Source organism: Heterodontus francisci, chromosome 23 (genome assembly GCF_036365525.1).
Source record: "Heterodontus francisci isolate sHetFra1 chromosome 23, sHetFra1.hap1, whole genome shotgun sequence".
Lineage (NCBI taxonomy): Eukaryota > Metazoa > Chordata > Chondrichthyes > Heterodontiformes > Heterodontidae > Heterodontus > Heterodontus francisci.
Window position 1 is genome coordinate 79877930 of NC_090393.1, and position 67596 is coordinate 79945525.

Genomic DNA, 67596 nt, shown 5'->3' on the forward strand with positions numbered 1-67596 from the left:
GAGTGATAGTGAGTGTCAGAGAGTGTCAGAGAGTGTTAGAGAATGCCAGAGAGTGTGAGAGATTGTGGAGAGTGTCAGAGTGAGATAGAGATAGTCAGAGAGTGATAACGAGTGTCTGAGAGTGTCAGAGAGTGTCAGAGGGCGATGGAGAGTGATAAAGAGTGTCAGAGAGTGTCAGAGAGAGATAGAGAGTGTCAGAGAGTGATAGAGAGTGTCAGATAGTGATAGTGAGTGTCAGAGAGTGTGAGAGAGTGTCAGAGAGAGATATAGAGTGTCAGAGAGTGATAGTGAGTTCTGAGAGCGATAGAGAGTGAAAGAGAGTGTCAGAGAGAGAAAGAGAGTGTCAGAGAGTGACAGAGAGTGTCAGAGATTGTCAGAGAGTGATAATGAGTGTCAGAGAGTGTCAGAGAGAGATAGAGAGGGATAGAGAGAGTCAGAGAGAGATAGAGATTGTCAGAGAGTCATAGTAAGTGTCTGAATGTGTCAGAGAGTGTCAGAGAGCGATAGAGAGGGATAGAGAGAGTCAGAGATAGATAGAGATTGTCAGAGAGTGACAGTGAGTGTCTGAGAGTGTCAGACAGATATAGAGAGAGTCAGAGAGAGAGAGAGAGTGTGTAAGAATGTGATAGTGAGTGTCTGAGAGTGTCAGAGAGCGACAGAGAGTGATAGAGAGTGTCAGAGAGTGTCAGAGAGTGTCAGAGAGATATAGAGTGTGTCAGAGAGTGATCAAGAGAGTCAGAGAGTGATAGAGAGTTTCAGAGAGTGATAGTGAGTGTCAGAGAGTGATAGTGAGTGTCTGAGAGTGTCAGAGAGCGACAGAGAGTGATAGAGAGTGTCAGAGAGTGTCAGAGAGAGATAGAGAGTGTCAGAGAGTGTCAGAGAGTGTCCGAGAGTGATAGTGAGTGTCAGAGAGTGTCAGAGAGTGTCAGTGAGTGTCAGAGAGAGATAGAGATTGTCAGAGGGTGATGGAGATTGTCAGAGAGTGTCAGAGAGTGATAGTGAGTGTCAGCGAGTGCCAGAGAGTGTCAGAGAGAGATAGAGAGTCTCAGAGAGTGATAGTGAGTGTCAGAGAGTCTTAGAGAGTGTCAGAGAGTGTGAGAGATTGTGAGAGAGAGTCATAGAGAGATAGAGAGTTTCAGAGAGTTTCAGAGCGTGTCAGAGAGTGTCAGAGAGTGATAGAGAGTGTCAGAGGGTGATAGTGAGTGTCAGAGAGTATCAGAGATTGATAGTGAGTGTCAGAGAGTATCAGAGAGTGATAGTGAGTGTCAGAGAGTGTCAGAGAGTGATAGAGACTGTCAGAGAGTGATAGTGAGTGTCTGAGAGTGTCAGAGAATGTCAGAGAGCGATAGAGAGTGATAGAGAGTGTCAGAGAGTGTCAGAGAGAGTCAGAGAGAGATAGAGAGTTTCAGAGAGTGATAGAGAGTGTCAGAGAGTGATAGTGAGTGTCAGAGAGTGTCAGAGAGTGATAGAGAATTTCAGAGAGTGATAGTGAGTGTCTGAGAGTGTCAGAGAGTGTCAGAGTGTGTCAGAGAGTGATAGAGAGTGATAGAGAGAGTCAGAGAGTGTCAGAGAGAGTTAGAGAGGGTCAGAGAGTGATAGAGAGTGTCACAGAGTGTCTGAGAGTGTCTGAGAGTGTCAGAGTGTGTCAGAGAGAGATAGAGAGTGAGAGAGAGTGTCAGAGGGTGTCAGAGAGTTATAGAGCGTGTCAGAGAGTGTCAGAGAGTGTCAGAGAGTGATAGAGAGTGTCAGAGAGAGATAGAGGTGTCAGAGAGTGATAGTGAGTTTCTGAGAGCGTCAGAGAGTGTCAGAGAGCGATAGAACATAGAACATAGAACATACAGCACAGAACAGGCCCTTCGGCCCACAATGTTGTGCCGATCCTTTGTCCTCTGTCAAGGACAATTTAATCTATACCCCATCATTCTCCTTTATCCATATACCTATCCAAAAGCCTTTTGAAAGTCCCTAAAGTTTCTGACTCAACAACTTCCCCGGGCAAGGCATTCCATGCCTCGACCACTCTCTGGGTAAAGAACCTTCCCCTGACATCCCCCTTATATCTCCCACCCTTCACCTTAAATTTATGACCCCTTGTAACGCTTTGCTCCACCCGGGGAAAAAGTTTCTGACTGTCTACCCTATCTATTCCCCTGATCATCTTATAAACCTCTATGATGTCACCCCTCATCCTTCTCCGTTCTAATGAGAAGAGGCCTAGAATGTTCAGCCTTTCCTCGTAAGACTTATTCTCCATTCCAGGCAACATCCTGGTAAATCTCCTCTGCACCCTCTCCAAGGCTTCCACATCCTTCCTAAAATGAGGCGACCAGAACTGCACACAGTACTCCAAATGAGGCCTTACCAAGGTCCTGTACAGCTGCATCATCACCTCACGGCTCTTAAATTCAATCCCTCTGCTAATGAACGCTAACACCCCATATGCCTTCTTCACAGCCCTATCCACTTGAGTTGCAACTTTCAATGATCTATGCACATAGACCCCAAGGTCTCTCTGCTCCTCCACATGCCCAAGAACCCTACCGTTAACCCAGTATTTTGCATTCATGTTTGTCCTTCCAAAATGGACGACCTCACACTTTTCAGGGTTAAACTCCATCTGCCACTTTTCAGCCCAGCACTGCAACCTATCCAAGTCCCTTTGCAGACGACAATAGCCCTCCTCGGTATCCACAACTCCACCAACCTTTGTATCATCTGCAAATTTACTGACCCACCCTTCGACTTCCTCATCCAAGTCGTTAATAAAAATCACAAACAGGAGAGGACCCAGAACTGATCCCTGCGGCACGCCACTGGTAACTGGGCTCCAGGCTGAGTATTTACCATCTAAGACCACTCTCTGCCTTCTATCAGTTAGCCAATTCTTAATCCAACTGGCCACATTCCCCACTATCCCATGCCTCCTGACTTTCTCCATAAGTCTACCATGGGGGACCTTATCAAATGCCTTACTAAAATCCATGTACACCACATCCACTGGTTTACCCTCATCCACTTGCTTGGTCACCTGCTCAAAGAATTCAATCAGGCTTGTGAGGCAAGACCTACCCCTCACAAAACCGTGCTGACTGTCCCGAATCAAGCAGTGTCTTTCCAGATGCTCAGAAATCCTATCCCTCAGCACCTTTTCCATCAACTTGCCTACCACCGAAGTAAGACTAACTGGCCTGTAATTCCCAGGGTTGTTCCTATTCCCTTTCTTGAACAGGGGCACAACATTTGCCACCCTCCAATCACCTGGTACCACCCCCGTCAGCAGAGAAGATGAAAAGATCATTGCCAGCGGCTCTGCAATTTCATCCCTTGCTTCCCATAACATCCTTGGATATACCCCGTCAGGCCCGGGAGACTTGTCTATCTTCAAGTTATTCAAAAACCCCAACACATCTTCCCTCCTAACGAGCACTTCCTCGAGCTTACCAGTCTGCTTCCCACCGTCCTCTTCAGTAATACACCCCTTCTCATTCGTAAATACCGAAGAGAAGTACTCATTCAAAACCTCACTTATCTCTTCCGGCTCAACACACAGTCTCCCGCTATTGTCCTTGACCGGACCTACGGTCCCCCTAGTCATCCTCATATTTCTGACATACGCGTAAAGGCCTTGGGGTTTTCTTTTATCCTACCCGCCAAGCATTTTTCATGCCCTCTCTTAGCTCTCCTAATCCCTTTCTTCAGATCCTTCCTGGCCATCTTGTATAGAGAGTGTCAGAGAGAGATAGAGAGTGTCAGAGAGTGATAGAGATTGTCAGAGAGTGTCAGAGAGTGATAGTGAGTGTCAGCGAGTGCCAGAGAGTGTCAGAGAGAGATAGAGAGTGTCAGAGAGTGATAGTGAGTGTCAGAGAGTGTGAGAGAGTGTCAGAGAGAGATAGAGATTGTCAGAGAGTGACAGTGAGTGTCTGAGAGTGTCAGACAGATATAGAGAGTGTCAGAGAGAGAGAGAGTGTGTAAGAATGTGATAGTGAGTGTCTGAGAGTGTCAGAGAGCGACAGAGAGTGATAGAGAGTGTCAGAGAGTGTCAGAGAGTGTCAGAGAGTGTCAGAGAGATATAGAGTGTGTCAGAGAGTGATCAAGAGAGTCAGAGAGTGATAGAGAGTTTCAGAGAGTGATAGTGAGTGTCAGAGAGGGATAGTGAGTGTCTGAGAGTGTCAGAGAGCGACAGAGAGTGATAGAGAGTGTCAGAGAGTGTCAGAGAGAGATAGAGAGGGTCAGAGAGTGATAGAGAGTGATAGAGAGAGTCAGAGAGTGTCAGAGAGAGTTAGAGAGGGTCAGAGAGTGATAGAGAGTGTCACAGAGTGTCTGAGAGTGTCTGAGAGTGTCAGAGTGTGTCAGAGAGAGATAGAGAGTGAGAGAGAGTGTCAGAGGGTGTCAGAGAGTTATAGAGCGTGTCAGAGAGTGTCAGAGAGTGTCAGAGAGTGATAGAGAGTGTCAGAGAGAGATAGAGGTGTCAGAGAGTGATAGTGAGTTTCTGAGAGCGTCAGAGAGTGTCAGAGAGCGATAGAGAGTGATAGAGAGTGTCAGAGAGAGATAGAGAGTGTCAGAGAGTGATAGAGATTGTCAGAGAGTGTCAGAGAGTGATAGTGAGTGTCAGCGAGTGCCAGAGAGTGTCAGAGAGAGATAGAGAGTGTCAGAGAGTGATAGTGAGTGTCAGAGAGTGTCAGACAGTGTTAGAGAGTGTCAGAGAGTGTGAGAGATTGTGAGAGAGTGTCAGAGAGAGATAGAGAGTGTCAGAGAGTGATAGCGAGTGTCTGAGAGTGTCAGAGAGTGTCAGAGGGCGATAGAGAGTGATAAAGAGTGTCAGAGAGTGTCAGAGAGAGATACAGAGTGTCAGAGAGTGATGGGGAGTGTCAGAGAGTGATAATGAGTGTCAGAGAGTGTCACAGAGTGTCAGAGAAAGATAGAGAGTGTCAGAGAGTGATAGTGAGTGTCTGAGAGTGTCAGAGAGTGTCAGAGAGTGTGAGAGAGTGTCAGAGAGAGATAGAGAGTGTCAGAGATTGATAGTGTGTGTCTGAGAGTGATAGAGAGTTTCAGAGAGAGATAGAGAGTGTCAGAGAGTGATAGAGAGTGTCAGAGAGTGTCAGAGAGTGATAATGAGTGTGAGAGAGTGTCAGAGAGAGATAGAGAGTGTCAGAGAGTGATAGAGAGTGTCAGAAAGTATCAGAGAGTGATAGTGAGTGTCAGAGAGTTTGAGAGAGTGTCAGAGAGAGATAGAGATTGTCAGAGAGTGTCAGAGAGTGTCAGAGAGTGTCAGAGAGATATAGAGTGTGTCAGACAGTGATCAAGAGAGTCAGAGAGTGATAGAGAGTTTCAGAGAGTGATAGTGAGTGTCAGAGAGTGATAGTGAGTGTCTGAGAGTGTCAGAGAGCAACAGAGAGTGATAGAGAGTGTCAGAGAGTGTCAGAGAGAGATAGTGAGTGTCTGAGTGTGTCAGAGAATGTCAGAGAGCGATAGAGAGTGATAGAGACAGTCAGAGAGTGTCAGAGAGAGATAGAGATTGTCGGAGAGTGACAGTGAGTGTCTGAGAGTGTCAGAGAGATATAGAGAGTGTCAGAAAGTGATAGAGAGTGTCAGACTGTGATAGGGAGTGTCTGAGAGTGTCAGAGAGCGACAGAGAGTGATAGAGAGTGTCAGAGAGTGTCAGAGAGTGTCAGAGAGATATAGAGTGTGTCAGAGAGTGATCGAGAGAGTCAGAGAGTGATAGAGAGTGACAGAGAGTGATAGTGAGTGTCAGAGAGTGATAGTGAGTGTCTGAGAGTGTCTGAGAGTGTCAGAGAGTGTCAGAGGGCGATGGAGAGTGATAAAGAGTGTCAGAGAGTGTCAGAGAGAGATAGAGAGTGTCAGAGAGTGATGGAGAGTGTCAGAGAGTGATAATGAGTGTCAGAGAGTGTCAGAGAGAGATAGAGAGTGTCAAAGAGTGATAGAGAGTGTCAGAGAGTGTCAGAGAGTGATTGAGAGTGATAGAGAGTGTCAGATAGTGATAGTGAGTGTCAGAGAGTGTGAGAGAGTGTCAGAGAGAGATATAGAGTGTCAGAGAGTGATAGTGAGTTCTGAGAGCGATAGAGAGTGAAAGAGAGTGTCAGAGAGAGAAAGAAAGTGTCAGAGAGTGACAGAGAGTGTCAGAGAGTGTCAGAGAGTGATAATGAATGTCAGAGAGTGTCAGAGAGAGATAGAGAGTGTCAGAGAGTCATAGTGAGTGTCTGAATGTGTCAGAGAGTGTCAGAGAGCGATAGAGAGGGATAGAGAGAGCCAGAGAGTGTCAGAGAGAGATAGAGAGTCTCAGAGAGTGACAGTGAGTGTCAGAGAGTGTTAGAGAGTGTCAGAGAGTGTGAGAGATTGTGAGAGAGTGTCATAGAGAGATAGAGAGTTTCAGAGAGTTTCAGAGTGTGTCAGAGAGTGATAGAGAGTGTCAGAGGGTGATAGTGAGTGTCAGAGAGTATCAGAGATTGATAGTGAGTGTCAGAGAGTATCAGAGAGTGAAAGTGAGTGTCAGAGAGTGTCAGAGAGTGATAGAGACTGTCAGAGAGTGATCGTGAGTGTCTGAGAGTGTCAGAGAATGTCAGAGAGCGATAGAGAGTGATAGAGAGTGTCAGAGAGCGTCAGAGAGAGTCAGAGAGAGATAGAGAGTTTCAGAGAGTGATAGAGAGTGTCAGAGAGTGATAGTGAGTGTCAGAGAGTGTCAGAGAGTGATAGAGAATTTCAGAGAGTGATAGTGAGTGTCTGAGAGTGTCAGAGAGTGTCAGAGTGTGTCAGAGAGTGATAGAGAGTGATAGAGAGAGTCAGAGAGTGTCAGAGAGAGTTAGAGAGGGTCAGAGAGTGATAGAGAGTGTCACAGAGTGTCAGAGAGTGATAGAGAGTGTCACAGAGTGTCAGAGAGAGATAGAGAGTGATAGAGAGTGTCAGAGAGTGTCAGAGAGTGATAGTGTGTGTCTGAGAATGTCTGAGAGTGTCAGAGTGTGTCAGAGAGAGATAAAGAGTGAGAGAGAGTGTCAGAGAGTGTCAGAGAGTTATAGAGCGTGTCAGAGAGTGTCAGAGAGTGTCAGAGAGTGTCAGAGAGTGATAGAGAGTGTCAGAGAGAGATAGAGGTGTCAGAGAGTGATAGTGAGTGTCTGAGAGCGTCAGAGAGTGTCAGAGAGCGATAGAGAGTGATAGAGAGAGTCAGAGAGAGATAGAGAGTGTCAGAGAGTGATAGAGATTGTCAGAGAGTGTCAGAGAGTGATAGTGAGTGTCAGCGAGTGCCAGAGAGTGTCAGAGAGAGATAGAGAGTGTGAGAGAGTGATAGTGAGTGTCAGAGAGTGTCAGACAGTGTTAGAGAGTGTCAGAGAGTGTGAGAGATTGTGAGAGAGTGTCAGAGAGAGATAGAGAGTGTCAGAGAGTGATAGCGAGTGTCTGAGAGTGTCAGAGAGTGTCAGAGGGCGATAGAGAGTGATAAAGAGTGTCAGAGAGTGTCGGAGAGAGATAGAGAGTGTCAGAGAGTGATGGGGAGTGTCAGAGAGTGTCAGAGAGTGATAATGAGTGTCAGAGAGTGTCACAGAGTGTCAGAGAAAGATAGAGAGTGTCAGAGAGTGATAGTGAGTGTCTGAGAGTGTCAGATAGTGTCAGAGAGTGTGAGAGAGTGTCAGAGAGAGATAGAGAGTGTCAGAGAGAGATAGAGAGTGTCAGAGATTGATAGTGTGTGTCTGAGAGTGATAGAGAGTGTCAGAGAGAGATAGAGAGTGTCAGAGAGTGATAGAGAGTGTCAGAGAGTGTCAGAGAGTGATAATGAGTGTGAGAGAGTGTCAGAGAGAGATAGAGAGTGTCAGAGTGTGATAGAGAGTGTCAGAGAGTATCAGAGAGTGATAGTGAGTGTCAGAGAGTGTGAGAGAGTGTCAGAGAGAGATAGAGAGTGTCAGAGAGTGATAGTGAGTTCTGAGAGCGATAGAGAGTGAAAGAGAGTGTCAGAGAGAGAAAGAGCGTGACAGAGAGTGACAGAGAGTGTCAGAGGGTGTCAGAGAGAGATAGAGAGTGTCAGAGACTCATAGTGAGTGTCTGAGTGTGTCAGAGAGTGTCAGAGAGCGATAGAGAGTGATAGAGACAGTCAGAGAGTGTCAGAGAGAGATAGAGATTGTCTGAGAGTGACAGTGAGTGTCTGAGAGTGTCAGAGAGATATAGAGAGTGTCAGATAGAGATAGAGCGTGTCAGACTGTGATCGTGAGTGTCAGAGAGCGACAGAGAGTGATCGAGAGAGTCAGAGAGTGATAGAGAGTGACAGAGAGTGATAGTGAGTGTCAGAGAGTGATAGTGAGTGTCTGAGAGTGTCAGAGAGCGACAGAGAGTGATAGAGAGTGTCAGAGAGTGTCAGAGAGAGATAGAGAGTGTCAGAGAGTGTCAGAGAGTGTCAGAGAGTGTCCGAGAGTGATAGTGAGTGTCAGAGAGTGTCAGAGAGTGTCACAGAGAGATAGAGAGTGTCAGAGAGTGATAGTGATTGTCAGAGAGTGTCAGAGAGTGATAGTGAGTGTCAGCGAGTGCCAGACAGTGTCAGAGAGAGATAGAGAGTGTCAGAGAGTGTTCGAGAGTGTCAGAGAGTGTGAGAGATTGTGAGAGAGTGTCAGAGAGAGATAGAGAGTGTCAGAGAGAGATAGAGAGTGTCAGAGAGTGATAGAGAGTGTCAGAGAGTGATAATGAGTGTCAGAGAGTGTCACAGAGTGTCAGAGAGAGACAGAGAGTGTCAGAGAGTGATAGTGAGTGTCTGAGAGTGTCAGAGAGTGTCAGAGATTGTCAGAGAGTGTGAGAGAGTGTCAGAGAGAGATCGAGAGTGTCAGAGATTGAGTGTGTGTCTGAGAGTGTCAGAGAGTGTCAGAGAGCGAAAGAGAGTGATAGAGAGTGTCAGAGAGAGATAGAGAGTGTCAGAGAGTGATAGAGAGTGTCAGAGAGTGTCAGAGAGTGATAATGAGTGTCAGAGAGTGGCAGAGAGAGATAGAGAGTGTCAGAGAGTGATAGAGAGTGTCAGAGAGTATCAGAGAGTGATTGTGAGTGTCAGAGAGTGATTGAGAGTGATAGAGAGTGTCAGATAGTGATAGTGAGTGTCAGAGAGTGATAGGGAGTGTCAGAGAGAGTGAGAGATTGTCAGAGAGAGATAGAAAGTGTCAGAGAGTGATAGTGAGTTCTGAGAGCGATAGAGAGTGAAAGAGAGTGTCAGAGAGAGAAAGAGAGTGTCAGAGAGTGTCAGAGAGTGATAATGAGTTTCAGAGTGTGTCAGAGAGAGAAGAGAGTGTCAGAGAGTCATAGTGAGTTTCTGAGTGTGTCAGAGAGTGTCAGAGAGCGATGGAGAGTGATAGAGAGAGTCAGAGAGTGTCAGAGAGAGATAGAGATTGTCAGAGAGTGACAGTGAGTGTCTGAGAGTGTCAGAGAGATATAGAGAGTGTGAGTGAGAGATAGAGAGTGTCAGACAGTGATAGTGAGTGTCTGAGAGTGTCAGAGAGCGACAGAGAGTGATAGAGAGTGTCAGAGAGTGTCAGAGAGATTATAGAGTGTGTCAGAGAGTGATCGAGAGAGTCAGAGAGTGATAGAGAGTGTCAGAGAGTGATAGTGAGTGTCAGAGAGTGATAGTGAGTGTCAGAGAGTGTCAGAGAGTGTCAGAGAGTGATAGAGAGTGTCAGAGTGTGATTGTGAGTGTCAGAGAGTGGCAGAGAGTGATAGAGAGTGTCAGAGAGTGTGAGAGAGTGTCAGAGAGAGATAGAGAGTGTCAGAGAGATTTCGAGAGTGTCAGAGGGTGATAGTGAGTTTCAGAGAGCGATAGAGAGTTATAGAGAATGTCAGAGAGTGTTAGAGAGAGTCAGAGAGAGATAGAGATTGTCAGAGAGTGACAGTGAGTGTCTGAGAGTGTCAGAGAGATATAGAGTGTCAGAGAGAGATAGAGAGTGTCAGACAGTGATAGTGAGTGTCTGAGAGTGTCAGAGAGCGACAGAGAGTGATTGAGAGTGATAGAGAGTGTCAGAGAGTGTCAGAGAGTGTCAGAGAGATATAGAGTGTGTCAGAGAGTGATCGAGAGAGTCAGAGAGTGATAGAGAGTGTCAGAGAGTGATAGTGAGTGTCAGAGAGTGATAGTGATTGTCAGAGAGTATCAGAGAGTGTCAGAGAGTGATAGTGAGTGTCAGAGAGTGACAGAGAGTGTCAGAGAGTGTCAGAGAGTGATAATGAGTGTCAGAGGGTGTCAGAGAGAGATAGAGAGTGTCAGAGACTCATAGTGAGTGTCTGAGTGTGTCAGAGAGTGTCAGAGAGCGATAGAGAGTGATAGAGACTGTCAGAGAGTGTCAGAGAGAGATAGAGATTGTCAGAGAGTGACAGTGAGTGTCTGAGAGTGTCAGAGAGATATAGAGAGTGTCAGAGAGAGATAGAGAGTGTCAGACTGTGATAGGGAGTGTCTGAGAGTGTCAGAGAGCGACAGAGAGTGATAGAGAGTGTCAGAGAGTGTCAGAGAGTGTCAGAGAGATATAGAGTGTGTCAGAGAGTGATCGAGAGAGTCAGAGAGTGATAGAGAGTGACAGAGAGTGATAGTGAGTGTCAGAGAGTGATAGTGAGTGTCTGAGAGTGTCAGACAGCGACAGAGAGTGATAGAGAGCGACAGAGAGTGATAGAGAGTGTCAGAGAGAGTCAGAGAGAGATAGAGAGTGTCAGAGAGTGTCAGAGAGTGTCCGAGAGTGATAGTGAGTGTCAGAGAGTGTGAGAGAGTGTGAGAGAGTGTCAGAGAGAGATAGCGAGTGTCAGAGATTGATAGTGTGTGTCTGAGAGTGTCAGAGAGTGTCAGAGAGCGAAAGAGAGTGATAGCGAGTGTCAGAGAGAGATAGAGAGTGTCAGAGAGTGATAGAGAGAGTCAGAGAGTGATAGAGAGTGTCAGAGGGTGTCAGAGAGAGATAGAGAGTGTCAGAGACTCATAGTGAGTGTCTGAGTGTGTCAGAGAGTGTCAGAGAGCGATAGAGAGTGATAGAGACTGTCAGAGAGTGTCAGAGAGAGATAGAGATTGTCAGAGAGTGACAGTGAGTGTCTGAGAGTGTCAGAGAGATATAGAGAGTGTCAGAGAGAGATAGAGAGTGTCAGACTGTGATAGGGAGTGTCTGAGAGTGTCAGAGAGCGACAGAGAGTGATAGAGAGTGTCAGAGAGTGTCAGAGAGTGTCAGAGAGATATAGAGTGTGTCAGAGAGTGATCGAGAGAGTCAGAGAGTGATAGAGAGTGACAGAGAGTGATAGTGAGTGTCAGAGAGTGATAGTGAGTGTCTGAGAGTGTCAGACAGCGACAGAGAGTGATAGAGAGCGACAGAGAGTGATAGAGAGTGTCAGAGAGAGTCAGAGAGAGATAGAGAGTGTCAGAGAGTGTCAGAGAGTGTCCGAGAGTGATAGTGAGTGTCAGAGAGTGTGAGAGAGTGTGAGAGAGTGTCAGAGAGAGATAGCGAGTGTCAGAGATTGATAGTGTGTGTCTGAGAGTGTCAGAGAGTGTCAGAGAGCGAAAGAGAGTGATAGCGAGTGTCAGAGAGAGATAGAGAGTGTCAGAGAGTGATAGAGAGAGTCAGAGAGTGATAGAGAGTGTCAGAGAGTGTCAGAGAGTGATAATCAGTGTCAGAGAGAGATAGAGATTGTCAGAAAGTGATTGAGAGTGATAGAGAGTGTCAGATAGTGATAGTGAGTGTCAGAGAGTGTCAGAGCGTTAAAGAGAGTGTCAGAGAGTGTGAGAGAGTGTCAGAGAGAGATGGAGAGTGTCAGAGAGTGATAGTGAGTTCTGAGAGCGATAGTGAGTGAAAGAGAGTGTCAGAGAGAGAAAGAGAGTGTCAGAGAGTGACAGAGAGTGTCAGAGAGTGTCAGAGAGTGACAGAGAGTGTCAGAGAGTGTCAGAGAGTCATAGTGAGTGTCTGAGTGTGTCAGAGAGTGTCAGAGAGCGATAGAGAGTGATAGAGAGAGTCATAATGTGTCAGAGAGAGATAGAGTGTGTCAGAGAGTGACAGTGACTTTCTGAGAGTGTCAGAGAGATATAGAGAGTGTCAGATAGAGATAGAGCGTGTCAGACTTTGATCGTGAGTGTCTGAGAGTGTCAGAGAGCGACAGAGAGTGATCGAGAGAGTCAGAGAGTGATAGAGAGTGACAGAGAGTGATAGTGAGTGTCAGAGAGTGATAGTGAGTGTCTGAGAGTGTCAGAGAGCGACAGAGAGTGATAGAGAGTGTCAGAGAGTGTCAGAGAGAGATAGAGAGTGTCAGAGAGTGTCAGAGAGTGATAGTGAGTGTCAGAGAGTGTCAGAGAGTGTCACAGAGAGATAGAGAGTGTCAGAGAGTGATAGTGATTGTCAGAGAGTGTCAGAGAGTGATAGTGAGTGTCAGCGAGTGCCAGACAGTGTCAGAGAGAGATAGAGAGTGTCAGAGAGTGTTCGAGAGTGTCAGAGAGTGTGAGAGATTGTGAGAGAGTGTCAGAGAGAGATAGAGAGTGTCAGAGAGTGATAGAGAGTGTCAGAGAGTGATAATGAGTGTCAGAGAGTGTCACAGAGTGTCAGAGAGAGACAGAGAGTGTCAGAGAGTGATAGTGAGTGTCTGAGAGTGTCAGAGAGTGTCAGAGATTGTCAGAGAGTGTGAGAGAGTGTCAGAGAGAGATCGAGAGTGTCAGAGATTGAGTGTGTGTCTGAGAGTGTCAGAGAGTGTCAGAGAGCGAAAGAGAGTGATAGAGAGTGTCAGAGAGAGATAGAGAGTGTCAGAGAGTGATAGAGAGTGTCAGAGAGTGTCAGAGAGTGATAATGAGTGTCAGAGAGTGTCAGAGAGAGATAGAGAGTGTCAGAGAGTGATAGAGAGTGTCAGAGAGTATCAGAGAGTGATTGTGAGTGTCAGAGAGTGATTGAGAGTGATAGAGAGTGTCAGATAGTGATAGTGAGTGTCAGAGAGTGATAGAGAGTGTCAGAGAGTGTGAGAGAGTGTCAGAGAGAGATAGAAAGTGTCAGAGAGTGATAGTGACTTCTGAGAGCGATAGAGAGTGAAAGAGAGTGTCAGAGAGAGAAAGAGAGTGTCAGAGAGTGTCAGAGAGTGATAATGAGTTTCAGAGAGTGTCAGAGAGAGAAGAGAGTGTCAGAGAGTCATAGTGAGTTTCTGAGTGTGTCAGAGAGTGTCAGAGAGCGATGGAGAGTGATAGAGAGAGTCAGAGAGTGTCAGAGAGAGATAGAGATTGTCAGAGAGTGACAGTGAGTGTCTGAGAGTGTCAGAGCGATATAGAGAGTGTGAGTGAGAGACAGAGAGTGTCAGACAGTGATAGTGAGTGTCTGAGAGTGTCAGAGAGCGACAGAGAGTGATAGAGAGTGTCAGAGAGTGTCAGAGAGATTATAGAGTGTGTCAGAGAGTGATCGAGAGAGTCAGAGAGTGATAGAGAGTGTCAGAGAGTGATAGTGAGTGTCAGAGAGTGATAGTGAGTGTCAGAGAGTGTCAGAGAGTGTCAGAGAGTGATAGAGAGTGTCAGAGTGTGATTGTGAGTGTCAGAGAGTGGCAGAGAGTGATAGAGAGTGTCAGAGAGTGTGAGAGAGTGTCAGAGAGAGATAGAGAGTGTCAGAGAGATATAGAGAGTGTCAGAGGGTGATAGTGAGTGTCAGAGAGCGATAGAGAGTGATAGAGAGAGTCATAATGTGTCAGAGAGAGATAGAGTGTGTCAGAGAGTGACAGTGACTTTCTGAGAGTGTCAGAGAGATATAGAGAGTGTCAGATAGAGATAGAGCGTGTCAGACTGTGATCGTGAGTGTCTGAGAGTGTCAGAGAGCGACAGAGAGTGATCGAGAGAGTCAGAGAGTGATAGAGAGTGACAGAGAGTGATAGTGAGTGTCAGAGAGTGATAGTGAGTGTCTGAGAGTGTCAGAGAGCGACAGAGAGTGATAGAGAGTGTCAGAGAGTGTCAGAGAGAGATAGAGAGTGTCAGAGAGTGTCAGAGAGTGTCAGAGAGTGTCCGAGAGTGATAGTGAGTGTCAGAGAGTGTCAGAGAGTGTCACAGAGAGATAGAGAGTGTCAGAGAGTGATAGTTATTGTCAGAGAGTGTCAGAGAGTGATAGTGAGTGTCAGCGAGTGCCAGACAGTGTCAGAGAGAGATAGAGAGTGTCAGAGAGTGTTCGAGAGTGTCAGAGAGTGTGAGAGATTGTGAGAGAGTGTCAGAGAGAGATAGAGAGTGTCAGAGAGTGATAGAGAGTGTCAGAGAGTGATAATGAGTGTCAGAGAGTGTCACAGAGTGTCAGAGAGAGACAGAGAGTGTCAGAGAGTGATAGTGAGTGTCTGAGAGTGTCAGAGAGTGTCAGAGATTGTCAGAGAGTGTGAGAGAGTGTCAGAGAGAGATCGAGAGTGTCAGAGATTGAGTGTGTGTCTGAGAGTGTCAGAGAGTGTCAGAGAGCGAAAGAGAGTGATAGAGAGTGTCAGAGAGAGATAGAGAGTGTCAGAGAGTGATAGAGAGTGTCAGAGAGTGTCAGAGAGTGATAATGAGTGTCAGAGAGTGTCAGAGAGAGATAGAGAGTGTCAGAGAGTGATAGAGAGTGTCAGAGAGTATCAGAGAGTGATTGTGAGTGTCAGAGAGTGATTGAGAGTGATAGAGAGTGTCAGATAGTGATAGTGAGTGTCAGAGAGTGATAGAGAGTGTCAGAGAGTGTGAGAGAGTGTCAGAGAGAGATAGAAAGTGTCAGAGAGTGATAGTGACTTCTGAGAGCGATAGAGAGTGAAAGAGAGTGTCAGAGAGAGAAAGAGAGTGTCAGAGAGTGTCAGAGAGTGATAATGAGTTTCAGAGAGTGTCAGAGAGAGAAGAGAGTGTCAGAGAGTCATAGTGAGTTTCTGAGTGTGTCAGAGAGTGTCAGAGAGCGCTGGAGAGTGATAGAGAGAGTCAGAGAGTGTCAGAGAGAGATAGAGATTGTCAGAGAGTGACAGTGAGTGTCTGAGAGTGTCAGAGCGATATAGAGAGTGTGAGTGAGAGACAGAGAGTGTCAGACAGTGATAGTGAGTGTCTGAGAGTGTCAGAGAGCGACAGAGAGTGATAGAGAGTGTCAGAGAGTGTCAGAGAGATTATAGAGTGTGTCAGAGAGTGATCGAGAGAGTCAGAGAGTGATAGAGAGTGTCAGAGAGTGATAGTGAGTGTCAGAGAGTGATAGTGAGTGTCAGAGAGTGTCAGAGAGTGTCAGAGAGTGATAGAGAGTGTCAGAGTGTGATTGTGAGTGTCAGAGAGTGGCAGAGAGTGATAGAGAGTGTCAGAGAGTGTGAGAGAGTGTCAGAGAGAGATAGAGAGTGTCAGAGAGATATAGAGAGTGTCAGAGGGTGATAGTGAGTGTCAGAGAGCGATAGAGAGTTATAGAGAATGTCAGAGAGTGTTAGAGAGAGTCAGAGAGAGATAGAGATTGTCAGAGAGTGACAGTGAGTGTCTGAGAGTGTCAGAGAGATATAGAGAGTGTCAGAGAGTGATTGAGAGTGATGGAGAGTGATAGTGAGTGTCAGAGAGTGTCAGAGAGTGTCAGAGAGTGTCAGAGAGATAAAGAGTGTGTCAGAGAGTGATCGAGAGAGTCAGAGAGTGATAGAGAGTGTCAGAGAGTGATAGTGAGTGTCAGAGAGTGATAGTGAGTGTCAGAGAGTGTCAGAGAGTGTCAGAGAGTGATAGTAAGTGTCAGAGAGTGTCAGAGAGTGATCGAGAGAGTCAGAGAGTGATAGAGAGTGTCAGAGAGTGATAGTGAGTGTCAGAGAGTGATAGTGAGTGTCAGAGATTGTCAGAGAGTGTCAGATAGTGATTGTGAGTGTCAGAGAGTGTCAGAGAGAGATAGAGAGTGTCAGAGAGTGATAGTGAGTTCTGAGAGCGATAGAGTGTGAAAGAGAGTGTCAGAGAGAGAAAGAGAGTGTCAGAGAGTGTCAGAGAGAGATAGAGAGTGTCAGAGAGTGTCAGAGAGTGTCCGAGAGTGATAGTGAGTGTCAGAGAGTGTCAGAGAGAGTCACAGAGAGATAGAGAGTGTCAGAGAGTGATAGAGATTGTCAGAGAGTGTCAGAGAGTGATAGTGAGTGTCAGCGAGTGCCAGAGAGTGTTAGAGAGTGTCAGAGAGAGATAGAGAGTGTCAGAGAGTGATAGCGAGTGTCAGAGAGTGTCAGAGAGTGTTAGAGAGTGTCAGAGAGAGATAGAGAGTGTCAGAGAGTGATAGCGAGTGTCCGAGAGTGATAGTGAGTGTCAGAGAGTGTCAGAGAGTGTCACAGAGAGATGGAGAGTGTCAGAGAGTGTCAGAGAGAGATAGAGAGTGTCGGAGAGTGATAGTGAGTGTCAGCGAGTGCCAGAGAGTGTCAGAGAGAGATAGAGAGTGTCAGAGAGTGATAGTGAGTGTCAGGGAGTGTCAGAGAGTGTTAGAGAGTGTCAGAGAGTGTGAGAGATTGTGAGAGAGTGTCAGAGAGAGATAGAGATTGTCAGAGAGTGATAGCGAGTGTCTGAGAGTGTCAGAGAGTGTCAGAGGGCGAAAGAGAGTGATAAAGAGTGTCAGAGAGTGTCAGAGAGAGATAGAGAGTGTCAGAGAGTGATAGCGAGTGTCCGAGAGTGATAGTGAGTGTCAGAGAGTGTCAGAGAGTGTCACAGAGAGATGGAGAGTGTCAGAGAGTGTCAGAGAGAGATAGAGAGTGTCGGAGAGTGATAGTGAGTGTCAGCGAGTGCCAGAGAGTGTCAGAGAGAGATAGAGAGTGTCAGAGAGTGATAGTGAGTGTCAGGGAGTGTCAGAGAGTGTTAGAGAGTGTCAGAGAGTGTGAGAGATTGTGAGAGAGTGTCAGAGAGAGATAGAGATTGTCAGAGAGTGATAGCGAGTGTCTGAGAGTGTCAGAGAGTGTCAGAGGGCGATAGAGAGTGATAAAGAGTGTCAGAGAGTGTCAGAGAGAGATAGAGAGTGTCAGAGTGTGATAGTGAGTGTCAGAGAGTGTCAGAGATTGTCAGAGAGTGTGAGAGAGTGTCAGAGAGAGATAGAGAGTGTCAGAGATTGATTGTGTGTGTCTGAGAGTGTCAGAGAGTGTCAGAGAGCGAAAGAGAGTGATAGAGAGTGTCAGAGAGAGATAGAGAGTGTCAGAGAGTGATAGAGAGTGTCAGAGAGTGTCAGAGAGTGATAATGAGTGTCAGAGAGTGTCAGAGAGAGATAGAGAGTGTCAGAGAGTGATAGAGAGTGTCAGAGAGTATCAGAGAGTGATTGTGAGTGTCAGAGAGTGTCAGAGAGTGATTGACAGTGATAGAGAGTGTCAGAGAGTGATAGTGAGTTCTGAGAGCGATAGAGAGTGAAAGAGAGTGTCAGAGAGAGAAAGAGAGTGTCAGAGAGTGTCAGAGAGTGATAATGAGTGTCAGAGAGTGTCAGAGAGAGATAGAGTGTGTCAGAGAGTCATAGTGAGTGTCTGAGTGAGTCAGAGAGTGTCAGAGAGAGATAGAGATTGTCAGAGAGTGACAGTGAGTGTCTGAGAGTGTCAGAGAGATATAGAGAGTGTCAGAGAGAGATAGAGAGTGTCAGAGAGTGTCAGAGAGTGTCACAGAGAGATGGAGAGTGTCAGAGAGTGTCAGAGAGAGATAGAGAGTGTCGGAGAGTGATAGTGAGTGTCAGCGAGTGCCAGAGAGTGTCAGAGAGAGATAGAGAGTGTCAGAGAGTGATAGTGAGTGTCAGGGAGTGTCAGAGAGTGTTAGAGAGTGTCAGAGAGTGTGAGAGATTGTGAGAGAGTGAGAGAGAGATAGAGATTGTCAGAGAGTGATAGCGAGTGTCTGAGAGTGTCAGAGAGTGTCAGAGGGCGATAGAGAGTGATAAAGAGTGTCAGAGAGTGTCAGAGAGAGATAGAGAGTGTCAGAGAGTGATAGTGAGTGTCAGAGAGTGTCAGAGATTGTCAGAGAGTGTGAGAGAGTGTCAGAGAGAGATAGAGAGTGTCGGAGAGTGATAGTGAGTGTCAGCGAGTGCCAGAGAGTGTCAGAGAGAGATAGAGAGTGTCAGAGAGTGATAGTGAGTGTCAGGGAGTGTCAGAGAGTGTTAGAGAGTGTCAGAGAGTGTGAGAGATTGTGAGAGAGTGTCAGAGAGAGATAGAGATTGTCAGAGAGTGATAGCGAGTGTCTGAGAGTGTCAGAGAGTGTCAGAGGGCGATAGAGAGTGATAAAGAGTGTCAGAGAGTGTCAGAGAGAGATAGAGAGTGTCAGAGATTGATTGTGTGTGTCTGAGAGTGTCAGAGAGTGTCAGAGAGCGAAAGAGAGTGATAGAGAGTGTCAGAGAGAGATAGAGAGTGTCAGAGAGTGATAGAGAGTGTCAGAGAGTGTCAGAGAGTGATAATGAGTGTCAGAGAGTGTCAGAGAGAGATAGAGAGTGTCAGAGAGTGATAGAGAGTGTCAGAGAGTATCAGAGAGTGTCAGAGAGTATCAGAGAGTGTCAGAGAGTGATTGACAGTGATAGAGAGTGTCAGAGAGTGATAGTGAGTTCTGAGAGCGATAGAGAGTGAAAGAGAGTGTCAGAGAGAGAAAGAGAGTGTCAGAGAGTGTCAGAGAGTGATAATGAGTGTCAGAGAGTGTCAGAGAGAGATAGAGAGTGTCAGAGAGTCATAGTGAGTGTCTGAGTGAGTCAGAGAGTGTCAGAGAGAGATAGAGATTGTCAGAGAGTGACAGTGAGTGTCTGAGAGTGTCAGAGATATAGAGAGTGTCAGAGAGAGATAGAGAGTGTCAGAGAGTGATAGTGATTGTCAGAGAGTGTCAGAGAGTGATAGTGAGTGTCAGCGAGTGCCAGACAGTGTCAGAGAGAGATAGAGAGTGTCAGAGAGTGTTCGAGAGTGTCAGAGAGTGTGAGAGATTGTGAGAGAGTGTCAGAGAGAGATAGAGAGTGTCAGAGAGAGATAGAGAGTGTCAGAGAGTGATAGAGAGTGTCAGAGAGTGATAATGAGTGTCAGAGAGTGTCAGAGAGTGTCACAGAGAGATAGAGTGTGTCAGAGAGTGATAGTGATTGTTAGAGAGTGTCAGAGAGTGTCAGAGAGAGATAGAGAGTGTCAGAGAGTGTTCGAGAGTGTCAGAGAGTGTGAGAGATTGTGAGAGAGTGTCAGAGAGAGATAGAGAGTGTCAGAGAGAGATAGAGAGTGTCAGAGAGTGATAGAGAGTGTCAGAGAGTGATAATGAGTGTCAGAGAGTGTCAGAGAGTGTCACAGAGAGATAGAGAGTGTCAGAGAGTGATAGTGATTGTCAGTGAGTGTCAGCGAGTGCCAGACAGTGTCAGAGAGAGATAGAGAGTGTCAGAGAGTGTTCGAGAGTGTCAGAGAGTGTGAGAGATTGTGAGAGAGTGTCAGAGAGAGATAGAGAGTGTCAGAGAGAGATAGTGTCAGAGAGTGTCAGAGAGTGATAATGAGTGTCAGAGAGTGTCACAGAGTGTCAGAGAGAGACAGAGAGTGTCAGAGAGTGATACTGAGTGTCCGAGAGTGATAGTGAGTGTCAGAGAGTGTCAGAGAGTGTCACAGAGAGATAGAGAGTGTCAGAGAGTGATAGTGATTGTCAGAGAGTGTCAGAGAGTGATAATGAGTGTCAGAGAGTGTCAGAGAGAGATAGAGAGTGTCAGAGAGTGATAGAGAGTGTCAGAGATTATCAGAGAGTGATTGTGAGTGTCAGAGAGTGATTGAGAGTGATAGAGAGTGTCAGATAGTGATAGTGAGTGTCAGAGAGTGATAGAGAGTGTCAGAGAGTGTGAGAGAGTGTCAGAGAGAGATAGAAAGTGTCAGAGAGTGATAGTGAGTTCTGAGAGCGATAGAGAGTGAAAGAGAGTGTCAGAGAGAGAAAGAGAGTGTCAGAGAGTGTCAGAGAGTGATAATGAGTTTCAGAGAGTGTTAGAGAGAGAAGAGAGTGTCAGAGAGTCATAGTGAGTTTCTGAGTGTGTCAGAGAGTGTCAGAGAGCGATGGAGAGTGATAGAGAGAGTCAGAGAGTGTCAGAGAGAGATAGAGATTGTCAGAGAGTGACAGTGAGTGTCTGAGAGTGTCAGAGAGATATAGAGAGTGTGAGTGAGAGATAGAGAGTGTCAGACAGTGATAGTGAGTGTCTGAGAGTGTCAGAGAGCGACAGAGAGTGATAGAGAGTGTCAGAGAGTGTCAGAGAGATTATAGAGTGTGTCAGAGAGTGATCGAGAGAGTCAGAGAGTGATAGAGAGTGTCAGAGAGTGATAGTGAGTGTCAGAGTGTGATAGTGAGTGTCAGAGAGTGTCAGAGAGTGTCAGAGAGTGATAGAGAGTGTCAGAGTGTGATTGTGAGTGTCAGAGAGTGGCAGAGAGTGATAGAGAGTGTCAGAGAGTGTGAGAGAGTGTCAGAGAGAGATAGAGAGTGTCAGAGAGATATAGAGAGTGTCAGAGGGTGATAGTGAGTGTCAGAGAGCGATAGAGAGTTATAGAGAATGTCAGAGAGTGTTAGAGAGAGTCAGAGAGAGATAGAGATTGTCAGAGAGTGACAGTGAGTGTCTGAGAGTGTCAGAGAGATATAGAGAGTGTCAGAGAGAGATAGAGAGTGTCAGACAGTGATAGTGAGTGTCTGAGAGTGTCAGAGAGCGACAGAGAGTGATTGAGAGTGATAGAGAGTGTCAGAGAGTGTCAGAGAGTGTCAGAGAGATATAGAGTGTGTCAGAGAGTGATCGAGAGAGTCAGAGAGTGATAGAGAGTGTCAGAGAGTGATAGTGAGTGTCAGAGAGTGATAGTGAGTGTCAGAGAGTGTCAGAGAGTGTCAGAGAGTGATAGTGAGTGTCAGAGAGTGTCAGAGAGTGTCAGAGAGTGATCGAGAGAGTCAGAGAGTGATAGAGAGTGTCAGAGAGTGTCAGAGAGTGACAGAGAGTGTCAGAGAGTGTCAGAGAGTGATAATGAGTGTCAGAGGGTGTCAGAGAGAGATAGAGAGTGTCAGAGACTCATAGTGAGTGTCTGAGTGTGTCAGAGAGTGTCAGAGAGCGATAGAGAGTGATAGAGACTGTCAGAGAGTGTCAGAGAGAGATAGAGATTGTCAGAGAGTGACAGTGAGTGTCTGAGAGTGTCAGAGAGATATAGAGAGCGACAGAGAGTGATAGAGAGTGTCAGAGAGTGTCAGAGAGTGTCAGAGAGATATAGAGTGTGTCAGAGAGTGTCAGAGAGCGACAGAGAGTGATAGAGAGCGACTGAGAGTGATAGAGAGTGTCAGAGAGTGTCAGAGAGAGATAGAGAGTGTCAGAGAGTGTCAGAGAGTGTCCGAGAGTGATAGTGAGTGTCAGAGAGTGTGAGAGAGTGTGAGAGAGTGTCAGAGAGAGATAGAGAGTGTCAGAGATTGATAGTGTTTGTCTGAGAGTGTCCGAGAGTGATAGTGAGTGTCAGAGAGTGTGAGAGAGTGTGAGAGAGTGTCAGAGAGAGATAGAGAGTGTCAGAGATTGATAGTGTTTGTCTGAGAGTGTCAGAGAGTGATAGTGAGTGTCTGAGAGTGTCAGAGAGTGTCAGAGATTGTCAGAGAGTGTGAGAGAGTGTCAGAGAGAGATCGAGAGTGTCAGAGATTGAGTGTGTGTCTGAGAGTGTCAGAGAGTGTCAGAGAGCGAAAGAGAGTGATAGAGAGTGTCAGAGAGAGATAGAGAGTGTCAGAGAGTGATAGAGAGTGTCAGAGAGTGTCAGAGAGTGATAATGAGTGTCAGAGAGTGTCAGAGAGAGATAGAGAGTGTCAGAGAGTGATAGAGAGTGTCAGATAGTGATAGTGAGTGTCAGAGAGTGATAGAGAGTGTCAGAGAGTGTCAGAGAGTGATAGAGAGTGTCAGAGAGTGATAGTGAGTGTCAGAGAGTGATAGTGAGTGTCAGAGAGCGTCAGAGAGTGTCAGAGAGTGATAGTGAGTGTCAGAGAGTGTCAGAGAGTGTCAGAGAGTGATCGAGAGCGTCAGAGAGTGATAGAGAGTGTCAGAGAGTGACAGAGAGTGTCAGAGAGTGTCAGAGAGTAATAATGAGTGTCAGAGGGTGTCAGAGAGAGATAGAGAGTGTCAGAGACTCATAGTGAGTGTCAGAGAGAGATAGAGATTGTCAGAGAGTGACAGTGAGTGTCTGAGAGTGTCAGAGAGATATAGAGAGTGTCAGAGAGAGATAGAGAGTGTCAGACTGTGATAGGGAGTGTCTGAGAGTGTCAGAGAGCGACAGAGAGTGATTGAGAGTGATAGAGAGTGTCAGAGAGTGTCAGAGAGTGTCAGAGAGATATAGAGTGTGTCAGAGAGTGATCGAGAGAGTCAGAGAGTGATAGAGAGTGTCAGAGCGTGATAGTGAGTGTCAGAGAGTGATAGTGAGTGTCAGAGAGTGTCAGAGAGTGTCAGAGAGTGATAGTGAGTGTCAGAGAGTGTCAGAGAGTGTCAGAGAGTGATCGAGAGAGTCAGAGAGTGATAGAGAGTGTCAGAGAGTGACAGAGAGTGTCAGAGAGTGTCAGAGAGTGATAATGAGTGTCAGAGGGTGTCAGAGAGAGATAGAGAGTGTCAGAGACTCATAGTGAGTGTCTGAGTGTGTCAGAGAGTGTCAGAGAGCGATAGAGAGTGATAGAGACTGTCAGAGAGTGTCAGAGAGAGATAGAGATTGTCAGAGAGTGACAGTGAGTGTCTGAGAGTGTCAGAGAGATATAGAGAGTGTCAGAGAGAGATAGAGAGTGTCAGACTGTGATAGGGAGTGTCTGAGAGTGTCAGAGAGCGACAGAGAGTGATAGAGAGTGTCAGAGAGTGTCAGAGAGTGTCAGAGAGATATAGAGAGTGACAGAGAGTGATAGTGAGTGTCAGAGAGTGATAGTGAGTGTCTGAGAGTGTCAGAGAGCGACAGAGAGTGATAGAGAGCGACAGAGAGTGATAGAGAGTGTCAGAGAGTGTCAGAGAGAGATAGAGAGTGTCAGAGAGTGTCAGAGAGTGTCCGAGAGTGATAGTGAGTGTGAGAGAGTGTGAGAGAGTGTCAGAGAGAGATAGAGAGTGTCAGAGATTGATAGTGTTTGTCTGAGAGTGTCAGAGAGTGTCAGAGAGCGAAAGAGAGTGATAGCGAGTGTCAGAGAGAGATAGAGAGTGTCAGAGAGTGATAGAGTGTGTCAGAGAGTGATAGAGAGTGTCAGAGAGTGATAATCAGTGTCAGAGAGAGATAGAGATTGTCAGAAAGTGATTGAGAGTGATAGAGAGTGTCAGATAGTGATAGTGAGTGTCAGAGAGTGTCAGAGAGTGATAGAGAGTGTCAGAGAGTGTGAGAGAGTGTCAGAGAGAGATGGAGAGTGTCAGAGAGTGATAGTGAGTTCTGAGAGCGATAGTGAGTGAAAGAGAGTGTCAGAGAGAGAAAGAGAGTGTCAGAGAGTGACAGAGAGTGTCAGAGAGTGTCAGAGAGTGACAGAGAGTGTCAGAGAGTGTCAGAGAGTGTCAGTGAGTCATAGTGAGTGTCTGAGTGTGTCAGAGAGTGTCAGAGAGCGATAGAGAGTGATAGAGAGAGTCAGAATGTGTCAGAGAGAGATAGCGTGTGTCAGAGAGTGACAGTGAGTTTCTGAGAGTGTCAGAGAGATATAGAGAGTGTCAGATAGAGATAGAGCGTGTCAGACTGTGATCGTGAGTGTCTGAGAGTGTCAGAGAGCGACAGAGAGTGATCGAGAGAGTCAGAGAGTGATAGAGAGTGACAGAGAGTGATAGTGAGTGTCAGAGAGTGACAGTGAGTGTCTGAGATTGTCAGAGAGCGACAGAGAGTGATAGAGAGTGTCAGAGAGTGTCAGAGAGAGATAGAGAGTGTCAGAGAGTGTCAGAGAGTGTCAGAGAGTGTCCGAGAGTGATAGTGAGTGTCAGAGAGTGTCAGAGAGTGTCACAGAGAGATAGAGAGTGTCAGAGAGTGATAGTTATTGTCAGAGAGTGTCAGAGAGTGATAGTGAGTGTCAGCGAGTGCCAGACAGTGTCAGAGAGAGATAAAGAGTGTCAGAGAGTGTTCGAGAGTGTCAGAGAGTGTGAGAGATTGTGAGAGAGTGTCAGAGAGAGATAGAGAGTGTCAGAGAGAGATAGAGAGTGTCAGAGAGTGATAGAGAGTGTCAGAGAGTGATAATGAGTGTCAGAGAGTGTCACAGAGTGTCAGAGAGAGACAGAGAGTGTCAGAGAGTGATAGTGAGTGTCTGAGAGTGTCAGAGAGTGTCAGAGATTGTCAGAGAGTGTGAGAGAGTGTCAGAGAGAGATCGAGAGTGTCAGAGATTGAGTGTGTGTCTGAGAGTGTCAGAGAGTGTCAGAGAGCGAAAGAGAGTGATAGAGAGTGTCAGAGAGAGATAGAGAGTGTCAGAGAGTGATAGAGAGTGTCAGAGAGTGTCAGAGAGTGATAATGAGTGTCAGAGAGTGTCAGAGAGAGATAGAGAGTGTCAGAGAGTGATAGAGAGTGTCTGAGAGTGTCAGAGAGCGACAGAGAGTGATAGAGAGGGTCAGAGAGTGTCAGAGAGATTATAGAGTGTGTCAGAGAGTGATCGAGAGAGTCAGAGAGTGATAGAGAGTGTCAGAGAGTGATAGTGAGTGTCAGAGAGTGATAGAGAGTGTCAGAGAGTGTGAGAGAGTGTCAGAGAGAGATAGAAAGTGTCAGAGAGTGATAGTGAGTTCTGAGAGCGATAGAGAGTGAAAGAGAGTGTCAGAGAGAGAAAGAGAGTGTCAGAGAGTGATAATGAGTTTCAGAGAGTGTCAGAGAGAGAAGAGAGTGTCAGAGAGTCATAGTGAGTTTCTGAGTGTGTCAGAGAGTGTCAGAGAGCGATGGAGAGTTTTAGAGAGAGTCAGAGAGTGTCAGAGAGAGATAGAGATTGTCAGAGAGTGACAGTGAGTGTCTGAGAGTGTCAGAGAGCGACAGAGAGTGATAGAGAGGGTCAGAGAGTGTCAGAGAGATTATAGAGTGTGTCAGAGAGTGATCGAGAGAGTCAGAGAGTGATAGAGAGTGTCAGAGAGTGATAGTGAGTGTCAGAGAGTGATAGTGAGTGTCAGAGAGTGTCAGAGAGTGTCAGAGAGTGATAGAGAGTGTCAGAGTGTGATTGTGAGTGTCAGAGAGTGGCAGAGAGTGATAGAGAGTGTCAGAGAGTGTGAGAGAGTGTCAGAGAGAGATAGAGAGAGTCAGAGAGATATAGAGAGTGTCAGAGGGTGATAGTGAGTGTCAGAGAGCGATAGAGAGTTATAGAGAATGTCAGAGAGTGTTAGAGAGAGTCAGAGAGAGATAGAGATTGTCAGACAGTGACAGTGAGTGTCTGAGAGTGTCAGAGAGCGACAGAGAGTGATTGAGAGTGATAGAGAGTGTCAGAGAGTGTCAGAGAGTGTCAGAGAGTGTCAGAGAGATATAGAGTGTGTCAGAGAGTGATCGAGAGAGTCAGAGAGTGATAGAGAGTGTCAGAGAGTGATAGTGAGTGTCAGAGAGTGATAGTGAGTGTCAGAGAGTGTCAGAGAGTGTCAGAGGGTGTCAGAGAGTGATAGTGAGTGTCAGAGAGTGTCAGAGAGTGATCGAGAGTGTCAGAGTGTGATAGAGAGTGTCAGAGAGTGATAGTGAGTGTCAGAGAGTGATAGTGAGTGTCAGAGAGTGTCAGAGAGTGATAGTGAGTGTCAGAGAGTGTCAGAGAGAGATAGAGAGTGTCAGAGAGTGATAGTGAGTTCTGAGAGCGATAGAGAGTGAAAGAGAGTGTCAGAGAGAGAAAGAGAGTGTCAGAGAGTGTCAGAGAGAGATAGAGAGTGTCAGAGAGTGTCAGAGAGTGTCCGAGAGTGATAGTGAGTGTCAGAGAGTGTCAGAGAGAGTCACAGAGAGATAGAGAGTGTCAGAGAGTGATAGAGATTGTCAGAGAGTGTCAGAGAGTGATAGTGAGTGTCAGCGAGTGCCAGAGTGTGTCAGAGAGATAGAGAGAGTGTCAGAGAGTGATAGTGAGTGTCAGAGAGTGTCAGAGAGTGTTAGAGAGTGTCAGAGAGTGTGAGAGATTGTGAGAGAGTGTCAGAGAGAGATAGAGAGTGTCAGAGAGTGATAGCGAGTGTCCGAGAGTGATAGTGAGTGTCTGAGAGTGTCAGAGAGCGACAGAGAGTGATTGAGAGTGATAGAGAGTGTCAGAGAGTGTCAGAGAGTGTCAGAGAGTGTCAGAGTGATATAGAGTGTGTCAGAGAGTGATCGAGAGAGTCAGAGAGTGATAGAGAGTGTCAGAGAGTGATAGTGAGTGTCAGAGAGTGATAGTGAGTGTCAGAGAGTGTCAGAGAGTGTCAGAGAGTGATAGTGAGTGTCAGAGAGTGTCAGAGAGTGTCAGAGAGTGATCGAGAGAGTCAGAGAGTGATAGAGAGTGTCAGAGAGTGACAGAGAATGTCAGAGAGTGTCAGAGAGTGATAATGAGTGTCAGAGGGTGTCAGAGAGAGATAGAGAGTGTCAGAGACTCATAGTGAGTGTCTGAGTGTGTCAGCGAGAGTCAGAGAGCGATAGAGAGTGATAGAGACTGTCAGAGAGTGTCAGAGAGAGATAGAGATTGTCAGAGAGTGACAGTGAGTGTCTGAGAGTGTCAGAGAGATATAGAGAGTGTCAGAGAGAGATAGAGAGTGTCAGACTGTGATAGGGATTGTCTGAGAGTGTCAGAGAGCGACAGAGAGTGATTGAGAGTGATAGAAAGTGTCAGAGAGTGTCAGAGAGTGTCAGAGAGATATAGAGTGTGTCAGAGAGTGATCGAGAGAGTCAGAGAGTGATAGAGAGTGTCAGAGAGTGATAGTGAGTGTCAGAGAGTGATAGTGAGTGTCAGAGAGTGTCAGAGAGTGTCAGAGAGTGATAGTGAGTGTCAGAGAGTGTCAGAGAGTGTCAGAGAGTGATCGAGAGAGTCAGAGAGTGATAGAGAGTGTCAGAGAGTGACAGAGAGTGTCAGAGAGTGTCAGAGAGTGATAATGAGTGTCAGAGGGTGTCAGAGAGAGATAGAGAGTGTCAGAGACTCATAGTGAGTGTCTGAGTGTGTCAGAGAGTGTCAGAGAGCGATAGAGAGTGATAGAGACTGTCAGAGAGTGTCAGAGAGAGATAGAGATTGTCAGAGAGTGACAGTGAGTGTCTGAGAGTGTCAGTGAGATATAGAGAGTGTCAGAGAGAGATAGAGAGTGTCAGACTGTGATAGGGAGTGTCTGAGAGTGTCAGAGAGCGACAGAGAGTGATAGAGAGTGTCAGAGAGTGTCAGAGAGTGTCAGAGAGATATAGAGTGTGTCAGAGAGTGATCGAGAGAGTCAGAGAGTGATAGAGAGTGACAGAGAGTGATAGTGAGTGTCAGAGAGTGATAGTGAGTGTCTGAGAGTGTCAGAGAGCGACAGAGAGTGATAGAGAGCGACAGAGAGTGATGGAGAGTGTCAGAGAGTGTCAGAGAGAGATAGAGAGTGTCAGAGAGTGTCAGAGAGTGTCCGAGAGTGATAGTGAGTGTGAGAGAGTGTGAGAGAGTGTCAGAGAGAGATAGAGAGTGTCAGAGATTGATAGTGTTTGTCTGAGAGTGTCAGAGAGTGTCAGAGAGCGAAAGAGAGTGATAGCGAGTGTCAGAGAGAGATAGAGAGTGTCAGAGAGTGATAGAGAGTGTCAGAGAGTGATAGAGAGTGTCAGAGAGTGATAATCAGTGTCAGAGAGAGATAGAGATTGTCAGAAAGTGATTGAGAGTGATAGAGAGTGTCAGATAGTGATAGTGAGTGTCAGAGAGTGTCAGAGAGTGATAGAGAGTGTCAGAGAGTGTGAGAGAGTGTCAGAGAGAGATGGAGAGTGTCAGAGAGTGATAGTGAGTTCTGAGAGCGATAGTGAGTGAAAGAGAGTGTCAGAGAGAGAAAGAGAGTGTCAGAGAGTGACAGAGAGTGTCAGAGAGTGTCAGAGAGTGACAGAGAGTGTCAGAGAGTGTCAGAGAGTGTCAGTGAGTCATAGTGAGTGTCTGAGTGTGTCAGAGAGTGTCAGAGAGCGATAGAGAGTGATAGAGAGAGTCAGAATGTGTCAGAGAGAGATAGAGTGTGTCAGAGAGTGACAGTGAGTTTCTGAGAGTGTCAGAGAGATATAGAGAGTGTCAGATAGAGATAGAGCATGTCAGACTGTGATCGTGAGTGTCTGAGAGTGTCAGAGAGCGACAGAGAGTGATCGAGAGAGTCAGAGAGTGATAGAGCGTGACAGAGAGTGATAGTGAGTGTCAGAGAGTGACAGTGAGTGTCTGAGAGTGTCAGAGAGCGACAGAGAGTGATAGAGAGTGTCAGAGAGTGTCAGAGAGAGATAGAGAGTGTCAGAGAGTGTCAGAGAGTGTCAGAGAGTGTCCGAGAGTGATAGTGAGTGTCAGAGAGTGTCAGAGAGTGTCACAGAGAGATAGAGAGTGTCAGAGAGTGATAGTGATTGTCAGAGAGTGTCAGAGAGTGATAGTGAGTGTCAGCGAGTGCCAGACAGTGTCAGAGAGAGATAGAGAGTGTCAGAGAGTGTTCGAGAGTGTCAGAGAGTGTGAGAGATTGTGAGAGAGTGTCAGAGAGAGATAGAGAGTGTCAGAGAGAGATAGAGAGTGTCAGAGAGTGATAGAGAGTGTCAGAGAGTGATAATGAGTGTCAGAGAGTGTCACAGAGTGTCAGAGAGAGACAGAGAGTGTCAGAGAGTGATAGTGAGTGTCTGAGAGTGTCAGAGAGTGTCAGAGATTGTCAGAGAGTGTGAGAGAGTGTCAGAGAGAGATCGAGAGTGTCAGAGATTGAGTGTGTGTCTGAGAGTGTCAGAGAGTGCCAGAGAGCGAAAGAGAGTGATAGAGAGTGTCAGAGAGAGATAGAGAGTGTCAGAGAGTGATAGAGAGTGTCAGAGAGTGTCAGAGAGTGATAATGAGTGTCAGAGAGTGTCAGAGAGAGATAGAGAGTGTCAGAGAGTGATAGAGAGTGTCAGAGAGTATCAGAGAGTGATTGTGAGTGTCAGAGAGTGATTGAGAGTGATAGAGAGTGTCAGATAGTGATAGTGAGTGTCAGAGAGTGATAGAGAGTGTCAGAGAGTGTGAGAGAGTGTCAGAGAGAGATAGAAAGTGTCAGAGAGTGATAGTGAGTTCTGAGAGCGATAGAGAGTGAAAGAGAGTGTCAGAGAGAGAAAGAGAGTGTCAGAGACTGTCAGAGAGTGATAATGAGTTTCAGAGAGTGTCAGAGAGAGAACAGAGTGTCAGAGAGTCATAGTGAGTTTCTGAGTGTGTCAGAGAGTGTCAGAGAGCGATGGAGAGTTTTAGAGAGAGTCAGAGAGTGTCAGAGAGAGATAGAGATTGTCAGAGAGTGACAGTGAGTGTCTGAGAGTGTCAGAGAGCGACAGAGAGTGATAGAGAGGGTCAGAGAGTGTCAGAGAGATTATAGAGTGTGTCAGAGAGTGATCGAGAGAGTCAGAGAGTGATAGAGAGTGTCAGAGAGTGATAGTGAGTGTCAGAGAGTGATAGTGAGTGTCAGAGAGTGTCAGAGAGTGTCAGAGAGTGATAGAGAGAGTCAGAGTGTGATTGTGAGTGTCAGAGAGTGGCAGAGAGTGTTAGAGAGTGTCAGAGAGTGTGAGAGAGTGTCAGAGAGAGATAGAGAGTGTCAGAGAGATATAGAGAGTGTCAGAGGGTGATAGTGAGTGTCAGAGAGCGATAGAGAGTTATAGAGAATGTCAGAGAGTGTTAGAGAGAGTCAGAGAGAGATAGAGATTGTCAGAGAGTGACAGTGAGTGTCTGAGAGTGTCAGAGAGATATAGAGAGTGTCAGAGAGAGATAGAGAGTGTCAGACAGTGATAGTGAATGTCTGAGAGTGTCAGAGAGCGACAGAGAGTGATTGAGAGTGATAGAGAGTGTCAGAGACTGTCAGAGAGATATAGAGTGTGTCAGAGAGTGATCTAGAGAGTCAGAGAGTGATAGAGAGTGTCAGAGAGTGATAGTGAGTGTCAGAGAGTGATAGTGAGTGTCAGAGAGTGTCAGAGAGTGTCAGAGGGTGTCAGAGAGTGATAGTGAGTGTCAGAGAGTGTCAGAGAGTGATCGAGAGAGTCAGAGAGTGATAGAGAGTGTCAGAGAGTGATAGTGAGTGTCAGAGAGTGATAGTGAGTGTCAGAGAGTGTCAGAGAGTGTCAGATAGTGATAGTGAGTGTCAGAGAGTGTCAGAGAGAGATAGAGAGTGTCAGAGAGTGATAGTGAGTTCTGAGAGCGATAGAGAGTGAAAGAGAGTGTCAGAGAGAGAAAGAGAGTGTCAGAGAGTGTCAGAGAGAGATAGAGAGTGTCAGAGAGTGTCAGAGAGTGTCCGAGAGTGATAGTGAGTGTCAGAGAGTGTCAGAGAGAGTCACAGAGAGATAGAGAGTGTCAGAGAGTGATAGAGATTGTCAGAGAGTGTCAGAGAGTGATAGTGAGTGTCAGCGAGTGCCAGAGTGTGTCAGAGAGATAGAGAGAGTGTCAGAGAGTGATAGTGAGTGTCAGAGAGTGTCAGAGAGTGTTAGAGAGTGTCAGAGAGTGTGAGAGATTGTGAGAGAGTGTCAGAGAGAGATAGAGAGTGTCAGAGAGTGATAGCGAGTGTCCGAGAGTGATAGTGAGTGTCAGAGAGTGTCAGAGAGTGTCACAGAGAGATGGAGAGTGTCAGAGAGTGTCAGAGAGAGATAGAGAGTGTCAGAGAGTGATATTGAGTGTCAGGGAGTGTCAGAGAGTGTTAGAGAGTGTCAGAGAGTGTGAGAGATTGTGAGAGAGTGTCAGAGAGAGATAGAGATTGTCAGAGAGTGATAGCGAGTGTCTGAGAGTGTCAGAGAGTGTCAGAGGGCGATAGAGAGTGATAAAGAGTGTCAGAGAGTGTCAGAGAGAGATAGAGAGTGTCAGAGAGTGATAGCGAGTGTCTGAGAGTGTCAGAGAGTGTCAGAGTGCGATAGAGAGTGATAGTGAGTGTCAGAGAGTGTCAGAGAGAGTCACAGAGAGATAGAGAGTGTCAGAGAGTGATAGAGATTGTCAGAGAGTGTCAGAGAGTGATAGTGAGTGTCAGCGAGTGCCAGAGTGTGTCAGAGAGATAGAGAGAGTGTCAGAGAGTGATAGTGAGTGTCAGAGAGTGTCAGAGAGTGTTAGAGAGTGTCAGAGAGTGTGAGAGATTGTGAGAGAGTGTCAGAGAGAGATAGAGAGTGTCAGAGAGTGATAGCGAGTGTCCGAGAGTGATAGTGAGTGTCAGAGAGTGTCAGAGAGTGTCACAGAGAGATGGAGAGTGTCAGAGAGTGTCAGAGAGAGATAGAGAGTGTCAGAGAGTGATATTGAGTGTCAGGGAGTGTCAGAGAGTGTTAGAGAGTGTCAGAGAGTGTGAGAGATTGTGAGAGAGTGTCAGAGAGAGATAGAGATTGTCAGAGAGTGATAGCGAGTGTCTGAGAGTGTCAGAGAGTGTCAGAGGGCGATAGAGAGTGATAAAGAGTGTCAGAGAGTGTCAGAGAGAGATAGAGAGTGTCAGAGAGTGATAGCGAGTGTCTGAGAGTGTCAGAGAGTGTCAGAGGGCGATAGAGAGTGATAAAGAGTGTCAGAGAGTGTCAGAGAGAGATAGAGAGTGTCAGAGAGTGATAGTGAGTGTCAGAGAGTGTCAGAGATTGTCAGAGAGTGTGAGAGAGTGTCAGAGAGAGATAGAGAGTGTCAGAGATTGATAGTGTGTGTCTGAGAGTGTCAGAGAGTGTCAGAGAGCGAAAGAGAGTGATAGAGCGTGTCAGAGAGAGATAGAGAGTGTCAGAGAGTGTCAGAGAGTGTCAGAGAGTGATAATGAGTGTCAGAGAGTGTCAGAGAGAGATAGAGAGTGTCAGAGAGTGATAGAGAGTGTCAGAGAGTATCAGAGAGTGATTGTGAGTGTCAGAGAGTGTCAGAGAGTGATTGACAGTGATAGAGAGTGTCAGAGAGAGAAAGAGAGTGTCAGAGAGTGTCAGAGAGTGATAATGAGTGTCAGAGAGTGTCAGAGAGAGATAGAGAGTGTCAGAGAGTCATAGTGAGTGTCTGAGTGAGTCAGAGAGTGTCAGAGAGAGATAGAGATTGTCAGAGAGTGACAGTGAGTGTCTGAGAGTGTCAGAGAGATATAGAGAGTGTCAGAGAGAGATAGAGTGTGTCAGACAGTGATAGTGAGTGTCTGAGAGTGTCAGAGAGTGACAGAGAGTGATAGAGAGTGTCAGAGAGTGTCAGAGAGAGTCAGAGAGATATAGAGTGTGTCAGAGAGTGATCGAGAGAGTCAGAGAGTGATAGAGAGTGTCAGAGAGTGATAGTGAGTGTCAGAGAGTGTCAGAGAGTGTCAGAGAGTGATAGAGAGTGCCAGAGAGTGGCAGAGAGTGAGAGAGAGTGTCAGAGAGTGTGAGAGAGTGTCAGAGAGAGATAGAGAGTGTCAGAGAGATATAGAGAGTGTCAGAGAGTGATAGTGAGTGTCAGAGAGCGCTAGAGAGTGATAGAGAGTGCCAGAGAGTGTTAGAGAGAGCCAGAGAGAGATAGAGATTGTCAGAGAGTGACAGTGAGTGTCAGAGAGATATAGAGAGTGTCAGAGAGAGATAGAGAGTGTCAGACAGTGATAGTGAGTGTCTGAGAGTGTCAGAGAGCGACAGAGAGTGATAGAGAGTGTCAGAGAGTGTCAGAGAGTGTCAGAGAGATATAGAGTGTGTCAGAGAGTGATCCGGAGAGTCAGAGAGTGATAGAGAGTGTCAGAGAGTGATAGTGAGTGTCAGAGAGTGATAGTGAGTGTCAGAGAGTGTCAGAGAGTGTCAGAGAGTGATAGAGAGTGTCAGAGTGTGATAGTGAGTGTCAGAGAGTGGCAGAGAGTGATAGAGAGTGTCAGAGAGTGTGAGAGAGTGTCAGAGAGTGATAGAGAGTGTCAGAGAGAGATAGAGAGTGTCAGAGAGTGATAGAGAGTGTCAGAGAGTGTCAGAGAGAGATAGAGAGTGTCAGAGAGTGTCAGGGAGTGATAGTAAGTGTCAGAGAGTGTCAGAGAGTGTCAGAGAGTGATAGAGAATTTCAGAGAGTGTTAGTGAGTGTCTGAGACTGTCAGAGAGTGTCAGAGAGCGATGGAGAGTGATAGAGAGAGTCAGAGAGTATCAGAGAGTGATAGAGAGTGTCAGAGAGTGATAGAGAGTGATAGAGACTGTCACAGAGTGTCAGAGAGAGTTAGAGAGTGTCAGAGAGTGTCAGAGAGTGATAGTGTGTGACTGAGTGTGTCTGAGAGTGTCAGAGTGAGTCAGAGAGAGATAGAGAGAGATAGAGATAGATAGAGAGTGTCAGAGGGTGTCAGAGAGTTATAGAGCGTGTCAGAGAGTGTCAGAGAGTGTCAGAGAGTGATAGAGAGTGTCAGAGTGAGATAGAGAGTGTCAGCGAGCGATAGAGAATGATAGAGAGTGTCAGAGAGTGTCAGAGAGAGATAGAGAGTGTCAGAGAGTGATAGAGAGTGATGGAGAGTGTCAGAGAGTGATAGAGAGTGTCAGAGAGTGTGAGAGAGTGTCAGAGAGAGATAGTGTGTGTCTGAGATTGTCAGAGAGTGTCAGAGAGAGATAGAGAGTGTCAGAGAGTGATAGTGAGTGTCTGAGAGGGTCAGAGAGTGTCAGAGAGCGATAGAGAGTGATAAAGTGTGTCAGAGAGTGTCAGAGAGAGATAGAGAGTGTCAGAGAGTGATAGAGTGTCAGAGAGTGTCAGAGAGTGATAATGAGTGTCAGAGAGTGTCAGAGTGTGTCAGAGAGAGATAGAGAGTGTCAGAGAGTGATAGTGAGTGTCTGAGAGTGATAATGAGTGTCTGAGAGTGGCAGCGAGTGATAGAGTGTGTCAGAGAGTGTGACAGAGTGTCAGAGAGAGATAGAGAGTGTCAGAGAGAGATAGAGAGTGTCAGAGAGTGATAGTGAGTGAATGAGTGTGTCAGAGAGTGTCAGAGAGCGATAGAGAGTGATAGAGAGTGTCAGAGAGTGTCAGAGAGTGTCAGAGAGAGATAGAGAGTGTCAGAGAGTGATACTGATTCTCTGGGAGTGTCAGAGAGTGTCAGAGAGCAATAGAGAGTGATAGAGTGTGTCAGAGAGTTTCAGAAAGAGATATAGATTTATAGAGAGTGTCAGAGAGTGTCAGAGAGTGATGGAGAGTATCAGAGGGTGATAGTGAGTGTCAGAGAGTATCAGAGAGTGATAGTGATTGTCAGAGAGTGTCAGAGAGTTATAGAGACTGTCAGAGAGTGATAGTGAGTTTCTGAGAGTGTCAGAGAGTGTCAGAGAGAGATAGAGAGTGTCAGAGAGTGACAGAGAATGACAGAGAGTGTCAGAGTGTGTCAGAGTGTGTCAGGGTGTGTCAGAGTGTGTCAGAGACTGTCAGAGAGTGATAGTGAGTGTCTGAGAGTGTCAGAGAGAGATAGAGAGTGTCAGAGTGTGATAGAGAGTGTCAGAGAGTGTCAGAGAGTGAAAGTAAGTGTCTGAGAGTGTCTGAGAGTGTCAGAGTGTGTCAGAGAGTGATAGAGAGTGTCAGAGAGTGTCAGAGAGAGATAGAGAGTGTCAGAGATTGATAGTGAGTGTCTGAGAGCGTCAGAGAGTGTCAGAGAGCGATAGAGAGTGATACAGAGTGTCAGAGAGTTTCAGAGAGTGAGAGAGAGAGAGTGCCAGAGAGTGTTAGGGAGTGTCAGCGAGTGATAGTGAGTGTCAGAGAGTGTCAGAGAGAGATAGAGAGTGTCAGAGAATGTCAGAGAGTGATAATGCGTGTCAGAGAGTGTCAGAGAGTGTCAGAGAGAGATAGAGAGTGTCAGAGAGTGATAGAGATTGTCAGAGTTTGATAGTGAGTGTCAGAGAGTGTCAGAGAGTGATAGAGAATGTCAGAGAGTGATAGTGAGTGTCAGAGAGTGATAGTGAGTGTCAGAGAGTGTCAGATAGTGATAGTGAGTGTCAGAGAGTGTCAGAGAGTGATAGAGAGTGTCAGAGAGTGTCAGAGAGTGTCAGAGAGAGATAGAGAGTGTCAGAGAGTGATAGTGAGTTCTGAGAGTGTCAGAGAGAGATAGAGAGTGTCAGAGAGTCATAGTGATTGTCTGAGTGTGTCAGAGAGTGTCAGAGAGCGATAGAGATTGTCAGAGAGTGACAGTGAGTGTCTGAGAGTGTCAGAGAGATATAGAGAGTGTCAGAGAGAGATAGAGCGTGTCAGACAGTGATAGTGAGTGTCTGAGAGTGTCAGAGAGCGACAGAGAGTGATAGAGAGTGTCAGAGTGTGTCAGAGAGTGATAGAGAGTGTCAGAGAGTGATAGAGAGTGTCAGAGAGTGATAGTGAGTGTCAGAGAGTGATATTGAGTGTCAGAGAGTGTCAGAGAGTGATAGAGAGTGTCAGAGTGTGATTGTGAATGTCAGAGAGTGGCAGAGAGTGATAGAGAGTGTGAGAGAGTGTCAGAGAGAGATAGAGAGTGTCAGAGAGATATAGAGAGTGTCAGAGGGTGATAGTGAGTGTCAGAGAGCGATAGAGAGTGATAGAGAGTGTCAGAGAGTGTTAGAGAGTGTCAGAGAAATATAGAGAGTGTCAGAGACAGATAGAGAGTGTCAGACAGTGATAGTGAGTGTCTTCGAGTGTCAGAGAGCGACAGAGAGTGATAGAGAGTGTCAGAGAGTGTCAGAGAGTGTCAGAGAGATATGGAGTGTGTCAGAGAGTGATCGAGAGAGTCAGAGAGTGATAGAGAGTGTCAGAGAGAGATAGTGAGTGTCAGAGAGTGATAGTGAGTGTCAGAGAGTGTCAGAGAGTGATAGAGAGTGTCAGAGTGTGATAGTGAGTGTCAGAGTGTGGCAGAGAGTGATAGAGAGTGTCAGAGAGTGTGAGAGAGAGATAGAGAGTGTCAGAGAGATATAGAGAGTGTCAGAGGGTGATAGTGAGTGTCAGAGAGCGATAGAGAGTGATAGAGAGTGTCAGAGAGAGTTAGAGAGAGTCAGAGAGAGATAGAGAGTGTCAGAGAGTGATAGAGAGTGACAGAGTGTGATAGTGAGTGTCAGAGTGTGGCAGAGAGTGATAGAGAGTGTCAGAGAGTGTGAGAGAGAGATAGAGAGTGTCAGAGAGATATAGAGAGTGTCAGAGGGTGTCAGAGAGTTATAGAGCGTGTCAGAGAGTGTCAGAGAGTGTCAGAGAGTGATAGAGAGTGTCAGAGTGAGATAGAGAGTGTCAGCGAGCGATAGAGAATGATAGAGAGTGTCAGAGAGTGTCAGAGAGAGATAGAGAGTGTCAGAGAGTGATAGAGAGTGTCAGAGAGTGTGAGAGAGTGTCAGAGAGAGATAGTGTGTGTCTGAGATTGTCAGAGAGTGTCAGAGAGAGATAGAGAGTGTCAGAGAGTGATAGTGAGTGTCTGAGAGTGTCAGAGAGTGTCAGAGAGTGTCAGAGAGCGATAGAGAGTGATAAAGTGTGTCAGAGAGTGTCAGAGAGAGATAGAGAGTGTCAGAGAGTGATAGAGTGTCAGAGAGTGTCAGAGAGTGTCAGAGAGTGATAGAGAGTGTCAGAGAGTGATAGTGAGTGAATGAGTGTGTCAGAGAGTGTCAGAGAGCGATAGAGAGTGATAGAGAGTGTCAGAGAGTGTCAGAGAGTGTCAGAGAGAGATAGAGAGTGTCAGAGAGTGATACTGATTCTCTGGGAGTGTCAGAGAGTGTCAGAGAGCGATAGAGAGTGATAGAGAGTGATAGAGTGTGTCAGAGAGTTTCAGAAAGAGATAGAGAGTAATAGAGAGTGTCAGAGAGTGTCAGAGAGTGATGGAGAGTGTCAGAGGGTGATAGTGAGTGTCAGAGAGTATCAGCGAGTGATAGTGAGTGTCAGAGAGTGTCAGAGAGTTATAGAGACTGTTAGAGAGTGATAGTGAGTTTCTGAGAGTGTCAGAGAGTGTCAGAGAGAGATAGAGAGTGTCAGAGAGTGATAGAGAATGTCAGAGAGTGTCAGAGAGTGTCAGAGAGTGTCAGAGAGTGATAGTGAGTGTCAGAGAGTGTCAGAGAGTGTCAGAGAGTGATAGAGACTGTCAGAGAGTGATAGTGAGCGTCTGAGAGCGTCAGAGAGTGTCAGAGAGCGATAGAGAGTGATACAGAGTGTCAGAGAGTTTCAGAGAGAGAGAGTGCCAGAGAGTGTTAGGGAGTGTCAGCGAGTGATAGTGAGTGTCAGAGAGTGTCAGAGAGAGATAGAGAGTGTCAGAGAATGTCAGAGAGTGATAATGCGTGTCAGAGAGTGTCAGAGAGTGTCAGAGAGAGATAGAGAGTGTCAGAGAGTGATAGAGATTGTCAGAGTTTGATAGTGAGTGTCAGAGAGTGTCAGAGAGTGATAGAGAGTGTCAGAGAGTGATAGTGAGTGTCAGAGAGTGTCAGATAGTGATAGTGAGTGTCAGAGAGTGTCAGAGAGTGATAGAGAGTGTCAGAGAGTGTCAGAGAGTGTCAGAGAGAGATAGAGAGTGTCAGAGAGTGATAGTGAGTTCTGAGAGTGTCAGAGAGAGATAGAGAGTGTCAGAGAGTCATAGTGATTGTCTGAGTGTGTCAGAGAGTGTCAGAGAGCGATAGAGATTGTCAGAGAGTGACAGTGAGTCTCTGAGAGTGTCAGAGAGATATAGAGAGTGTCAGAGAGAGATAGAGCGTGTCAGACAGTGATAGTGAGTGTCTGAGAGTGTCAGAGAGCGACAGAGAGTGATAGAGAGTGTCAGAGTGTGTCAGAGAGTGATCGAGAGAGTCAGAGAGTGATAGAGAGTGTCAGAGAGTGATAGAGAGTGTCAGAGAGTGATAGTGAGTGTCAGAGAGTGATATTGAGTTTCAGAGAGTGTCAGAGAGTGTCAGAGAGTGATAGAGAGTGTCAGAGTGTGATTGTGAATGTCAGAGAGTGGCAGAGAGTGATAGAGAGTGTGAGAGAGTGTCAGAGAGAGATAGAGAGTGTCAGAGAGATATAGAGAGTGTCAGAGGGTGATAGTGAGTGTCAGAGAGCGATAGAGAGTGATAGAGAGTGTCAGAGAGTGTTAGAGAGTGTCAGAGAAATATAGAGAGTGTCAGAGACAGATAGAGAGTGTCAGACAGTGATAGTGAGTGTCTTCGAGTGTCAGAGAGCGACAGAGAGTGATAGAGAGTGTCAGAGAGTGTCAGAGAGTGTCAGAGAGATATGGAATGTGTCAGAGAGTGATCGAGAGAGTCAGAGAGTGATAGAGAGTGTCAGAGAGAGATAGTGAGTGTCAGAGAGTGATAGTGAGTGTCAGAGAGTGTCAGAGAGTGAAAGAGAGTGTCAGAGTGTGATAGTGAGTGTCAGAGTGTGGCAGAGAGTGATAGAGAGTGTCAGAGAGTGTGAGAGAGAGATAGAGAGTGTCAGAGAGATATAGAGAGTGTCAGAGGGTGATAGTGAGTGTCAGAGAGCGATAGAGAGTGATAGAGAGTGTCAGAGAGAGTTAGAGAGAGTCAGAGAGAGATAGAGAGTGTCAGAGAGTGATAGATAGTGACAGAGTGTGATAGTGAGTGTCAGAGTGTGGCAGAGAGTGATAGAGAGTGTCAGAGAGTGTGAGAGAGAGATAGAGAGTGTCAGAGAGATATAGAGAGTGTCAGAGGGTGTCAGAGAGTTATAGAGCGTGTCAGAGAGTGTCAGAGAGTGTCAGAGAGTGATATAGAGTGTCAGAGTGAGATAGAGAGTGTCAGCGAGCGATAGAGAATGATAGAGAGTGTCAGAGAGTGTCAGAGAGAGATAGAGAGTGTCAGAGAGTGATAGAGAGTGTCAGAGAGTGTGAGAGAGTGTCAGAGAGAGATAGTGTGTGTCTGAGATTGTCAGAGAGTGTCAGAGAGAGATAGAGAGTGTCAGAGAGTGATAGTGAGTGTCTGAGAGTGTCAGAGAGTGTCAGAGAGTGTCAGAGAGCGATAGAGAGTGATAAAGTGTGTCAGAGAGTGTCAGAGAGAGATAGAGAGTGTCAGAGAGTGATAGAGTGTCAGAGAGTGTCAGAGAGTGTCAGAGAGTGATAGAGAGTGTCAGAGAGTGATAGTGAGTGAATGAGTGTGTCAGAGAGTGTCAGAGAGCGATAGAGAGTGATAGAGAGTGTCAGAGAGTGTCAGAGAGTGTCAGAGAGAGATAGAGAGTGTCAGAGAGTGATACTGATTCTCTGGGAGTGTCAGAGAGTGTCAGAGAGCGATAGAGAGTGATAGAGAGTGATAGAGTGTGTCAGAGAGTTTCAGAAAGAGATAGAGAGTAATAGAGAGTGTCAGAGAGTGTCAGAGAGTGATGGAGAGTGTCAGAGGGTGATAGTGAGTGTCAGAGAGTATCAGCGAGTGATAGTGAGTGTCAGAGAGTGTCAGAGAGTTATAGAGACTGTTAGAGAGTGATAGTGAGTTTCTGAGAGTGTCAGAGAGTGTCAGAGAGAGATAGAGAGTGTCAGAGAGTGATAGAGAATGTCAGAGAGTGTCAGAGTGTGTCAGAGAGTGTCAGAGAGTGATAGTGAGTGTCAGAGAGTGTCAGAGAGCGATAGAGAGTGATAAAGAGTGTCAGAGAGTGTCAGAGAGCGATAGAGAGTATCAGAGTCTGTCAGAGAGTGATAGAGAGTGTCAGAGAGTGATAGTGAGTGTCAGAGAGTGATAGTGAGTGTCAGAGAGTGATAGTGAGTGCCTGAGAGTGTCTGAGAGTGTCAGAGAGTGTCAGAGTGTGTCAGAGAGTGATAGAGAGTGTGAGAGTGTGATGGAGAGTGTCAGAGAGTGATAGTGTCTCTCAGAGAGTGATAGTGAGTGTCAGAGAGTGATAGTGAGTGTCTGAGAGTGTCAGAGAGTGATAGAGAGTGTCAGAGAATGGTAGAGAGTGTCAGAGAGTGAAAGAGAGTGTCAGAGAGTGATAGTGAGTGTCAGAGAGTGATAGTGAGTGTCTGAGAGTGTCAGAGAGTGTCAGAGAGTGATAGAGAGTGGCAGAGAGTGGCAGAGAGTGTCAGAGAGTGAAAGAGAGTGTCAGGGAGAGATAGTGAATGTCTGAGAGTGTCTGAGAGTGATAGTGAGTGCCTGAGAGTGTCTGAGAGTGTCAGAGTGTGTCTGAGAGTGATAGTGAGTGTCTGAGAGTGTCAGAGAGTGTCAGAGAGTGATAGAGAGTGACAGAGAGTGTCAGAGTGTTGTCAGACAGTGTCAGAGAGTGTCAGAGTGTGCCAGAGAGTGTCAGAGAGTGATAGAGTGTGATAGAGAGGGTCAGAGAGTGATAGTGAGTGTCTGAGAGTGTCTGTGAGTGTCTGAGATTGTCAGAGAGTAATAGTGAGTGTCAGAGAGTGTCAGAGAGTGTCAGAGAGAGATGAGAGTGTCAGAGAGTGATAGTGAGTGTCAGAGAGTGTCAGAGAGTGATAGAGAGTGTCAGATGTGTCAGAGAGTGTCAGAGGGAGATAGAGAGTGTCAGAGAGTGATCGTGAGTGTCAGAGAATGTCAGAGAGCGACAGAGAGTGATAAAGAGTGTCAGAGACTGTCACAGAGTGATAGAGAGTGTCAGAGAGCGTCAGAGTGTGTCAGAGAGTGATAGACAGTGTCTGAGATTGTCAGAGAGTGTCAGAGAGTGTCAGAGAGTGTCAGAGAGAGTCAGAGAGAGTCAGAGAGTGATAGACAGTGTCAGAGTGTGATAGTGTGTGTCTGAGAGTGTCAGAGTGTGTCAGAGAGTGATAGAGAGTGTCAGAGAGTGATAGAGAGTGTCAGAGAGTGATAGTGAGTGTCAGAGAGTGATAGTGAGTGTCTGAGAGTGATAGTGAGTGTCTGAGAGTGTCAGAGAGTGTCAGAGAGCAATAGAGAGTGTCAGAGAGTGATAGTGAGTGTCAGAGAGTGTCAGAGAGTGATAGAGAGTGTCAGAGAGTGTCAGAGAGTGTCAGAGAGTGATAGAGAAGGTCAGAGAGTATCAGATAGTGATAGTGAGTGTCTGAGAGTGTCTGAGAGTGTCAGAGAGTGATAGTGAGTGTCAGAGAGTGTCAGAGAGTGTTAGTGAGTATCAGAGTGTGTCAGAGAGTGATAGAGAGTGATAGAGAGTGTCAGAGAGTGTCAGAGAGTGTCAGTGAGTGATAGAGAGTGTCAGAGAGTGATAGAGAGTGTCAGAGGGTGACAGTGAGTGTCAGAGAGTGATAGTGAGTGTCAGAGAGTGTCAGAGAGTGTTAGTGAGTATCAGAGTGTGTCAGAGAGTGATAGAGAGTGATAGAGAGTGTCAGAGAGTGTCAGAGAGTGTCAGAGAGTGTCAGTGAGTGATAGAGAGTGTCAGAGAGTGATAGAGAGTGTCAGAGGGTGACAGTGAGTGTCTGAGAGTGATAGAGAGTGTCAGAGAGTGTCAGAGAGTGTCGGAGAGTGTCAGTGAGTGATAGAGAGTGTCAGAGAGTGATAGAGAGTGTCAGAGGGTGACAGTGAGTGTCTGAGAGTGTTAGTGAGTATCAGAGAGAGATAGAGAGTGTCAGAGAGTGATAGTGAGTGTCTGAGAGTGTCAGAGAGTGTCAGAGAGAGATATAGAGTGTCAGAGAGTGATAGTGAGTGTCAGAGAGTGTCAGAGAGTGATAGAGAGTGTCAGAGAGTGTCAGAGAGTGTCAGAGAGTGTCAGAGGGAGATAGAGAGTGTCAGAGAGTGATAGTGAGTGTCAGAGAGTGTCAGAGAGCGATAGAGAGTGATAAAGAGTGTCAGAGAGTGTCAGTGAGTGATAGTGAGTGTCAGAGAGTGTCAGAGAGTGTTAGTGAGTATCAGAGTGTGTCAGAGAGTGATCGAGAGAGTCAGAGAGTGATAGAGAGTGTCAGAGAGTGATAGAGAGTGTCAGAGAGTGATAGTGAGTGTCAGAGAGTGATATTGAGTGTCAGAGAGTGTCAGAGAGTGTCAGAGAGTGATAGAGAGTGTCAGAGTGTGATTGTGAATGTCAGAGAGTGGCAGAGAGTGATAGAGAGTGTGAGAGAGTGTCAGAGAGAGATAGAGAGTGTCAGAGAGATATAGAGAGTGTCAGAGGGTGATAGTGAGTGTCAGAGAGCGATAGAGAGTGATAGAGAGTGTCAGAGAGTGTTAGAGAGTGTCAGAGAAATATAGAGAGTGTCAGAGACAGATAGAGAGTGTCAGACAGTGATAGTGAGTGTCTTCGAGTGTCAGAGAGCGACAGAGAGTGATAGAGAGTGTCAGAGAGAGTCACAGAGTGTCAGAGAGATATGGAGTGTGTCAGAGAGTGATCGAGAGAGTCAGAGAGTGATAGAGAGTGTCAGAGAGAGATAGTGAGTGTCAGAGAGTGATAGTGAGTGTCAGAGAGTGTCAGAGAGTGATAGAGAGTGTCAGAGTGTGATAGTGAGTGTCAGAGTGTGGCAGCGAGTGATAGAGAGAGTCAGAGAGTGTGAGAGAGAGATAGAGAGTGTCAGAGAGATATAGAGAGTGTCAGAGGGTGATAGTGAGTGTCAGAGAGCGATAGAGAGTGATAGAGAGTGTCAGAGAGAGTTAGAGAGAGTCAGAGAGAGATAGAGAGTGTCAGAGAGTGATAGAGAGTGACAGAGTGTGATAGTGAGTGTCAGAGTGTGGCAGAGAGTGATAGAGAGAGTCAGAGAGTGTGAGAGAGAGATAGAGAGTGTCAGAGAGATATAGAGAGTGTCAGAGGGTGTCAGAGAGTTATAGAGCGTGTCAGAGAGTGTCAGAGAGTGTCAGAGAGTGATAGAGAGTGTCAGAGTGAGATAGAGAGTGTCAGCGAGCAATAGAGAATGATAGAGAGTGTCAGAGAGTGTCAGAGAGAGATAGAGAGTGTCAGAGAGTGATAGAGAGTGTCAGAGAGTGTGAGAGAGTGTCAGAGAGAGATAGTGTGTGTCTGAGATTGTCAGAGAGTGTCAGAGAGAGATAGAGAGTGTCAGAGAGTGATAGTGAGTGTCTGAGAGTGTCAGAGAGTGTCAGAGAGTGTCAGAGAGCGATAGAGAGTGATAAAGTGTGTCAGAGAGTGTCAGAGAGAGATAGAGAGTGTCAGAGAGTGATAGAGTGTCAGAGAGTGTCAGAGAGTGTCAGAGAGTGATAGAGAGTGTCAGAGAGTGATAGTGAGTGAATGAGTGTGTCAGAGAGTGTCAGAGAGCGATAGAGAGTGATAGAGAGTGTCAGAGAGTGTCAGAGAGTGTCAGAGAGAGATAGAGAGTGTCAGAGAGTGATACTGATTCTCTGGGAGTGTCAGAGAGTGTCAGAGAGCGATAGATGTTGATAGAGAGTGATAGAGTGTGTCAGAGAGTTTCAGAAAGAGATAGAGAGTAATAGAGAGTGTCAGAGAGTGTCAGAGAGTGATGGAGGGTGTCAGAGGGTGATAGTGAGTGTCAGAGAGTATCAGCGAGTGATAGTGAGTGTCAGAGAGTGTCAGAGAGTTATAGAGACTGTTAGAGAGTGATAGTGAGTTTCTGAGAGTGTCAGAGAGTGTCAGAGAGAGATAGAGAGTGTCAGAGAGTGATAGAGAATGTCAGAGAGTGTCAGAGAGTGTCAGAGAGTGTCAGAGAGTGATAGTGAGTGTCAGAGAGTGTCAGAGAGTGTCAGAGAGTGTCAGAGAGTGATAGAGACTGTCAGAGAGTGATAGTGAGTGTCTGAGAGTGTCAGAGAGTGTCAGAGAGCGATAGAGAGTGATAGAGAGTGTCAGAGAATGTCAGAGAGAGATAGAGAGTGTCAGAGTGTGATAGAGAGTGTCAGAGAGTGTGAGAGAGTGAAAGTAAGTGTCTGAGACTGTCTGAGAGTGTCAGAGTGTGTCAGAGAGTGATAGAGAGTGTCAGAGGGTGTCAGAGGGTGTCAGAGACTGTCAGAGAGTGTCAGAGAGTGTCAGAGAGTGTCAGAGAGAGATAGAGAGTGTCAGAGATTGATAGTGAGTGTCTGAGAGCGTCAGAGAGTGTCAGAGAGCGATGGAGAGTGATACAGAGTGTCAGAAAGTTTCAGAGAGAGAGAGAGAGAGAGTGCCAGAGAGTGATAGAGAGTGTCAGCGAGTGATAGTGAGTGTCAGAGAGTGTCAGAGAGAGATAGAGAGTGTCAGAGAATGTCAGAGAGTGATAATGAGTGTCAGAGAGTGTCAGAGAGTGTCAGAGAGAGATAGAGAGTGTCAGAGAGTGATAGAGATTGTCAGAGATTGATAGTGAGTGTCAGAGAGTGTCAGAGTGTGTCAGAGAGTGATATAGAGTGTCAGAGAGTGATAGAGAGTGTGAGAGAGTGATAGTGAGTGTCAGAGAGTGATAGTGAGTGTCTGAGAGTGTCAGATAGTGTCAGAGAGAGATAGAGAGTGTCAGAGAGTGATAGTGAGTGTCAGAGAGTGTCAGAGAGTGATAAAGTGTGTCAGAGAGTGATATAGAGTGTCAGAGAATGTCAGAGAGTGATAATGAGTGTCAGAGCGTGTCAGAGAGAGATAGAGAGTGTCAGAGAGTGATAGAGATTGTCAGAGATTGATAGTGAGTGTCAGAGAGTGATAGTGAGTGTCAGAGAGTGTCAGAGAGTGATAAAGTGTGTCAGAGAGTGATATAGATTGTCAGAGAGTGATAGAGAGTGTCAGAGAGTGATAGTGAGTGTCAGAGAGTGATAGTGAGTGTCTGAGAGTGTCAGAGAGTGTCAGAGAGAGATAGAGAGTGTCAGAGAGTGATAGTGAGTGTCAGAGAGTGTCAGAGAGTGATAGAGAGTGTCAGAGAGTGTCAGTGAGTGTCAGAGGGAGATAGAGAGTGTCAGAGAGTGATAGTGTGTGTCAGAGAGTGTCAGAGAGCGATAGAGAGTATCAGAGTCTGTCAGAGAGTGATAGTGAGTGTCAGAGAGTGTCAGAGAGCGATAGAGAGTATCAGAGTCTGTCAGAGAGTGATAGAGAGTGTCAATGAGTGATAGTGATTGTCAGAGAGTGATAGTGAGTGTCAGAGAGTGATAGTGAGTGCCTGAGAGTGTCTGAGAGTGTCAGAGAGTGTCAGAGTGTGTCAGAGAGTGATAGAGAGTGTGAGAGTGTGATGGAGAGTGTCAGAGAGTGATAGTGTCTCTCAGAGAGTGATAGTGAGTGTCAGAGAGTGATAGTGAGTGTCTGAGAGTGTCAGAGAGTGATAGAGAGTGTCAGAGAATGGTAGAGAGTGTCAGAGAGTGAAAGAGAGTGTCAGAGAGTGATAGTGAGTGCCTGAGAGTGTCTGAGAGTGTCAGAGAGTGTCAGCGTGTGTCAGAGTGTGTCAGAGAGTGATAGAGAGTGTCAGAGTGTGATGGAGAGTGTCAGAGAGTGATAGTGTGTCTCAGATAGTGATAGTGAGTGTCAGAGAGTGATAGTGAGTGTCTGAGAGTGTCAGAGAGTGTCAGAGAGTGATAGAGAGTGGCAGAGAGTGGCAGAGAGTGTCAGAGAGTGAAAGAGAGTGTCAGGGCGAGATAGTGAATGTCTGAGTGTGTCTGAGAGTGATAGTGAGTGTCTGAGAGTGTCAGAGAGTGTCAGAGAGTGATAGAGAGTGACAGAGAGTGTCAGAGTGTTGTCAGACAGTGTCAGAGTGTGCCAGAGTGTCAGAGAGTGATAGAGTGTGATAGAGAGGGTCAGAGAGTGTCAGAGAGTGTCAGAGAGTGTCAGAGAGTGTCAGAGAGTGATAGATATTGTCAGAGTGTGATAGAGAGTGTCAGAGAGTGATAGTGTGTCGCAGAGAGTGATAGTGAGTGTCAGAGAGTGATAGTGAGTGTCTGAGAGTGTCAGAGAGTGTCAGAGAGTGGTAGAGACTGGCAGAGAGTGGCAGAGAGTGAAAGAGAGTGTTAGGGAGAGATAGTGAGTGTCTGAGAGTGTCTGAGAGTGATAGTGAGTGCCTGAGAGTGTCTGAGAGTGTCAGAGTGTGTCAGAGAGTGATAGAGAGTGTCAGAGAGTGATAGTGAGTGTCAGAGAGTGATAGTGAGTGTCTGAGAGTGGCAGAGAGTTTTAGTGAGAGTCAGAGATTGTCAGAGAGTGTCAGAGGGTGACAGTGAGTGTCTGAGAGTGTCAGAGAGTGTCAGAGAGTGATAGTGAGTGTCAGAGAGTGTCAGAGAGTGTTAGTGAGTATCAGAGTGTGTCAGAGAGTGATAGGGAGTGATAGAGAGTGTCAGAGAGTGATAGAGAGTGTCAGAGAGTGTCAGAGAGTGATAGAGAGTGTCAGAGGGTGACAGTGAGTGTCTGAGTGTGTCTGAGAGTGTCAGAGAGTGTCAGAGAGTGATAGTGAGTGTCAGAGAGTGTCAGAGAGTGTTAGTGAGTATCAGAGTGTGTCAGAGAGTGATAGAGAGTGATAGAGAGTGTCAGAGAGTGTCAGAGAGTATCAGTGAGTGATAGAGAGAGTCAGAGAGTGAAAGAGAGTGTCAGAGGGTGACAGTGAGTGTCTGAGAGTGTCAGAGAGTGTCAGAGAGTGTCAGAGAGTGATAGAGACTGTCAGAGAGTGATAGTGAGTGTCTGAGAGTGACTGAGAGTGTCAGAGAGTGATAGAGAGTGTCAGAGGGTGACAGTGAGTGTCTGAGTGTGTCTGAGAGTGTCAGAGAGTGTCAGAGAGTGATAGTGAGTGTCAGAGAGTGTCAGAGAGTGTTAGTGAGTATCAGAGTGTGTCAGAGATTGATAGAGAGTGATAGAGAGTGTCAGAGAGTGTCAGAAAGTATCAGTGAGTGATAGAGAGAGTCAGAGAGTGATAGAGAGTGTCAGAGGGTGACAGTGAGTGTCTGAGAGTGTCAGAGAGTGTCAGAGAGTGTCAGAGAGTGATAGTGACTGTCAGAGAGTGATAGTGAGTGTCTGAGAGTGTCAGAGAGTGTCAGAGAGCGATAGAGAGTGATAGAGAGTGTCAGAGAATGTCAGAGAGAGATAGAGAGTGTCAGAGTGTGATAGAGAGTGTCAGAGAGTGTGAGAGAGTGAAAGTAAGTGTCTGAGACTGTCTGAGAGTGTCAGAGTGTGTCAGAGAGTGATAGAGAGTGTCAGAGGGTGTCAGAGGGTGTCAGAGACTGTCAGAGAGTGTCAGAGAGTGTCAGAGACAGATAGAGAGTGTCAGAGATTGATAGTGAGTGTCTGAGAGCGTCAGAGAGTGTCAGAGAGCGATGGAGAGTGATACAGAGTGTCAGAGAGTTTCAGAGAGAGAGAGAGAGAGAGTGCCAGAGAGTGATAGAGAGTGTCAGCGAGTGATAGTGAGTGTCAGAGAGTGTCAGAGAGAGATAGAGAGTGTCAGAAAATGTCAGAGAGTGATAATGAGTGTCAGAGAGTGTCAGAGAGTGTCAGAGAGAGATAGAGAGTGTCAGAGAGTGATAGAGATTGTCAGAGATTGATAGTGAGTGTCAGAGAGTGTCAGAGTGTGTCAGAGAGTGATATAGAGTGTCAGAGAGTGATAGAGAGTGTGAGAGAGAGATAGAGAGTGTGAGAGAGTGATAGTGAGTGTCAGAGAGTGATAGTGAGTGTCTGAGAGTGTCAGAGAGTGTCAGAGAGAGATAGAGAGTGTCAGAGAGTGATAGTGAGTGTCAGAGAGTGTCAGAGAGTGATAAAGTGTGTCAGAGAGTGATATAGAGTGTCAGAGAATGTCAGAGAGTGATAATGAGTGTCAGAGAGTGTCAGAGAGTGTCAGAGAGAGATAGAGAGTGTCAGAGAGTGATAGAGATTGTCAGAGATTGATAGTGAGTGTCAGAGAGTGATAGTGAGTGTCAGAGAGTGTCAGAGAGTGATAAAGTGTGTCAGAGAGTGATATAGATTGTCAGAGAGTGATAGAGAGTGTCAGAGAGTGATAGTGAGTGTCAGAGAGTGATAGTGAGTGTCTGAGAGTGTCAGAGAGTGTCAGAGTGAGATAGAGAGTGTCAGAGAGTGATAGTGAGTGTCAGAGAGTGTCAGAGAGTGATAGAGAGTGTCAGAGAGTGTCAGAGAGTGACAGAGGGAGATAGAGAGTGTCAGAGAGTGATAGTGTGTGTCAGAGAGTGTCAGAGAGCGATAGAGAGTATCAGAGTCTGTCAGAGAGTGATAGTGAGTGTCAGAGAGTGTCAGAGAGCGATAGAGAGTATCAGAGTCTGTCAGAGAGTGATAGAGAGTGTCAATGAGTGATAGTGATTGTCAGAGAGTGATAGTGAGTGTCAGAGAGTGATAGTGAGTGCCTGAGAGTGTCTGAGAGTGTCAGAGAGTGTCAGAGTGTGTCAGAGAGTGATAGAGAGTGTGAGAGTGTGATGGAGAGTGTCAGAGAGTGATAGTGTCTCTCAGAGAGTGATAGTGAGTGTCAGAGAGTGATAGTGAGTGTCTGAGAGTGTCAGAGAGTGATAGAGAGTGTCAGAGAATGGTAGAGAGTGTCAGAGAGTGAAAGAGAGTGTCAGAGAGTGATAGTGAGTGCCTGAGAGTGTCTGAGAGTGTCAGAGAGTGTCAGAGTGTGTCAGAGTGTGTCAGAGAGTGATAGAGAGTGTCAGAGTGTGATGGAGAGTGTCAGAGAGTGATAGTGTGTCTCAGATAGTGATAGTGAGTGTCAGAGAGTGATAGTGAGTGTCTGAGAGTGTCAGAGAGTGTCAGAGAGTGATAGAGAGTGGCAGAGAGTGGCAGAGAGTGTCAGAGAGTGAAAGAGAGTGTCAGGGAGAGATAGTGAATGTCTGAGTGTGTCTGAGAGTGATAGTGAGTGTCTGAGAGTGTCAGAGAGTGTCAGAGAGTGATAGAGAGTGACAGAGAGTGTCAGAGTGTTGTCAGACAGTGTCAGAGAGTGTCAGAGTGTGCCAGAGAGTGTCAGAGAGTGATAGAGTGTGATAGAGAGGGTCAGAGAGTGTCAGAGAGTGTCAGAGAGTGTCAGAGAGTGTCAGAGAGTGATAGAGATTGTCAGAGTGTGATAGAGAGTGTCAGAGAGTGATAGTGTGTCGCAGAGAGTGATAGTGAGTGTCAGAGAGTGATAGTGAGTGTCTGAGAGTGTCAGAGAGTGTCAGAGAGTGGTAGAGACTGGCAGAGAGTGGCAGAGAGTGAAAGAGAGTGTTAGGGAGAGATAGTGAGTGTCTGAGAGTGTCTGAGAGTGATAGTGAGTGCCTGAGAGTGTCTGAGAGTGTCAGAGTGTGTCAGAGAGTGATAGAGAGTGTCAGAGAGTGATAGTGAGTGTCAGAGAGTGATAGTGAGTGTCTGAGAGTGTCAGAGAGTGTTAGTGAGAGTCAGAGATTGTCAGAGAGTGTCAGAGAGTGATAGAGAGTGTCAGAGGGTGACAGTGAGTGTCTGAGAGTGTCAGAGAGTGTCAGAGAGTGATAGTGAGTGTCAGAGAGTGTCAGAGAGTGTTAGTGAGTATCAGAGTGTGTCAGAGAGTGATAGGGAGTGATAGAGAGTGTCAGAGAGTGATAGAGAGTGTCAGAGAATGTCAGAGAGTGTCAGAGAGTGATAGAGAGTGTCAGAGGGTGACAGTGAGTGTCTGAGTGTGTCTGAGAGTGTCAGAGAGTGTCAGAGAGTGATAGTGAGTGTCAGAGAGTGTCAGAGAGTGTTAGTGAGTATCAGAGTGTGTCAGAGAGTGTCAGAGAGTATCAGTGAGTGATAGAGAGAGTCAGAGAGTGATAGAGAGTGTCAGAGGGTGACAGTGAGTGTCTGAGAGTGTCAGAGATTGTCAGAGAGTGATAGTGAGTGTCAGAGAGAGTCAGAGAGTGTTCGTGAGTGTCAGAGTGTGTCAGAGAGTGATGGAGAGTGTTAGAGAGAGTCAGAGAGAGTCAGAGAGTGTCAGAGAGTGATAAAGAGTGTCAGTGGTTGACAGTGAGTGTCAGAGATTGATAGTGAGTGTCTGAGAGTATCAAAGAGAGTCAGAGAGTCTCAGAGATTGTCAGAGAGTGATAGAGAGTGTCAGAGAGTGATAGAGATTGTCAGAGGGTGATAGTGAGTGTCTGAGAGCGTCAGAGAGTGTCCGAGAGTGTCAGAGAGTGATAGAGGGTGATAGAGAGTGTCAGAGAGTGATAGAGAGTGACAGAGAGTGTCAGAGAGTGTCAGAGTGTGCCGGAGAGTGTCAGAGAGTGATAGAGTGTGATTGAGAGTGTCCGAGAGTGTCTGAGAGTGATGGAGAGTGTCAGAGAGTGATAATGAGTGTCAGAGAGTGATAGTGAGTGTCAGAGAGTGATAGTGAGTGTCAGAGAGTGTCAGAGCGTGATAGAGAATGTCAGAGAGTGTCAGAGAGTGTCAGAGAGTGTCAGAGAGTGTCAGAGGGAGATAGAGAGTGTCAGAGAGTGATAGTGAGTGTCAGAGAGTGTCAGAGAGCGATAGAGTGTGATAAAGAGTGTCAGAGAGTGTCAGAGAGAGATAGAGAGTGTCAGAGAGTGATGGAGAGTGTCAGAGAGTGTCAGAGTGTGTCAGAGAGTGATAATGAGTGTCAGAGAGTGATAATGAGTGTCAGAGAGTGTCAGAGAGTGTCAGAGAACGATGGAGAGTGTCAGAGAGTGATAGTGAGTGTCTGAGATTGTCAGAGAGTGTCAGAGAGTGTGAGAGAGTGTCAGAGAGAGAGATAGAGAGTGTCAGAGAGTGATAGTGTGTGTCAGAGAGAATCAGAGAGTGATAGTGAGTGTCAGAGAGTGTCAGAGAGAGATAGAGAGTGTCAGATAGTGACAGTGAGTGTCAGAGAGTGTCAGAGAGTGATAGAGAGTGTCAGAGAGTGTGAGAGAGTGTCAGAGAGAGATAGTGTGTCTCAGAGAGTGATAGTGAGTGTCAGAGAGTGATAGTGAGTGTCTGAGAGTGTCAGAGAGTGTCAGAGAGTGATAGAGAGTGGCAGAGAGTTGCAGAGAGTGTCAGAGAGTGAAAGAGAGTGTCAGGGAGAGATAGTGAGTGTCTGAGAGTGTCTGAGAGTGATAGTGAGTGCCTGAGAGTGTCTGAGAGTGTCAGAGTGTGTCAGAGAGTGATAGAGAGTGTCAGAGAGTGATAGTGAGTGTCAGAGAGTGATAGTGAGTGTCAGAGAGTGATAGTGAGTGTCTGAGAGTGTCAGAGAGTGTTAGTGAGTGTCAGAGAGTGTCAGAGAGTGTCAGAGAGTGTCAGTGAGTGATAGAGAGTGTCAGAGAGTGATAGAGAGTGTCAGAGGGTGACAGTGAGTGTCTGAGAGTGACAGAGAGTGTCAGAGTGTTGTCAGACAGTGTCAGAGAGTGTCAGAGAGTGTCAGAGAGAGATAGAGAGTGTCAGAGAGTGATAGTGAGTGTCAGAGAGTGTCAGAGAGTGATAGAGAGTGTCAGAGAGTGTCAGAGACTGTCAGAGAGTGTCAGAGGGAGATAGAGAGTGTCAGAGAGTGATAGTGAGTGTCAGAGAGTGTCAGAGAGCGATAGAGAGTGATAAAGAGTGTCAGAGAGTGTCAGAGAGTGATAGAGAGTGTCTGAGAGTGTCTGAGATTGTCAGAGAGTGTCAGAGAGTGTCAGAGAGTGTCAGAGAGAGTCAGAGGGAGTCAGAGAGTGATAGACAGTGTCAGAGTGTGATAGTGTATGTCTGAGAGTGTCAGAGTGTGTCAGAGAGTGATATAGAGTGTCAGAGAGTGATAGAGAGTGTCAGAGAGTGATAGTGAGTGTCAGAGAGTGATAGTGAGTGTCAGAGAGTGATAGTGAGTGTCTGAGAGTGTCAGACAGTGATAGTCAGTGTCTGAGAGTGTCAGAGAGTGTCCGAGAGTGTCAGAGAGTGATAGAGAGCGTCAGAGCATGGTAGGCAGTGTCAGAGAGTGCCTGAGAGTGTCTGAGAGTGTCAGAGAGTGTCAGAGTGTGTCAGAGAGTGATCGAGAGTGTCAGAGTGTTATAGTGTGTGTCTGAGAGTGTCAGAGTGTGTCAGAGAGTGATAGACAGTGTCAGAGTGTGATAGTGTGTGTCTGAGAGTGTCAGAGTGAGTCAGAGAGTGATGTAGAGTGTCAGAGAGTGATAGAGAGTGTCAGAGAGTGATAGTGAGTGTCAGAGAGTGACAGTGAGTGTCAGAGAGTGATAGTGAGTGTCTGAGAGTGTCAGAGAGTGTCAGAGAATGATAGAGAGTGTCAGAGAATGATAGAGAGTGTCAGAGAGTGAAAGAGAGTGTCAGAGTGTGTCAGAGAGTGATAGACAGTGTCAGAGTGTGATAGAGAGTGTCAGAGAGTGATAGTGTGTCGCAGAGAATGATAGTGAGTGTCAGAGAGTGATAGTGAGTGTCTGAGAGTGTCAGAGAGTGATAGAGAGTGTCTGAGAGTGTCAGAGAGTGTCAGAGAGTGATAGTGAGTGTCAGAGAGTGTCAGAGAGTGTTCGTGAGTGTCAGAGTGTGTCAGAGAGTGATAGAGGGTGATAGAGAGTGTCAGAGAGTGATAGAGAGTGACAGAGAGTGTCAGAGAGTGTCTGAGAGTGTCAGAGATTGTCAGAGAGTGATAGTGAGTGTCAGAGAGAGTCAGAGAGTGTTCGTGAGTGTCAGAGTGTGTCAGAGAGTGATGGAGAGTGTTAGAGAGAGTCAGAGAGAGTCAGAGAGTGTCAGAGAGTGATAAAGAGTGTCAGTGGTTGACAGTGAGTGTCAGAGATTGATAGTGAGTGTCTGAGAGTATCAAAGAGAGTCAGAGAGTCTCAGAGATTGTCAGAGAGTGATAGAGAGTGTCAGAGAGTGATAGAGATTGTCAGAGAGTGATAGTGAGTGTCTGAGAGCGTCAGAGAGTGTCCGAGAGTGTCAGAGAGTGATAGAGGGTGATAGAGAGTGTCAGAGAGTGATAGAGAGTGACAGAGAGTGTCAGAGAGTGTCAGAGTGTGCCGGAGAGTGTCAGAGAGTGATAGAGTGTGATAGAGAGTGTCCGAGAGTGTCTGAGAGTGATAGAGAGTGTCAGAGAGTGATAGTGAGTGTCAGAGAGTGATAGTGAGTGTCAGAGAGTGATAGTGAGTGTCAGAGAGTGTCAGAGCGTGATAGAGAATGTCAGAGAGTGTCAGAGAGTGTCAGAGAGTGTCAGAGAGTGTCAGAGGGAGATAGAGAGTGTCAGAGAGTGATAGTGAGTGTCAGAGAGTGTCAGAGAGCGATAGAGTGTGATAAAGAGTGTCAGAGAGTGTCAGAGAGAGATAGAGAGTGTCAGAGAGTGATGGAGAGTGTCAGAGAGTGTCAGAGTGTGTCAGAGAGTGATAATGAGTGTCAGAGAGTGTCAGAGAGTGTCAGAGAACGATGGAGAGTGTCAGAGAGTGATAGTGAGTGTCTGAGATTGTCAGAGAGTGTCAGAGAGTGTGAGAGAGTGTCAGAGAGAGATAGAGAGTGTCAGAGAGTGATAGTGTGTGTCAGAGAGAATCAGAGAGTGATAGTGAGTGTCAGAGAGTGTCAGAGAGAGATAGAGAGTGTCAGATAGTGACAGTGAGTGTCAGAGAGTGTCAGAGAGTGATAGAGAGTGTCAGAGAGTGTGAGAGAGTGTCAGAGAGAGATAGTGTGTCTCAGAGAGTGATAGTGAGTGTCAGAGAGTGATAGTGAGTGTCTGAGAGTGTCAGAGAGTGTCAGAGAGTGATAGAGAGTGGCAGAGAGTTGCAGAGAGTGTCAGAGAGTGAAATAGAGTGTCAGGGAGAGATAGTGAGTGTCTGAGAGTGTCTGAGAGTGATAGTGAGTGCCTGAGAGTGTCTGAGAGTGTCAGAGTGTGTCAGAGAGTGATAGAGAGTGTCAGAGAGTGATAGTGAGTGTCAGAGAGTGATAGTGAGTGTCAGAGAGTGATAGTGAGTGTCTGAGAGTGTCAGAGAGTGTTAGTGAGTGTCAGAGAGTGTCAGAGAGTGTCAGAGAGTGTCAGTGAGTGATAGAGAGTGTCAGAGTGTTGTCAGACAGTGTCAGAGAGTGTCAGAGAGTGTCAGAGAGAGATAGAGAGTGTCAGAGAGTGATAGTGAGTGTCAGAGAGTGTCAGAGAGTGATAGAGAGTGTCAGAGAGTGTCAGAGAGTGTCAGAGAGTGTCAGAGGGAGATAGAGAGTGTCAGAGAGTGATAGTGAGTGTCAGAGAGTGTCAGAGAGCGATAGAGAGTGATAAAGAGTGTCAGAGAGTGTCAGAGAGTGATAGAGAGTGTCTGAGAGTGTCTGAGATTGTCAGAGAGTGTCAGAGAGTGTCAGAGAGTGTCAGAGAGAGTCAGAGGGAGTCAGAGAGTGATAGACAGTGTCAGAGTGTGATAGTGTATGTCTGAGAGTGTCAGAGTGTGTCAGAGAGTGATATAGAGTGTCAGAGAGTGATAGAGAGTGTCAGAGAGTGATAGTGAGTGTCAGAGAGTGATAGTGAGTGTCAGAGAGTGATAGTGAGTGTCTGAGAGTGTCAGAGAGTGTCAGAGAGTGATAGAGAGCGTCAGAGCATGGTAGAGAGTGTCAGAGAGTGCCTGAGAGTGTCTGAGAGTGTCAGAAAGTGTCAGAGTGTGTCAGAGAGTGATCGAGAGTGTCAGAGTGTTATAGTGTGTGTCTGAGAGTGTCAGAGTGTGTCAGAGAGTGATAGACAGTGTCAGAGTGTGATAGTGTGTGTCTGAGAGTGTCAGAGTGAGTCAGAGAGTGATGTAGAGTGTCAGAGAGTGATAGAGAGTGTCAGAGAGTGATAGTGAGTGTCAGAGAGTGACAGTGAGTGTCAGAGAGTGATAGTGAGTGTCTGAGAGTGTCAGAGAGTGTCAGAGAATGATAGAGAGTGTCAGAGAATGGTAGAGAGTGTCAGAGAGTGAAAGAGAGTGTCAGAGTGTGTCAGAGAGTGATAGAGAGTGTCAGAGTGTGATAGAGAGTGTCAGAGAGTGATAGTGTGTCGCAGAGAATGATAGTGAGTGTCAGAGAGTGATAGTGAGTGTCTGAGAGTGTCAGAGAGTGATAGAGAGTGTCTGAGAGTGTCAGAGAGTGTCAGAGAGTGATAGTGAGTGTCAGAGAGTGTCAGAGAGTGTTCGTGAGTGCCAGAGTGTGTCAGAGAGTGATGGAGAGTGTTAGAGAGAGTCAGAGAGAGTCAGAGAGTGTCAGAGAGTGATAAAGAGTGTCAGTGGTTGACAGTGAGTGTCTGAGAGTGTCAGAGAGTGATAGTGAGTGTCTGAGAGTATCAAAGAGAGTCAGAGAGTCTCAGAGATTGTCAGAGAGTGATAGAGATTGTCAGAGAGTGATAGTGAGTGTCTGAGAGCGTCAGAGAGTGTCCGAGAGTGTCAGAGTGTTGTCAGACAGTGTCAGAGAGTGTCAGAGTGTGCCAGAGAGTGTCAGAGAGTGATAGTGAGTGTCTGAGAGTGTCTGAGAGTGTCTGAGATTGTCAGAGAGTGGTGGTGAGTGTCAGAGAGTGTCAGAGAGTGATAGAGAGTGACAGAGAGTGTCAGAGAGTGTCAGAGAGTGTCAGAGTGTTGTCAGACAGTGTCAGAGAGTGTCAGAGTGTGCCAGAGAGTGTCAGAGAGTGATAGTGAGTGTCTGAGAGTGTCTGAGAGTGTCTGAGATTGTCAGAGAGTGGTGGTGAGTGTCAGAGAGTGTCAGAGAGTGATAGAGAGTGACAGAGAGTGTCAGAGAGTGTCAGAGAGTGTCAGAGTGTTGTCAGACAGTGTCAGAGAGTGTCAGAGTGTGCCAGAGAGTGTCAGAGAGTGATAGAGTGTGTCTGAGAGTGTCTGAGAGTGTCTGAGATTGTCAGAGAGTGGTGGTGAGTGTCAGAGAGTGTCAGAGAGTGTCAGAGAGAGATAGAGAGTGTCAGAGAGTGATAGTGAGTGTCAGAGAATGTCAGAGAGTGATAGAGAGTGTCAGAGAGTGTCAGAGAGTGTCAGAGAGTGTCAGAGGGAGATAGAGAGTGTCAGAGAGTGATAGTGAGTGTCAGAGAGTGTCAGAGAGCGATAGAGTGTGATAAAGAGTGTCAGAGAGTGTCAGAGAGAGATAGAGTGTGTCAGAGAGTGATGGAGAGTGTCAGAGAGTGTCAGAGTGTGTCAGAGAGTGATAATGAGTGTCAGAGAGTGATAATGAGTGTCAGAGAGTGTCAGAGAGTGTCAGAGAACGATGGAGAGTGTCAGAGAGTGATAGTGAGTGTCTGAGATTGTCAGAGAGTGTCAGAGAGTGTGAGAGAGTGTCAGAGAGAGATAGAGAGTGTCAGAGAGTGATAGTGTGTGTCTGAGAGTGTCAGAGAGTGTCAGAGAGTGATAATGAGTGTCAGAGGGTGTCAGAGAGAGATAGAGAGTGTCAGAGAGTGATAGAGAGTGTCAGAGAGTATCAGAGAGTGATAGTGAGTGTCAGAGAGTGTCAGAGAGAGATAGAGAGTGTCAGATAGTGATAGTGAGTGTCAGAGAGTGATAGAGAGTGTCAGAGAGTGTGAGAGAGTGTCAGAGAGAGATAGTGTGTCTCAGAGAGTGATAGTGAGTGTCAGAGAGTGATAGTGAGTGTCTGAGAGTGTCAGAGAGTGTCAGAGAGTGATAGAGAGTGGCAGAGAGTGGCAGAGAGTGTCAGAGAGTGATAGAGAGTGTCAGAGAGTGATAGTGAGTGTCAGAGAGTGATAGTGAGTGTCAGAGAGTGATAGTGAGTGTCAGAGAGTGATAGTGAGTGTCTGAGAGTGTCATAGAGTGTCAGAGAGTGATAGAGAGCGTCAGAGCATGGTAGAGAGTGTCAGAGAGTGCCTGAGAGTGTCTGAGAGTGTCAGAGAATGTCAGAGTGTGTCAGAGAGTGATCGAGAGTGTCAGAGTGTGATAGTGTGTGTCTGAGAGTGTCAGAGTGTGTCAGAGAGTGATAGACAGTGTCAGAGTGTGATAGTGTGTGTCAGAGAGTGATGTAGAGTGTCAGAGAGTGATAGAGAGTGTCAGAGAGTGATAGTGAGTGTCAGAGAGTGACAGTGAGTGTCAGAGAGTGATAGTGAGTGTCTGAGAGTGTCAGAGAGTGTCAGAGAATGACAGAGAGTGTCAGAGAATGGTAGAGAGTGTCAGAGAGTGAAAGAGAGTGTCAGAGTGTGTCAGAGAGTGATAGAGAGTGTCAGAGTGTGATAGAGAGTGTCAGAGAGTGATAGTGTGTCGCAGAGAATGATAGTGAGTGTCAGAGAGTGATAGTGAGTGTCTGAGAGTGTCAGAGAGTGATAGAGAGTGTCTGAGAGTGTCAGAGAGTGTCAGAGAGTGATAGTGAGTGTCAGAGAGCGTCAGAGAGTGTTCGTGAGTGTCAGAGTGTGTCAGAGAGTGATGGAGAGTGTTAGAGAGAGTCAGAGAGAGTCAGAGAGTGTCAGAGAGTGATAAAGAGTGTCAGTGGTTGACAGTCAGTGTCTGAGAGTGTCAGAGAGTGATAGTGAGTGTCTGAGAGTATCAAAGAGAGTCAGAGAGTCTCAGAGATTGTCAGAGAGTGATAGAGAGTGTCAGAGAGTGTCAGAGAGTGATAGAGATTGTCAGAGAGTGATAGTGAGTGTCTGAGAGCGTCAGAGAGTGTCCGAGAGTGTCAGAGAGTGATAGAGGGTGAGAGAGAGTGTCAGAGAGTGATAGAGAGTGATAGAGAGTGACAGAGAGTGTCAGAGAGTGTCAGAGAGTGTCAGAGTGTTGTCAGACAGTGTCAGAGAGTGTCAGAGTGTGCCAGAGAGTGTCAGAGAGTGATAGAGTGTGTCTGAGAGTGTCTGAGATTGTCAGAGAGTGGTGGTGAGTGTCAGAGAGTGTCAGAGAGTGTCAGAGAGAGATAGAGAGTGTCAGAGAGTGATAGAGAGTGTCAGAGAGTGTCAGAGAGTGTCAGAGAGTGTCAGAGAGTGTCTGAGAGTGTCAGAGGGAGATAGAGAGTGTCAGAGAGTGATAGTGAGTGTCAGAGAGTGTCAGAGAGCGATAGAGTGTGATAAAGAGTGTCAGAGAGTGTCAGAGAGAGATAGAGTGTGTCAGAGAGTGATGGAGAGTGTCAGAGAGTGTCAGAGTGTGTCAGAGAGTGATAATGAGTGTCAGAGAGTGATAATGAGTGTCAGAGAGTGTCAGAGAGTGTCAGAGAACGATGGAGAGTGTCAGAGAGTGATAGTGAGTGTCTGAGATTGTCAGAGAGTGTCAGAGAGTGTGAGAGAGTGTCAGAGAGAGATAGAGAGTGTCAGAGAGTGGTGGTGAGTGTCAGAGAGTGTCAGAGAGTGTCAGAGAGTGATAGAGAGTGACAGAGAGTGTCAGAGAGTGTCAGAGAGTGTCAGAGTGTTGTCAGACAGTGTCAGAGAGTGTCAGAGTGTGCCAGAGAGTGTCAGAGAGTGATAGAGTGTGTCTCAGAGTGTCTGAGAGTGTCTGAGATTGTCAGAGAGTGGTGGTGAGTGTCAGAGAGTGTCAGAGAGAGATAGAGAGTGTCAGAGAGTGATAGTGAGTGTCAGAGAGTGTCAGAGAGTGATAGAGAGTGTCAGAGAGTGTCAGAGAGTGTCAGAGAGTGTCAGAGGGAGATAGAGAGTGTCAGAGAGTGATAGTGAGTGTCAGAGAGTGTCAGAGAGCGATAGAGTGTGATAAAGAGTGTCAGAGAGTGTCAGAGAGAGATAGAGTGTGTCAGAGAGTGATGGAGAGTGTCAGAGAGTGTCAGAGTGTGTCAGAGAGTGATAATGAGTGTCAGAGAGTGATAATGAGTGTCAGAGAGTGTCAGAGAGTGTCAGAGAACGATGGAGAGTGTCAGAGAGTGATAGTGAGTGTCTGAGATTGTCAGAGAGTGTCAGAGAGTGTGAGAGAGTGTCAGAGAGAGATAGAGAGTGTCAGAGAGTGTCAGAGAGTGATAATGAGTGTCAGAGGGTGTCAGAGAGAGATAGAGAGTGTCAGAGAGTGATAGAGAGTGTCAGAGAGTGATAGTGAGTGTCAGAGAGTGATAGTGAGTGTCAGAGAGTGATAGTGAGTGTCTGAGAGTGTCAGAGAGTGTCAGAGAGTGATAGAGAGTGGCAGAGAGTGGCAGAGAGTGTCAGAGAGTGATAGAGAGTGTCAGAGAGTGATAGTGAGTGTCAGAGAGTGATAGTGAGTGTCAGAGAGTGATAGTGAGTGTCTGAGAGTGTCAGAGAGTGTCAGAGAGTAATAGAGAGTGGCAGAGAGTGGCAGAGAGTGTCAGAGAGAGATAGAGTGTGTCAGAGAGTGATAGAGAGTGTCAGAGAGTGTCAGAGAGAGATAGAGTGTGTCAGAGAGTGATGGAGAGTGTCAGAGAGTGTCAGAGTGTGTCAGAGAGTGATAATGAGAGTCAGAGAGTGATAATGAGTGTCAGAGAGTGTCAGAGAACGATGGAGAGTGTCAGAGAGTGATAGTGAGTGTCTGAGATTGTCAGAGAGTGTCAGAGAGTGTGAGAGAGTGTCAGAGAGAGATAGAGAGTGTCAGAGAGTGATAGTGTGTGTCCGAGAGTGTCAGAGAGTGTCAGAGAGTGATAATGAGTGTCAGAGGGTGTCAGAGAGAGATAGAGAGTGTCAGAGAGTGATAGAGAGTGTCAGAGAGTATCAGAGAGTGATAGTGAGTGTCAGAGAGTGTCAGAGAGAGATAGAGAGTGTCAGATAGTGATAGTGAGTGTCAGAGAGTGATAGAGAGTGTGAGAGAGTATCAGAGAGAGATAGTGTGTCTCAGAGAGTGATAGTGAGTGTCAGAGAGTGATAGTGAGTGTCTGAGAGTGTCAGAGAGTGTCAGAGAGTGATAGAGAGTGGCAGAGAGTGGCAGAGAGTGTCAGAGAGTGATAGAGAGTGTCAGAGAGTGATAGTGAGTGTCAGAGAGTGATAGTGAGTGTCAGAGAGTGTTAGTGAGTGTCAGAGAGTGATAGTGAGTGTCTGAGAGTGTCATAGAGTGTCAGAGAGTGATAGAGAGCGTCAGAGCATGGTAGAGAGTGTCAGAGAGTGCCTGAGAGTGTCTGAGAGTGTCAGAGAGTGTCAGAGTGTGTCAGAGAGTGATCGAGAGTGTCAGAGTGTGATAGTGTGTGTCTGAGAGTGTCAGAGTGTGTCAGAGAGTGACAGACAGTGTCAGAGTGTGATAGTGTTTGTCTGAGAGTGTCAGAGTGTGTCAGAGAGTGATGTAGAGTGTCAGAGAGTGATAGAGAGTGTCAGAGAGTGTCAGAGTGTTGTCAGACAGTGTCAGAGAGTATCAGAGAGTGTCAGAGAGAGATAGACAGTATCAGAGAGTGATAGTGAGTGTCAGAGAGTGTCAGAGAGTGATAGAGAGTGTCAGAGAGTGTCAGAGAGTGTCAGAGGGAGATAGAGAGTGTCAGAGAGTGATAGTGAGTGTCAGAGAGTGTCAGAGAGCGATAGAGAGTGATAAAGAGCGTCAGAGTGTGTCAGAGAGTGATAGACAGTGTCAGAGAGTGATAGAGAGTTTCAGAGAGTGATAGTGAGTGTCAGAGAGTATCAGATAGTGATAGTGAGTGTCTGAGAGTGTCTGAGATTGTCAGAGAGTGTCAGAGAGTGTCAGAGAGTGTCAGAGAGAGTCAGAGAGAGTCAGAGAGAGTCAGAGAGTGATAGACAGTGTCAGAGTGTGATAGACAGTGTCAGAGTGTGATAGTGTGTGTCTAAGAGTGTCAGAGTGTGTCAGAGAGTGATATAGAGTGTCAGTGAGTGATAGAGAGTGTCAGAGAGTGATAGTGAGTGTCAGAGAGTGATAGTGAGTGTCAGAGAGAGATAGTGAGTGTCAGAGAGTGTCAGAGAGTGTCAGAGAGTGATAGAGAGTGTCAGAGAATGGTAGAGAGTGTCAGAGAGTGAAAGAGAGTGTCAGAGAGTGATAGTGAGTGCCTGAGTGTGTCTGAGAGTGTCAGAGAGTGTCAGAGTGTGTCAGAGAGTGATAGAGAGTGTCAGAGTGTGATAGTGTGTGTCTGAGAGTGTCAGAGTGTGTCAGAGAGTGTTATAGAGTGTCAGAGAGTGATAGTGAGTGTCAGAGAGTGATAGTGAGTGTCAGAGAGTGATAGTGAGTGTCTGAGAGTGTCAGAGAGTGTCAGAGAATGATAGAGAGTGTCAGAGAGTGATAGTGAGTGCCTGAGAGTGTCTGAGAGAGTCAGAGAGTGTCAGAGTGTGTCAGAGAGTGATAGAGAGTGTCAGAGTGTGATAGAGAGTGTCAGAGAGTGATACTGTGTCACAGAGAGTGATAGTGAGTGTCAGAGAGTGATAGTGAGTGTCTGAGAGTGTCAGAGAGTGTCAGAGAGTGATAGAGAGTGGCAGAGTGTGGCAGAGAGTGGCAGAGAGTGTCAGAGAGTGAAAGAGAGTGTCAGGGAGAGATAGTGAGTGTCTGAGAGTGTCTGAGAGTGTTAGTGAGTGCCTGAGAGTGGCTGAGAGTGTCAGAGTGTGTCAGAGAGTGATAGAGAGTGTCAGAGAGTGATAGTGAGTGTCAGAGCGTGATAGTGAGTGTCAGAGAGTGATAGTGAGTGTCTGAGAGTGTCAGAGAGTGTTAGTGAGTGTCAGAGAGTGTCAGAGGGTGACAGTGAGTGTCTGAGAGTGTCAGAGAGTGTCAGAGAGGGATAGTGAGTGCCAGAGAGTGTCAGAGTGTGCCAGAGAGTGTCAGAGAGTGATAGAGTGGGATAGAGAGTGTCAGAGAGTGATAGTGAGTGTCTGAGAGTGTCTGAGAGTGTCTGAGATTGTCAGAGAGTGGTGGTGAGTGTCAGAGAGTGTCAGAGAGTGTCAGAGAGAGATAGAGAGTGTCAGAGAGTGATAGTGAGTGTCAGAGAGTGTCAGAGAGTGATAGAGAGTGTCAGAGAGTGTCAGAGAGTGTCAGAGGGAGATAGAGAGTGTCAGAGAGTGATAGTGAGTGTCAGAGAGTGTCAGAGAGCGATAGAGAGTGATAAAGAGTGTCAGAGAGTGTCAGAGAGAGATAGAGAGTGTCAGAGAGTGATGGAGAGTGTCAGAGAGTGTCAGAGTGTGTCAGAGAGTGATAATGAGTGTCAGAGAGTGATAAGGAGTGTCAGAGAGTATCAGAGAGTGTCAGAGAACGATGGAGAGTGTCAGAGAGTGATAGTCAGTGACTGAGATTGTCAGAGAGTGTCAGAGAGTGTGAGAGAGTGTCAGAGAGAGATCGAGAGTGTCAGAGAGTGATAGTGTGTGTCTGAGAGTGTCAGAGAGTGTCAGAGAGCGATAGAGAGTGATAGAGAGTGTCAGAGACAGATAGAGAGTGTCAGAGAGTGATAGAGAGTGTCAGAGAGTGTCAGAGAGTGATAATGAGTGTCAGAGGGTGTCAGAGAGAGATAGAGAGTGTCAGAGAGTGATAGAGAGTGTCAGAGAGTATCAGAGAGTGATAGTGAGTGTCAGAGAGTGTCAGAGAGAGATAGAGAGTGTCAGATAGTGATAGTGAGTGTCAGAGAGTGTCAGAGAGTGATAGAGAGTGTCAGAGAGTGTGAGAGAGTGTCAGAGAGAGATAGTGTGTCTCAGAGAGTGATAGTGAGTGTCAGAGAGTGATAGTGAGTGTCTGAGAGTGTCAGAGAGTGTCAGAGAGTGTTAGAGAGTGGCAGAGAGTGGCAGAGAGTGTCAGAGAGTGAAAGAGAGTGTCAGGGAGAGATAGTGAGTGTCAGAGAGTGTCTGAGAGTGATAGTGAGTGCCTGAAAGTGTCTGAGAGTGTCAGAGTGTGTCAGAGAGTGATAGAGAGTGTCAGAGAGTGATAGTGAGTGTCAGAGAGTGATAGTGAGTGTCTGAGAGTGTCAGAGAGTGTCAGAGAGTGTCAGAGGGTGTCAGAGAGTGATAGAGAGTGTCAGAGGGTGACAGTGAGTGTCTGAGAGTGTCAGAGAGTGTCAGAGAGTGTTAGTGAGTATCAGAGTGTTTCAGAGAGTGATAGAGAGTGATAGAGAGTGTCAGAGAGTGATAGAGAGTGATAGAGAGTGTCAGAGAGAGTCAGAGAGTGTCAGAGAGTGATAGAGAGTGCCAGAGGGTGACAGTGAGTGTCTGAGAGTGTCAGAGAGTGTCAGAGAGTGTCAGAGAGTGATAGTGAGTGTCAGAGAGTGTCAGAGAGTGTTAGTGAGTATCAGAGTGTGTCAGAGAGTGATGGAGAGTGTTAGAGAGAGTCAGAGAGAGTCAGAGAGTGTCAGAGAGTGTGAGAGAGTGTCAGAGAGTGATAAAGAGTGTCAGTGGTTGACAGTGAGTGTCTGAGAGCGTCAGAGAGTGATAGTGAGTGTCTGAGAGTATCAAAGAGAGTCAGAGAGTCTCAGAGATTGTCAGTGAGTGACAGAGAGTGATAGAGAGTGATACAGAGTGATAGAGAGTGTCAGAGAGTGTCAGAGAGTGATAGAGATTGTCAGAGAGTGATAGTGAGTGTCTGAGAGTGTCAGAGAGTGTCCGAGAGTGTCAGAGAGTGATAGAGGGTGATAGAGAGTGTCAGAGAGTGATAGAGAGTGACAGAGAGTGTCAGAGAGTGTCAGAGTGTTGTCAGACAGTGTCAGAGAGTGTCAGAGTGTGCCAGAGAGTGTCAGAGAGTGCTAGAGTGTGATAGAGAGTGTCAGAGAGTGATAGTGAGTGTCTGAGAGTGTCTGAGAGTGTCAGAGAGTGTCAGAGAGAGATAGAGAGTGTCAGAGAGTGATAGTGAGTGTCAGAGAGTGTCAGAGAGTGATAGAGAGTGTCAGAGAGTGTCAGAGAGTGTCAGAGGGAGATAGAGAGTGTCAGAGAGTGATAGTGAGTGTCAGAGAGTGTCAGAGAGTGTCAGAGAACGATGGAGAGTGTCAGAGAGTGATAGTGAGTGTCTGAGATTGTCAGAGAGTGTCAGAGAGTGTGAGAGAGTGTCAGAGAGAGATAGAGAGTGTCAGAGAGTGATAGTGTGTGTCTGAGAGTGTCAGAGAGTGTCAGAGAGCGATAGAGAGTGATAGAGAGTGTCAGAGAAAGATAGAGAGTGTCAGAGAGTGATAGAGAGTGTCAGAGAGTGTCAGAGAGTGATAATGAGTGTCAGAGGGTGTCAGAGAGAGATAGAGAGCGTCAGAGAGTGATAGTGAGTGTCAGAGAGTGATAGTGAGTGTCAGAGAGCGATAGTGAGTGTCTGAGAGTGTCAGAGAGTGTCAGAGAGTGTCAGAGGGTGTCAGAGAGTGATAGAGAGTGTCAGAGGGTTGACAGTGAGTGTCTGAGAGTGTCAGAGAGTGTCAGAGAGTGTTAGTGAGTATCAGAGTGTTTCAGAGAGTGATAGAGAGTGATAGAGAGTGTCAGAGAGTGATAGAGAGTGATTGAGAGTGTCAGAGTGTGTCAGAGAGAGATAGAGAGTGTCAGAGAGTGATAGTGAGTGTCAGAGAGTGTCAGAGAGTGTCAGAGAGTGTCAGAGGGAGATAGAGTGTCAGAGAGTGATAGTGAGTGTCAGAGAGTGTCAGAGAGTGTCAGAGAACGATGGAGAGTGTCAGAGAGTGATAGTGAGTGTCTGAGAGTGTCAGAGAGTGTCAGAGAGCGATAGAGAGTGATAGAGAGTGTCAGAGACAGATAGAGCGTGTCAGAGAGTGATAGAGAGTGTCAGAGAGTGTCAGAGAGTGATAATGAGTGTCAGAGGGTGTCAGAGAGAGATAGAGAGTGTCAGAGAGTGATAGAGAGTGTCAGAGAGTGATAGTGATTATCAGAGAGTGGTAGTGAGTGTCAGAGAGTGTCAGAGAGAGATAGAGAGTGTCAGATAGTGATAGTGAGTGTCAGAGAGTGTCAGAGAGTGATAGAGAGTGTCAGAGAGTGTGAGAGAGTGTCAGAGAGAGATAGAGAGTGTCAGAGAGTGATAGTGAGTGTCAGAGAGTGATAGTGATTATCAGAGAGTGGTAGTGAGTGTCAGAGAGTGTCAGAGAGAGATAGAGAGTGTCAGATAGTGATAGTGAGTGTCAGAGAGTGTCAGAGAGTGATAGAGAGTGTCAGAGAGTGTGAGAGAGTGTCAGAGAGAGATAGAGAGTGTCAGAGAGTGATAGTGAGTGTCAGAGAGAGATAGAGAGTGTCAGAGAGTGATAATGAGTGTCTGAGAGTGTCAGAGAGTGTCAGAGAGCGATAGAGAGTGATAGAGAGTGTCAGAGAGAGATAGAGAGTGTCAGAGAGCGATAGAGAGTGTCAGAGAGTGACAGAGAGTGTCAGAGAGTGATAGAGACTGTCAGAGAGTGATAGTGAGTGTCAGAGAGTGATAGTGAGTGTCTGAGAGTGTCAGAGAGTGTTAGTGAGTGTCAGAGATTGTCAGAGAGTGTCAGAGAGTGTCAGAAAGTGTCAGAGAGTGATAGAGAGTTTCAGAGAGTGATAGTGAGTGTCAGAGAGTGTCAGAGAGTTATAGAGACTGCCAGAGAGTGATAGTGTTTCTGAGAGTGTCAGAGAGTGTCAATGAGTGTCAGAGAGAGATAGAGAGTTACAGAAAGTGATAGAGAGTGATAGAGAGGGTCAGAGAGTGTCAGAGAGAGATAGAGAGTTTCAGAGAGTGAAAGAGAGTGATGGAGAGTGTCACAGAGTGTCAGAGAGTGATAGAGAGTGTCTGAGAGTGTCAGAGAGTGTCCGAGAGTGTCAGAGAGTGATAGAGGGTGATAGAGAGTGTCAGAGAGTGATAGAGAGTGACAGAGAGTGTCAGAGAGTGTCAGAGAGTTGTCAGACAGTGTCAGAGAGTGTCAGAGTGTGCCAGAGAGTGTCAGAGAGTGATAGAGTGTGATAGAGAGTGTCAGAGAGTGATAGAGAGTGTCAGAGAGTGTCAGAGAGTGATAATGAGTGTCAGAGGGTGTCAAAGAGAGATAGAGAGTGTCAGAGAGTGATAGAGAGTGTCAGAGAGTGATAGTGATTATCAGAGAGTGATAGTGAGTGTCAGAGAGTGTCAGAGAGAGATAGAGAGTGTCAGAGAGAGATAGAGAGTGTCAGATAGTGATAGTGAGTGTCAGAGAGTGTCAGAGAGTGATAGAGAGTGTCAGAGAGTGTGAGAGAGTGTCAGAGAGATATACAGAGTGTCAGAGAGTGATAGTGAGTGTCAGAGAGAGATAGAGAGTGTCAGAGAGTGATAGTGAGTGTCTGAGAGTGTCAGAGAGTGTCAGAGAGCGATAGAGAGTGATAGAGAGTGTCAGAGAGAGATAGAGAGTGTCAGAGAGCGATAGAGAGTGTCAGAGAGTGACAGAGAGTGTCAGAGAGTGTCAGAGAGTGATCGAGACTGTCAGAGAGTGATAGTGAGTGTCAAAGAGTGATCGTGAGTGTCTGAGAGTGTCAGAGAGTGTTAGTGAGTGTCAGAGATTGTCAGAGAGTGTCAGAGAGTGTCAGAAAGTGTCAGAGAGTGATAGAGAGTTTCAGAGAGTGATAGAGAGTGTCAGAGGGTGATTGTGAGTTTCAGAGAGTATCAGAGAGTGATAGTGAGTGTCAGAGAGTGTCAGAGAGTTATAGAGACTGCCAGAGAGTGATAGTGTTTCTGAGAGTGTCAGAGAGTGTCAGTGAGTGTCATAGAGAGATAGAGATTTACAGAGAGTGATAGAGAGTGATAGAGAGGGTCAGAGAGTGTCAGAGAGAGATAGAGAGTGTCAGAGAGTGAAAGAGAGTGATGGAGAGTGTCACAGAGTGTCAGAGAGTGATAGAGAGTGTCAGAGAGTGTCAGAGAGTGATCGTGAGTGTCTGAGGGTGTCAGAGTGTGTCAGAGAGTGATAGAGAGTGTCAGAGGGTGCCAGAGAGTGTCAGAGAGTGTCAGAGAGTGTCAGAGAGTTACAAAGAGTGTCAGAGAGAGATATAGAGTGTCAGAGAGTGATAGTGAGTGTCTGAGAGCGTCAGAGAGTGTCAGCGAGCTATAGAGAGTGATACAGAGTGTCAGAGCGTGTCAGAGAGAGATAGAGAGTGCCAGAGAGTGATAGAGATTGTCAGCGAGTGATCGTGCGTGTCATAGAGAGATAGAGAGTGTCAGAGAGTGTCAGAGAGTGATAATGAGTGTCAGAGAGTGTCAGAGAGAGATAGAGAGTGTCAGAGAGTGATAGTGAGTGTCTGAGAGTGTCAGAGAGTGTCAGAGAGCGATAGAGAGTGATAGAGAGTGATAGAGAGACTCAGAGAGTGTCAGAGAGAGATGGAGAGTGTCAGAGAGTGATAGAGATTGTCAGAGAGTGTCAGAGAGTGTCAGAGGGTGTCAGAGAGTGTCAGAGAGTGAGAGAATGTCAGAGAGTGCCAGAGAGTGTCAGAGAGTGATAGAGAGTGATAGAGAGTGTCTGAGATTGATAGTGAATGTCTGAGAGTGTCTGAGAGTGTCTGAGATTGTCAGAGTGTGTCAGAGTGTGTCAGAGTGTGTCAGGGAGTGATAGAGAGTGTCAGCGAGTGATAGGGAGTGTCAGAGAGTGATAGTGAGTGTCAGAGAGTATCAGATAGCGATAGTGAGTGTCTGAGATTGTCAGAGTGTGTCAGAGAGTCATAGAGAGTGTCAGAGAGTGATGGAGAGTGTCAGAGAGTGATAGTGACTGTCAGAGAGTGATTGTGAGTGTCAGAGAGTGATAGTGAGTGTCAGAGAGTGTCAGAGAGTGATAGAGAGTGTCAGAGAGTGGTAGAGAGGGCCTGAGAGTGAAAGAGAGTGTCAGAGAGTGATAGTGAGTGCCTGAGAGTGTCTGAGAGTGTCAGAGTGTGTCAGAGAGTGATAGAGAGTGTCAGAGTGTGATAGAGAGAGTCAGAGAGTGATAGTGAGTGTCAGAGAGTGATAGTGAGTGTCAGAGAGTGATAGTGAGTGTCTGAGAGTGTCAGAGAGTGATAGAGAGTGGCAGAGAGTGTCAGAGAGTGAAAGAGAGTGTCAGGGAGAGATAGTGAGTGTCTGAGAGTGTCAGAGAGTGATAGTGAGTGCCTGAGAGTGTCTGAGAGTGTCATAGTGTGTCAGAGAGTGATAGAGAGTGTCAGAGAGTGATAGTGAGTGTCGCAGAGAGATAGTGAGTGTCTGAGAGTGTCAGAGATTGTCAGAGAGCGTCAGAGAGAGTCAGAGAGAGTCAGAGAGAGTCAGAGAGAGTCAGAGAGTTATAGACAGTGTCAGAGTGTGATAGTGAGTGTCTGAGAGTGTCAGAGTGTGTCAGAGAGTGATAGAGAGTGTCAGAGAGTGATAGAGAGTGTCAGAGAGTGATAGTGACTGTCAGAGAGTGATTGTGAGTGTCAGAGAGTGATAGTGAGTGTCTGAGAGTGTCAGAGAGTGTCAGAGAGTGATAGAGAGTGTCAGAGAGTGGTAGAGAGTGTCAGAGAGTGAAAGAGAGTGTCAGAGGGAGTCAGAGAGTGATAT